At 41.7% G+C, this 60948-nt stretch overlaps 3 protein-coding genes across 3 annotated transcripts; 1 reads left to right on the forward strand and 2 right to left on the reverse strand.

Annotated features, from left to right (window-relative positions):
- Window positions 1-25505: 25505 nt before the first annotated feature.
- On the reverse strand, window positions 25506-27166 carry LOC134626898 (granzyme B-like). Its single transcript, XM_065470982.1, has 5 exons — window positions 27109-27166; window positions 26876-27023; window positions 26423-26555; window positions 25940-26212; window positions 25506-25825 (listed from the first exon to the last, which is right to left on the reverse strand). Exons 1-5 carry the CDS (start codon window positions 27164-27166, stop codon window positions 25646-25648), a joined length of 792 nt encoding a protein of 263 aa, XP_065327054.1. The 3' UTR covers window positions 25506-25645.
- Window positions 27167-45371: 18205 nt separating this feature from the next.
- On the reverse strand, window positions 45372-46531 carry LOC134626899 (mast cell protease 1A-like). Its single transcript, XM_063472792.1, has 5 exons — window positions 46471-46531; window positions 46250-46397; window positions 46033-46168; window positions 45622-45885; window positions 45372-45533 (listed from the first exon to the last, which is right to left on the reverse strand). The coding sequence occupies exons 1-5, from the start codon at window positions 46529-46531 to the stop codon at window positions 45372-45374; spliced, it is 771 nt and encodes a 256-aa protein (XP_063328862.1).
- Window positions 46532-50451: 3920 nt separating this feature from the next.
- Window positions 50452-60138, forward strand: si:dkey-222f2.1 (keratin, type II cytoskeletal 8). Its single transcript, XM_063472793.1, has 10 exons — window positions 50452-50763; window positions 54312-54520; window positions 56251-56311; window positions 56764-56859; window positions 57342-57506; window positions 58167-58292; window positions 58376-58519; window positions 58647-58723; window positions 59816-59862; window positions 60020-60138. The coding sequence occupies exons 1-10, from the start codon at window positions 50452-50454 to the stop codon at window positions 60136-60138; spliced, it is 1356 nt and encodes a 451-aa protein (XP_063328863.1).
- Window positions 60139-60948: the final 810 nt, after the last annotated feature.

Genomic DNA, 60948 nt, shown 5'->3' on the forward strand with positions numbered 1-60948 from the left:
TCACAACAAAAGTTGCCTCAAGGCGCTTTATAGATACAGAGAAAAACCCACCAATCATATGACCCCCTATGAGCAAGCACTTTGGCAACAGTGGGAAGGAAAAACTCCCTTTTACCAGGAAGAATCCTCCGGCAGAACAAGGCTCAGGGAGGGGCGGGGCCATCTGCTGCGACCAGTTGGGGTGAGAGAAGGAAAACAGGATAAAGACATGCTGTGGAAGAGAGACAGAGATTAATAACAGATATGATTCAATGCAGAGAGGTCTATTAACACATAGTTAGTGAGAAAGATGACTGGAAAGGAAAAACTCAGTGCATCATGGGAATCCCCGGCAGCCTACATCTATTGCAGGATAACTAAGGGAGGATTCAGGGTCACCTGGTCCAGCCCTAACTATATGCTTTATCAAAAGGAAAGTTTGAAGCCTAATCTTGAAAGTAGAGATAGTGTCTGTCTCCTGAATCCAAACTGGAAGCTGGTTCCATAGAAGAGGGGCCTGAAAACTGAAGGCTCTGCCTCCCATTCTACTTTTAAATACTCTAGGAACAACAAGTAAGCCTGCAGTGTGAGAGCGAAGTGCTCTAATAGGGTGATATGGTACTACAAGGTCATTAAGATAAGATGGGGCCTGATTATTTAAGACCTTGTATGTGAGGAGCAGGATTTTGAATTCAATTCTGGAATTAACAGGAAGCCAATGATTATTATTATCATTATTCCAATGATTATAGCCAAATTATTCTGCAGATCATCAGAATGAAAAGTTATTGCCCATGTTTGCATAGGCTTTTTAAAAATATGCTTTCATGATATTATTGTGTGTTGGGTGGTGGTCAGGGCTATGCAGACTGACAAACGGGACACTGAATGTCAGCTCTCGGATGGGGAGCGAGCCTGAGATTGTCTGAATTCTTGTCTGTCTGTTCTATAGCAAATGCAGAAAAAATGTTTTAGACAGCAAATAAGTTAGTGCTCTAAAAATTATGATGGTTTGCTTGGAGGACACCAGAACAGATGAGTCCTCTGCCACAGATGGGTGGTCAGTGAAGATGGTCACCTGCACGTTCAAGGTCATTGCATCTCCAACCCACATCCACTGCCACTGTACTAAAGGGAAATTGAGACAATGTTAAAGACTTTCTTCTGCAGTTACATTTGCAATTACATCTTAAATCTGAGACTTTGTTTTACTGTAAGATTACAACAATGATGGCAATATAATTGCTTGTTGTTCAGCAGAACAGTGTCCAATATGTTGGCTGATATACTTTTTTGCATTTGAAAATAAAAGTTGGGCTGATTACAAGAAGTGTTGTTAATTGTTTTTTTTTTAATCGCATACAGTGTAATATTAATATAAGTGTTGTTTTAAATGCACTTTAGCATGTAACAGTTGCTGTTGTAATGCAGTGTAGCGCTGCATGGTGGCGCCTCCGGTCTCATAACTGGTGTGTCACCCTCGTTTTTGTTCTTCTTTGTATCATCTCTGTAATGGATTCTTCCGTGTGTATGCAGACTAGTGTGCTCTCATAATGTGTGGTAGAGGTAGCACTTTTATTTTTGATATTTTAAATAAATGAGTACTAGTGAAAAGTTAGAAGCTGTTGCTCATTCGCTATCCACCTGCACACCTCTGCAGCTGGCTTCATCTCCACCGGATCGGGGTCTGGATGCAGGGCCTCCCTGCTGCTGCCGGACCGGGGGTAGTCTGCTTGTCTCCACCCTAGGAAAAAGGGTAACATCTCCTGGGTCTAGGCACCATCACCTCTCTGGAGGTGGGGTATCGAGCATGTTTGGGGAGTGTAAGTGTGTGTGTACAGTGTCCATTTATGTTTGTCTCCACGTTGGGCGAGTGATGAGTATTTGTATAAGTGTTCATGAGAGTGGCAATACACGCTTGTGTCTTTGTGTGCCTGTTCGTCTGTGTATATATGTCAGGTCGAGTCTCAGACTCCACTTCTCTGGCAACATCTCAGGCCCTCCCAGGTGTGGGGGCCTATCTCCCCCAACCACTCTCCCTTCCGGTGGCTGATGCCCTCAGACGTCGGTGCGTTGGTGGTTCTGGGTGTCCGGGGCTGGGTGCTCAGGTATGTACCGGCTCACTCCCGGTGGGTGCTTGGTGGGGCCTGGAGCCCACGGCTCAGTCGTGCCCCTTCTGGGGGGGTGGGGCCTCAAGATCTGTCCACTCTGGCATGGCTGGCTGCCGGCAGAGCCCGCGGGCACGTCACTACAGCCCCCTGTGGCTTCAGTGCCGCGGCTGCTGGGTGGCCCCACGTCTCAGTTCTTTCCAGCTCTGTCCTCCTTGGACTCTGGCACTCTGGGACCTCTGGATGTCTGGGGCCTCGATCTCCTCCATACCTGCTTCATGCCCTGGGGGGCGGGGCTGTGGCTCCCCACGACTTCTAGCAGATCGTTACATGGAGAAACCTTTTGTATGCACACAGGTGTACACATGGGTGCGCACAGACACAAACTATATCTTTCTTGGCTGCTACCTCAAAGCACATTGTGCGCTGTCGGTCTTACATGCTACAATAACATTGAATATTTAATATTTAATGTTAGTTAGAGTTATCTAGGTTATTGCTGTGGTGTCATGTTTATTGTTTCATGGTCCTGGGTCATTTAACCCAGCATTTTGTGTTTGTTATTATTATTACTATGTATTCTGGTTATGGTTTTCTAGTGTTTTGGTTTTGGGTCCTGTTCTTCCTCGGCGTAGTGTTTAGTCATCCCTGCCCGTGTGTTCCCTCTGTTCTGTCAATGTCGTGTCTGTAAGTTCTGTCTCCTCGTGTAAATTCTGCGCTTCTACCTGTGTTTGTCCCTGCATGTCTTCCCGTGAGTTTAGGTTTCAGTTTCATTTGTTAGATTTTCCCAGTTTAGGTTCTTGCTTAATTGCTATCCTCACCACCTCCGTGTCAGTCTGTATTTTCACCTCGTGTCAATAAAAGCTCACTCATCGCATCAAAGTCTGTGCCTGCATCTTGAGTCCTTCTTAATAACCTCACACGGCTTGCCTCGCCAACTGAGACATATAGAGATCGACAGACCATGTGACTTTCGCGCACTGTAGGTACGAGAGGCAGCAAAATCAAAACATTGCATCAAGTGCTAGCTTTTCCAACACTGGTAACAATTAATTCTGTGGTTTTAATCCCTACTTGCAATTTATTTGCCCCAAAAACACTTATGTACAACACGAAGGAGAACACGGCAGGTCTGTAGAAAGACAGACTTGATGAAAAGGCAAAAAAAAAAAAGGTACGAGGAAAATATCAAAGGAGTGAAAGGGTTAGACCCATACAAGCATACAGAGTGGACTAAAGGCGTTAGCGTGCTGCCCAGCTTTCATCACGCTCATATTTATAATTATATGGTCCTAAGTTTGAGTGCATACACTCATGAAGTGTTTGGTAACTTCAGATCTCTGCAACAAGCCTAGGTCCAGTTTACTGACGGATGGGTACAGGACCTTGAAATCTTCAGAGTAGAACATAAGACCGTCGTCTGTACAAAGGTAAGTTTACCAGTCATAATAATTGTCTTCAGAAATACCCATTAGAAAACCTTGGAATAATGTTCTGTGAAAATATGATGAAATATATCAAATTACAGATGTTATATACCCATCATATCATAGGATATTAAAATAATGAGAAATGGAATGATAAGGAATGCGGGACTTTTCGTGACTGTTTTGATCTCAGTCTCCCTCTGAACCGATCAAATCTGTGGTAGCAGCTTTAAACTCGATATGACCCAGATTGATAGAGGGTGCCCAGTCTGGATCGCATTCCGGCATTTTGTTGGCTGGTTTGCCTACAAAACACAACCAACATTAGCCCGCAAAGCCACAGTAAACAAAGCAGCATAGCGCAACGAATTAAGTTCAAATCATGCGACTGGCTATAGCAGTTAAGAATACAACCGCTTCTTGCCATTCTAGCTAGCCACTGTACCTACAATCCTTTGCGGTTTTACCCCGGAAATGACGTCACATAAATAAATAAACAAAAGGCCTTTCTCAATATGCGTACTTGTGCGTACTTGCGTTCTCGTGTACTCGTGATACGTCATCAGTCGGAGACCAAGTACTGTTCCAATTCGAAGTACGCATCACGCCGAGAACGCGAAAAAGTCCCGGATGTGTTCTCGCTCCGCCCATTTTATCGAGCATGCATCGGTGGTGACTTGTGTGGACTTGGTACAGCTAAATATCCCAGAATGCATTTCGTCCAAAACTCAAACGCGGCAATGGCGGACGAGCGGGGCTAAAAACTTTTAAATATTACTCTTTCTGGGTCACAAAATAAACGTTTAAGTTATTTTCAAGCGAGAATGTAGCTGTGTAAACTTCAAATATCTGCTCGATTTATCAAGATATCATATATTTCCAAACGCGCTCCGACGTTTTCGGAGACATCTGTGACCCGCCAGCTCTATAGCAGACAGCGAGGTCGATGATTTTTAGAGCCGGCGAGAACAGCGGACTCCCGGCACATTGTTTTCAACCCCCCGCGGTCTTTTCGCTACTCAGGTTAAACAATCCCCAAACCCCAGTAGCTGTCTATTGTATTGAGTGTCCACTAAAATAAAAATAAAAGCGTTCTAACATCTCACCTGCTTGTTTTTATTAAGGTATGTACACGTATGTACATGTACACTATTTTTTATTAATAGAGATTTCGCTACTGAGGTTAAAAATGATATATAAGTCACTTAGATCACTTCTAAATGTTAATGTTTGGTTTATTTCAGTGTTTTATATGTTCCTGAGTAAACCGGTTTGGCTGTGATTAAAGTTAAGCTTCATAACATGTTACTCACAGTTAAATTAAGAGGGGACAGCAGTAAAAACTCCGGACCTGTGACATCATCACGTACGCTGGTGTTCCAATTGTACAAATCGCGAGTCTGTGCTCGCGTTCTCGGCGAGTACGTACTCGCCGAGAACGCGAGTACGTACTCGCGTACTTGAGAATTGAGAAAGGGTGAAATAAAAGATTGTTGAGCTCGAAGAGTTTTCTTCTTCTTCGGCCATGTTCTCTCAATAATGCACACACTTGGTTTGTTGCTTACTTTTCCCGGAGGGAAAACCATACATTCATTTTAGCAGTTCGCGCTTCACACAACATACGGAACAGGAAGTGAAGTCACATATAGTCACCGAAATAAAATCATTTCCAAAATAAAATGACAATCAGAAAACGTCTTTTACAACATAAGATAAATTAATATATTTACTCATGAGAACACAAATCTAACAACAATAATAACAAAGGTCAATCAAATGGACCAATACGGCAAGGCCATAAGGATGCACTTGGTAAATTAAATCCGTTGGGCATTTTTCTTGGCCTTCACACAATAATTCTGATGGCTAAAGCATTAAACGGGACAATAAGTAAGCTTTACTCAATTTTTTTGAGGTTTGTATAGTTTTTTTGAGTTCTGGGCACTCATTAGATTTTACAGCGTAGAACAGATACCACAATGGTTCTGATATGGACAGGAATCGGGGAAACTAACAATAAACCCCTTGTCTGCAGTTTAGACACCAATGAAAGAATCGACCCCAGACAACTTTTTAGCATAAGAATGGAACATTTACTGAACTTAAGTGCAGAATAAAAACGCACAAAAACACACACTTTTTTAACCCAAATGATATCACAGTTACTTCAGCAAATGAAATATAATTTTTAAATTAAATTATAGCCTTCGAAATGATATTAAGCAACGCAAAATTAAGTTATCACCCTTTAGGGGTTAACTCACTGATACCTCGTCCAAATGTACTGATTTTACTCAGTATGCTATGTAAATTGTTATGGCATGTGCCACCCTAAAATAATCTCTTGCCACCGGTAATGCCACCCGAGTTTTGCATATGTTGTTTATCAAAATAAGCTACCGTTTGATCCACTTTGATCCAAGCTACAGTTAACAGGGAATATAAATTCTAAATCCGGGGCGCAGGTTAAGCTCAGTTGGAGGAGCAGCCTGGCCTGCGCCCTTTTCCTGCATGTCTCCCACCCTCTCTCGCTCTGCTTTCCTGTCAGTCTCTACTGTCCCTAACAATCACATCACCAAAACCTAAACTGGAAAACACCAGAAATGAAAAGACTTGTGCAGGTGCATGAAAAAACTATGAAATACATGAATTCGCTAACATGACCATGACCTGCATGAAATCCTGAAAAACACTTAACCTGACCTCAGGGATGGATCATCTGCATAAAAATGAACAGGTGCATCTAGATTTTGTCCCACACCATTGATATAGATAGTAAATAATGTAGGCCCCAGGACAGAACCCCATGGCACTCCATTAGTGACATTTAAAAGACTGGAAGAGAGACCACTGAGCTGCACACACTGCTTACAGACTGAAAGATAATCAGAGAACCAGCCAACTGCTTTGTCTGAAAGTCCAATTTCCAATAATCTCTGACACAAATGATTTTGTTTATGAGTGTCTCATGAAAATGACGTGCGAGCGTGCAAATTCCGTGGTAGCAACAGACATGTGTAGATCAACAATGGATAATATGGAGTGTGTGAGAGAGGAAGGCCATGCAGCATTTAAAGCTTGGAAGTATGGACATTACTTTGAGTTTGATTCCGTAAAAAGTGACAAAAACATTACACTCTGTGCAGGAAGAAAACATCTTTCTACAGCAAAAAATTAAACTTCAAATCTGAGCAAGCACCGAGTACACTGGACTTAGTGCGGCTGAATCTTTTATTTTATTTACTTTTTTGCTGTGTTTTCGTTGCATCTATTTGAAAGATTGTAAACACAAAAAATATTTTATTTTATATTCTGGAATATACAGCAAATAGGTTTAAATGTTAACAAAATTTCTTCAAGTCAAAGACTGTTGCATACAATTAAATTTTTGCTTGAGGCATAAAGTTAAAAGATTAAAACTAATAAATTAATTTCATTAATAAAACGAGTTTCATTTAATTCATTTTTATATCATGAAATATCAGGAAAAAAAATAAAACTGGGCTGAAACATCTTTTGCTTTATAATGTATTCAGGTTGTGTATGATGTTTTAAAAAAGTAACTAAGTAATAAACTAATTACTTATACGTTATCAGTAGAGTAAGTGGATTACTTTCTTGGAGACATCAGTCAGTAATTACTAACTAATTACTATTTTTAAGTAGGGATGGGTACCGGTAATGGCACCGGTTCTGACATAAACGGTAGTGACCAGAATGAAAAGCAGCGCACATTTCGATGCTTTATTTCCCTGAGATGTCATACACTTTGATTCTGTGGGCGATCGTGGGAGTTCGCCTTGTAATCGGAAGGTTGCCGGTTCGAGCCCTGACTCGGACAGTCTCGGTCGTTGTGTCCTTGGGCAAGACGCTTCACCCGTTGCCTACTGGTGGTGGTCAGAGGGCCCGGTGGCGCCAGTGTCCGGCAGCCTCACCTCTGTCAGTGCGCCCCAGGGTGGCTGTGGCTACAACGTAGCTTGCCATCACCAGTGTGTGAATGTGTGCGTGAATGGGTGAATGACTGGATATGTAAAGCGCTTTGGGGTCCTTAGGGACTAGAAAAGCGCTATATAAATACAGGCCATTTACCATTTAGCCAATCATTTTACCTTTCCTTGGATGGTAGGCGGGCCCAGGTATGTACATTCTGTTAGAGCAGAGCTACAGATTAAAAATGCCCAAGGCGAAGTGGTCAAAAGTCTGGCTGTACTTCACAGCAAAAGATGCAAACTCAGCAGCCTGCAACAAGTGCTTTAAGGTGATACTGTGCAAAGGAGGTAACACCTCCAATCTGATGAAACACCTGGCGACGCATAGCGTTTTTTTAAAAGCTGAGAAATGCACCGTATTTGATAGCTTGCTGCAAGACCTCACACCGTGCACATCTACTGCGGGTGTGGTGCCTGTTATCGGACCCGGAGTTAGCAACATCCCCCAAAAACCTGAAGAGTAGAGTCCTGGCCCCTAGCCCTGCCAGTGTACCAGAAATGATGACGGATGATGATGGCAGCAGCAGCCGTTCTTCTCTGAGTGAGTAGCTTCATGTTGTTCGTGTGTAATTTACGTTGAGTAGGCTAACCACGTTATTACATTAATGCATGTAAGGTGAACTAGCAAACACCGTTATAGTTACATGCGGCTGTCTTCTTGTTTGATGGCAGATACTCTCTTCACCCTGGCCAAAAAGGCTAAAATGACCAAAGAAAAAGTGGAAAACAGCTAAACATGAGAGGTTTTTGGACAAAGTTTTTTTTTTTTTTTCCATTGATTAAGCACTGCTTCCAGCCAAGAGTGATACCATATATGCCCTATAGCTGCAGAAAAGGCTAACATTGTTATCTTTTTACAAAAAAACAGCTAAACATGAGAGGTTTTTGGACAAAGTTTGTGTTCTCCATTCTTTAAGCACCGGTTCGAGCACCGTTTAAGCACCAGCACCGTTTCAAAAGTACCAGTTTGGCACCGGTATCGGATAAAACCTAAACGATACCCATCCCTATTTTTAAGTAACTTGACCAACACTGCTATGAACAGTGTTCAAGTACAACTTGAATATTCTTGCGATTTTTAGTTTCTCTTTCTTCCCTTAACTTCAATTTCTTCTTTTTCTGCTGCGCTTCTCCATTTTCTTCCTCTGTTTTGATTCGGCAGAAGTATGAATAATACGTCATACACTCTGTATTCATCGTCTAAAACAGAGTTTATCTCTTTCAGAATCAAGTCAGAATGAAGACACCAGCCTTTAATGGCAAGAACCTGGGACAGAAGAAAGTCCACGACAAGTCTGTCATCAAACACCTCACCAAGGTGATAATAATTTTACCTTTACAACAGAAAGCTTTAAATACAACACCAATGACAAAATGTGTCGCACTTAAATGATGTGTTTCCTCCAGATCATATCTCGGTACAGTGTGATTGTCATGCTGGAGATGGTGGATAAGAGCGGCAAAGCCATGGAAACATTACTTCAAGAACTCAACAAAACTGAGTGAGTTCCCTGCAGTGATAGTGTGTGAATTTAATTATTTTATTTACATCATTTTTATGTAGAAAACTGCATGTTTATGTTGCTTCTGTTTTGCTCGGCACTAACAGAAAACACCTGAGCAGCATCAGGTCAGAGCCACACTGCGCAGAGTCAACGCGAGGAAGGCAGCTGGTCCTGACAGTGTAGCCGGTAGAGTGCTTAAGGCATGTGCAGACCTACTAGCAGAGGTTTTCATCACCATCTTCAACCTCTCGCTGCTACAGTCTGTAATACCATCCTGCTTTAAGTCAGCCACCATCGTTCCAGTGCCCAAGAAGAACACAGTGAGCTGCTTGAATGACTATCGTCCAGTTGCTTTAACACCCATAATTGCCAAATGTTTTGAGCAACTCATCATGCCATCCCTGCAGACCTCGATCTACACCAGTTTGCATACAGGGCAAACAGGTCGACAGAGGATGCCATAATAACAGCTGTTCACTCAACCCTCACACATCTAGACAGTAGTAACACCTATGTGAGAATGCTGTTTGTGGACTTCAGCTCTGCCTTCAGTACAGTTCAACCCCACAAACTGGTTAATAAACTAAGCAACTTAGGACTCAGCAGCTCACTGTCCAGCTGGATATTGGACTTCCTGAGCAACAGACCCCAGAATGTCAGAATGGGAGCGCACACCTCCTCCACCCTCGTTCTGAACGTAGGTGTCCCACAGGGGTGTGTCCTCAATCCCGTCTTATACTCACTTTTCACCCATGGCTGTTCTCCAATCCACACCAACAACACTATTATAAAATTTGCTGATGACACCACCATCATAGGACTGATCGACAACAACGATGAATCAGCCTACAGAGAGGAGGCTCAGCATCTGAAGCAATGATGTGAAAACAACAACCTGCGTCTGAACACAGCCAAGACCAAGGAGATGGTAATCGACTTCAGAAGAACAAAGTGATCTGAACAATTGGCACCTCACTAACCCCCCTCAGAGACATCTATACTGGCAGACTTCAGCGGAAAGCCAGCATCATCATCAAAGACCCCTTGCACCTTGGACACTCACTTTTTTCCCCCCATCCCTCTGATAAACTCTACATGTCCATCAAGACTAAGACAAACAGACTCAATAAAAGTTTTTACCCACAGGCTGTCAAACATGCTCTGCCTCCACCCTGATTGGAGAATAACTGCACTGCCAACACCCATGGACATTACACTTTATTTATAAACTGTATTGTATATGTATACTTTAATGCAACCAACATTCCTATCTCTTTAAACAGTATTTATTATGTGCAATATTAACCCTCACCTGCTCCTTGAATGGCATGTATTTGTGTGTGTATATATATATATATGTAAGCGTGTATGTGGAAATATGTGTGTGTGTACGTATGTACGCATGCATATATGTATGTATGTGCATGTATGTATGCATGGGTGTATCCGTATGTATGCAGGTGTATGTATAACTTGTACATATCTGTCTTGAGTAAATGTAAATTTGTCTGTGTTATTGTGTAAATACTTACGCTATTGTTTACTTCACACACATGGAGAGATGCCAAAATGCCTTTCATTGTTTTTGTAACAATGACAATAAAGAGCTATTCTATTCTATTCTCTTGGGCACAGCTTGGGCCTCTAAATAGTTTTCTCCATCTGTGCAGGAGGTAAATTTCAGTCTTAACATCAGCTTAATAGTTTATATTTTTACTCTACTTTTTCGATTCTTTGTTTGAAACTACTGCTTGTTCAGACAGTATGCATTCTGGTTTTGATGCAGCATGCTGCTCTTGTCTCCAATCATCTGTTCTGAGTTTCAGTCCCAAACAGCACAACCTCATCCACATTTTCTCTGCATGAATATAGTCAATAGCACACTTTCCACACTAGGTTATCATATTTCATATAAATTTTACGAAGATCATATTTTAGATAGTGCATAACATGAACTGTGAGCTGGAACATATGGATCTTTTTAACTCATGTATTTGAGCTGACAATTTAACTGACTTTACACAGTAAGGAAATGATATTTTCAGGACTTACAGAGAATCCCTTGATTGACAGGAACACCATCTGTGAAACAAAGGCAAGAGCTAGTGTACACAGTGACAGAGTTTGTCTGAAACATGAAATGCAAAACAGAATCTTTGAACCGCTACCATATCTCTGTGGAGGGTTTTGTGTGTCCCTAATGATTGGAACATGGAATGTTGCCTCTCTGGTGGGGAAGCGCTTCTAACTTCAACTGAGGATACTACCAGGCTGTGGCAGAAATACTCTGAGGTAGTGATGGGTAGATGAGGCCTCGTGAAGCGTTTCAGCACATTCCCCAAACTGTATCGATACTGAGTCGACAATGTTGCTGTTTTGCTCCATACTGTCACCTGCTGGACCTTAAATATCATTGCAGGCAACGTACTTGAGACACAACAGACACTGATAAGATAAGATAAGATAAGATAAGATAAGATAAGATAACTCTTTATTGTCGTTGCACAGTCATACATAGTACAATAGTACAATGAAATTGGAAAACTGTCCTACGTTGGCACTACATATAACACAACACGACATGATACGACACATCACAACGCAACACAAACAACACAACACAGTATAATAACTTAGTAATAAAAAAGAAGAATAAGTGTATTTGTATTGCACACTGTTATTATTGCACATTAATTATTATTGCACCTTGTTATAAATATAAATATTATTATTGTTACTGTTTTTACTGTTGTTACCTCCCCTCCCAAAAAGTCCAGGTAGGTAGCCAGTCAGGTCAGCTATTTGCATTGATTAGGGCTATTGCCCTGTTGTAAAAGCTGTCCTTGAGTCTATTTGTTTGGGACCTCAGCAGCCTGAACCTCCTGCCAGACGGCAGCAGCTTAAACACCCGGTGTCCTGGGTGTGTACAGTCCCGTAGGATGCTGCGTGCCCTCTTGAGACAGCGAGTGCTGTACAGGTCCTTCAGGGAGGTAATGACTGATTCAATGACCTAGTCATACTTGTATACACTGTAAGGTATTGTACTTTCCATGGAATCATTTTATATTTTTTACATTGCAAATATTGTAGACATCTTTAAAACATATTGTGAATGACATTAAGTGAAAATTAAAATGAAGGTATTGTGGATGTAACATTACCCATTTAAATGTATTTGACTCAGAGTTTATTATAAATTTCTATTCAGAAAAATAAGTTTATCCAATGTTTTTGTATTCAGTCCATTGCGTTTTTTGACACCATTTCCTCAGCTTTGGAAAACACACGCTCATAGGGCACAGATGAAGCTGGGGTACACAAAAACTGTAAAGCCAGGTGGAAAAGGTTCAGATAAGATGTCTTCCTATTCCCCCAGTACGTTAAAGGATCCTCTGATCTTGGAATGTTTCTCTCCAACACTCTCCACAATACTAAGGGGTTGTCAATCCTTTATAAAAAAAATTCAGGACTGCCTGGTCAAAAACAGTCTTCCTAGATGCCTGATTTCAAAATAATAAAACATATATTAATGAAAAAAAAATTATGATAATGGGGCTGAATGTCTATATAGGCCTACCTGTGTTCATTCTCGGTGTGTTTGTCTCCTCATTTTCATGTTTGGCTCTGTAATGCCTAAACATTGAGGAGGTGCTTTTGTTTGTGTAAGAAAGCTCCGCAGAACAGATGCGACATTTAACCTGCATGAAATGAAATAAATCATTTACACTGCAGGTCACATTGCTGTTTTTCCTATTCTGATAGATTACACTGAAACAAAGACAGACAAACAGTTACCTTATTTGCAGTTAAAAGATCGAAATGATCCCACACAGCAGAAACTTTTCTTTTTGGGGGGCTCCATTTTGTTATGGAGAGATATGTATTTGTTTTTTATCTTTGCGAGAGTAATTTAGTTTTTTTTGGTGGCGACTCATTCCGTTGGCAGATGCAGATGCGGTACCTTTTAAACACAGTTCCCAGCGTTGGCAATGAGCGATACAACAGCTGTATCGATCACGTGACTTTTTCTTAAAGCGACACACGCACCGATACAGGTTTCACTCTGTGAGCTTGATACATGCGCCGGTGCGTCAGTGTTCCTGGACTCATCACTACTCTGAGGATCTCCTTATTCCAACTGACACATCTTCTGTACACCAAGCAGAGTCTGGGGACGAGGGGGACGACTTGTCCATCACTGAGGGATGAGGTGACTGTAGCAGTTACACAACTCCTTGGTGGCAGGGCCCCTGGGGTAGATGAGGTTGGCCCTGATTTCCTGAAGGCTCTGGATGTTGTAGGGCTTGAGCCACTAAACATGACCTCTTCACTGTGTTTATGGAAAGACTAAACTGACACTGTGAATTTGTATTATTTACTATATTCAGGTGTACTTTGTATTGAGGCCTCTTTGCTTGTGAACTCTTTCAGTTGTACAAGATCTGGTCCTGATCCCTGTGCACACAAAGCCAGAAGACACTGAAGGAGCTGGACGAGCTGCACGATGTGGTTGAAGACATCAGGAAGAAATGGAAAAATGATGTAAGTTTGAGACAAGAGCCCTAAGAGTTTAGTTCCTGTGTCTCTCTCCTTCTTTAAGTTGTGGCTGCATCTTAGTTTGATCAAAGTAATTTGTTGCGTTGTAGATGAGCTTATTTTTTTTGCACACGTTTGCATACATTATTTAATTATTTTATTACAAAAAAAATGTGTGTGTATATATATGTGTGTGATAAACCGCCCGCACGCCCCTGCGGGCGGTTTATCCTTCAAGCTCGGGTCCTCTACCAGAGGCCTGGGAGCTTGAGGGTCCTGCGCAGTATCTTAGCTGTTCCCAGGACTGCGCTCTTCTGGACAGAGATCTCCGATGTTGTTCCCGGGATCTGCTGGAGCCACTCGCCTAGCTTGGGAGTCACCGCACCTAGTGCTCCGATTACCACGGGGACCACCGTTACCTTCACCCTCCACATCCTCTCGAGCTCTTCTCTGAGCCCTTGGTATTTCTCCAGCTTCTCGTGTTCCTTCTTTCTGATGTTGCTGTCATTCGGAACCGCTACATCGATCACTACAGCCGTCTTCTTCTGTTTGTCTACCACCACTATATCCGGTTGGTTAGCCACCACCATTTTGTCCGTCTGTATCTGGAAGTCCCACAGGATCTTAGCTTGGTCATTCTCCATCACCCTTGGGGGCATCTCCCATTTTGACCTCGGAACTTCCAGGCCATACTCGGCACAGATGTTCCTGTACACTATGCCGGCCACTTGGTTATGGCGTTCCATGTATGCCTTGCCTGCTAGCATCTTGCACCCTGCTGTTATGTGCTGGATTGTCTCAGGGGCATCTTTACACAGCCTGCACCTGGGGTCTTGCCTGGTGTGATAGACCCCAGCCTCTATAGATCTTGTGCTCAGTGCTTGTTCCTGTGCTGCCATGATTAGTGCCTCCGTGCTGTCTTTCAGTCCAGCTTTGTCCAGCCACTGGTAGGATTTCTGGGTATCAGCCACCTCCGCTATCTGCCGGTGGTACATACCCTCCATGCATGGTAAGGAGCTTTCTTTTCTTTATGTCAGTGGCTTCTATCTCCTCCTTTGGCCAGCTTATTATCCCAGCTGGTTACCTGATCACGGGCAGGGCGTAGGTGTTGATAGCCCGGATCTTGTTCTTACCGTTCAGCTGACTCCTCAGGACTTGCCTGACCCTCTGCAGGTACTTGGTGGTTGCAGCTTTTCTAGCGGCCTCCTCATGGTTCCCATTTGCCTGTGGGATCCCCAGGTACTTGTAACTGTCCTCTATGTCTGCAGTGTTGCCTTCTGGTAGTTCGATCCCCTCAGTTCTGACTACCTTCCTTCTCTTTGTTATCATCCGACTACACTTCTCCAGTCCGAACAACATTCCGATGTCATTGCTGTATAGCCTGGTAGTGTGGATCAGTGAATCGATGTCTCGTTCACTCTTGGCATACAGCTCGATGTCATCCATGTACAGGAGGTGGCTGACAACTGTTCCATTCCGTAGCCAGTCTTCTCAATGATCTCACTGAGGGGGTTCAGGCCTATGCAGAACAGCAGTGGGGACAGAGCATCTCCTTGGTAGATCCCGCACTTGATGGTGACTTGTGCTATGGGCTTGGAGTTGGCCTCTAGTGTTGTACGCCACATCCCCATTGAGTTCCTGATTAAGGCTCTTAGGGTCCTGTTGATCTTGTACAGTTCTAGGCATTCCAGTATCCAGCTGTGGGGCACTGAGTCATAGGTCTTCTTGTAATCAATCCAGGCTGTGCACAGGTTGGTCAGTCTGGTCTTGCAGTCTCGGCTGACTGTTCTGTCTACCAGTAGCTGGTGTTTTGCGCCTGTGGTATTCTTGACAATCCCTTTCTGTGCCCCGCTCATGTATTGACCCATGTGCCTGTTCATCTTAGCCGATATGATGCCTGACAGGAGCTTCCATGTAGTACTGAGGCAGGTTATTGGTCGGTAGTTGGATGGGACCGGTCCCTTCTTGGGGTCCTTGGGGATCAGGACCGTCCAACCTTCGGTTAGCCATTCCAGGTGTCTCTCGTTAACTAGCAGCTGGTTCATTTGTGCTGCCAGACGCTCGTGGAGTGCAGTCAGCTTCTTCAGCCAGTAGGCGTGAACCATGTCAGGGCCTGGTGCTGTCCAGCTCTTCATACTGGAGACCCTTTCTTGGACATCTGTGATGGTTACTGGATCCTGTTCAGGGAGGTCGCTATGGTGTGCCCTCAGATCCACTAGCCACTGAGCATTGCCGTTATGGGTTGTGTCCTTCTCCCATATGCTCTTCCAGTATTGCTCCGTCTCCAGCCTGGGTGGTGCTGTTCTGTTATTGTTCCCTTGCCACTGAGCGTACACCTTTGCTGGTTCTGTGGAGAACAGCTGGTTTATTCTCCTGCCTTCTATCTCTCTGGTGTACCTTCCCAAGCGGCTGGCCAAGGCTGTGAGTCTTTGCTTGGCAGTTTTCAAGGCCTCAGGTATGGACAGCTTGCTGTACTTCTTAGGCACCTTCTTCATCGCACCTTTCTGCAACTCCGTTAGTTGGCTAACCTCCCTCCGTGCTACTTTGATCTTGCCCTCTAGCCTCCTTCTCCATGGAGGGTACTGCCCCTTGTGGCTGTTCAACTTATAGCCAAGCATCTCACTGATCACTGCTGCCGTATTGTAGATCAGCTTATTAGTCTCGGTAAGCATGGCTGTAGGTATCATCCGTAGTGCTGCATTAACATCATCTAGCAGATCTTCTGAGGGTACTTCACGTAATCTTGGTAACCTGCTACGGGGGATCCAGGTTTCAAGCTTGGCCATGATCCTATCTTTCAGGTCAGTTCCTCTCGCACTCAACAATCCTTCTCCTATCTTGGGGCTATGTACCCAATCTCGGGTGGGGGTGATGATATCTCCCCCCTGACCTGGCGTCCTGGCTCCCCCTTGCCGTAGCATTTATGTTGTACCTGATCAATCTCTAGCTGTGAGAGCAGACCCTTCTTTTGAATGTTGGAACACTGAACTACTAGTTGTTTCGCAGTCATTGTGGATGTTGGGTATCAAAGAATCCACAGGTCATAGGTAAACAGCGTCTGTAACGCCTGGTTGAAGGCAGCAGTTTGAACATGTGAGAGCTCAAAAAGAGGAAGATACTTCTACAAATAATTATATGAATAAAACTTTGTGAGTGTATTATTCTTCATACTATCTGCACTATCACACCACATTTCTCCATATAAGGAAGCAAATCGAGGTAAAGTGGACGGAGTGACGACTTTCTTTTAAGAGAGAAATCTGCACCACTGAAGCAAAAACCAGGAGAAAGAAACACACAAACTAATTCATATAGAAAAATATTCATGAATCACTGATTGATGTCTGTACAGTTTACTTTCTTGGGAAGCACTATTTGTATGATGATGAGCGCTGGTGGCAGTATGCCTATTTTTGTGACCTGAGCAACCACAAAGCCTCTGCAACATGGCCAAAGTGTTCTTTTTTATTTTTCAAAAAGAGTGCCTCTCACAGCTAACGTCTAATGTTAGGGACATGAAGGAATTTCAAACTGAAAGAAAAATAAAGGGATAATTATTGGAACTTCACACTGTAGAGTGTACAGAAAGAAGTTCTTAATTTTTTTTTTATGTGTCTCTTCTTCCTCAAACAGAATTGTTGTGTATGGAGAGACCATGTCGAATGCCATCGTCCCCAACTCGGCCAAGTCTTTCAACTTTCAGCAAGAGTTTAAGCTGACCGATGAGGAGGTGAGACTCACTTATGTGTTTTTCTAAACCGAAAGATAGAAATGATTTGACAGTTGGCATCACTTTAAAGGACAGCATCAGTGTTGTTGTTTAACTATATTTACTCTGTAAGGCACTCAGCATCAGTGACCATTACCCCGTGGAGGTGGAGCTGAAGACCAGAGCAGGAAGACAGAAAAGGATGGCTGTGCCTGACGGGACAGAGCTGACATCTGGGGAAGAACAGTGATAGGTTTATGCTACAAACCTATTCGCTGGAACGTTCAGGACAATTTGCTACACAGCAAAGAACAAGACTCAAGTAGGCAACATCCTTGTGTTACTCATGCATGAGGAGGCCTGCCTGGAGCCAAGTGTCGTTCCACCCACTTGACCACCGTCAGACTCTCAGCCAGGTTCCCCATAGCACTCCTTTTATTGTGGTTACATACATATGCATAAGGTCATTAACATATAACAGCTTACATAGGTATACATGTGAACAAAGAATACCCTGTGTGTGTGTGTGTGTGTGTGTGTGTCCATAAAGTGACTTCCTAACCCTGCTGGCCTGGAAGTCCAGCAGTTCATCTAAACAAAATGCACTTAGAGTAAAACAGACATAGATACGTTTATCCTACCATAAAACAATAAGACAAGGTACGACCTCTTCCCATGCTCCCAGGATGTGGGTGTGAAAGCCAGAGTGCTCTGGAATGCACACAACGTGTGTCTGCAGACTACTAAGGATCAAACCTCTATTAATCTACAACTAATTATAAAACTCTAAGCATATATGAGTAGATATTTCTAAGCATAAATGACAATCAACAATACAAAACCTAACATTCCCTCCTTTTTGGCAGTTATGCTAGAAAAGTACCCAGTTATGAATACCTCACGTCTGACAGTGTCAATGCAACCATTTTTATACTCAGCATATGTCAATGTACACCGTTTGGCAAATGTATTAGAAGTTATCCAAGTTTTCATTGATCTCATTCAATGGTAAACTGCATCCTAAAAGCAAACAAATGAATTGTTACTGCTCAAAAGAGAAATTAACATTTTCAAAAACACTCCAGCTTGGTGGTGCTCCTCTGCAAGACATGTAAATCACACGTCTCTCTGCAGAGTGGTTTAAGTTCTGCATAAATGTCTCTTCCAGTTGTTCCCATCACTGTCCATAGGACCAGAGTCCAAATGTATGTAGAATAGACATTCAAACATACCAGTTGAGTTTGTTGTTTGTCACCATGGGTCTCAGCTATCTTGAAAGCGGCAGACCTCTTCAGCACTCTAGTTTTATGGCCTCTGCCAACCCCCATCACCTCACTTCAGGCCTCTGTCCTGTGGGGGATATTTATGACTCCTCCATTGTCCATCCTCTACAGGAAAACCCTCTGTGGAAAGGGTGCTGGATCCAGTTATCTTACTGCTGTTTATGATCCCAGCAGTCTTCAGGGTGTCATTGTATACACAGTATAGTGACACAGCATTAGGTGATGTTCATAGGAAACTGCTGTCATCACGACCATAGCTTCTGGTTCCTGTGCTTTTCACAGAATCATGATGCCATCCTTGGACTCCGCCTGCGCTGTCGATGGAGCTTGGCACGCTCCCCTTATCCTTCAGGTGCCCGTCTGTCGTCCACAATCTCCTCTGTTGGCCTCTGGAAAGCCCCCTTGGCACAGCTCTCATTCCAACGCAGCTTCGTGGTCCTTGCTGTGGCTCCAAAGTCTGATCTCATGATGGGCCCCAAACAGCTCGACCTTTGACCTCAACCACTGCCTTGGCTGTCAGCTATGCCTGGAATGGGTTCACTTCTCACTGGGCCTCAGAAGATTTCTCAAGAGATTCCTTTCAGCAATACCCTGGACTGCTGCACCTGTATTTCCTTGCTAGGAGGAAAAAACTTCTATCTGGAAAGCATGTCAATCATCATCAAACCACATTCTTTAGTTCAGTGAGCTCCATCTATGGACCATCAAAGCCTCATCTGAACATGGATGCACCAGTTGCATAGGTTTAATACCCGTTGATGAACTGTTAATCACACAAATCACACAAAAATCCTAAAAACATATTTTAGAAAACATAAAAAGATAGTTTCATGTAACTCTGTAATTCTGGACCCCTCCTCTTGACGCATGGACACTCCCATGAGTCAACTCATCAAACCTAGATTCCTGTCTGAAAGAAAAAAGTTAGCTAGATCATGTCCCAGGCAACATCAGGGTGTCTCCCCCTCTGGAGCAGCACCACCCCGGACCTATAATACTGCAATAAAAGATGTTAGTGTGTTTTGCATATTAGGTTTGCTTAAAACCCCGCTCTGCCAGGAGCCTGCATACACACCATCATGGCCTGGAAAACAAGATCTAGAAGTAAAATCAACCTTCACACTTATAAACAATTGTATAATACGAGTATGAAAGCATTCAGCATCAAGAGGACAAGTACCATGTGCAGGTTTTCTCAAATCAGTAAACTGCAATTATTGGCATAATTTGCCTCAGACATGGATCATCCCATGTACTCAGTTAACATTAATGTAATCGGTGACTTCCCTTAAGCAAAGTCACTCCATGTATTTAACACTAGGAGCTCAGTAGTGGCCAGCTAATGAGCCCCATATTAAACTATTCCATAAACACTGCATCTCTTATTTGCTTTCTCACGTTACTTGTCCGTCTCTGCTGAATCCTCTACATGCAAACTTAGAAAAACAAACATTTAGCAACACACATGGACAATCCTGGAGGTCAGGCACAAATTGACAGGGTCCAGAGGTGCCATAAAAATACCATAAAGTTAGCCATCCATAGCTGTGGACAGAAGTGACACTAGTTTCAACACAGGAAATGTTTCACATGTTATTCACATCGTCAAAGTAACCTTCACATTTCCCCAACAACACAGTGTAACTGCATCACCAATTCATAACCTGCAAACACAGTTTTCTTCATACATGAACCCAGAAATCCTGTAGTAGGAAAACATCAACCACATGATCAAATCACATGAAGAACTGTAATGCTGTAGAAATGTTAGCGCTGCGCAGGTGTATACACACTTTCTCACAGTTACCTCTGTGAGCAACACAAGGTAGTGAATAACACCCTTGGTAGATGCAAACACAGAAAGTGGCATTTAAAAGGCTAAATCGTCATGCAACCTCGGATGGTGCTATCATCTTCCTGCTCCTTGTAAGAACAAAACACACTCATAGATTTATCTGCACCTTTGTCAGGTGAGGGTTAACTTTGCACAGTCGTGTTACATCAGTAAAATCGTGTCAGCTTTTGTCAGCTGTTGTCAATCAGTCAGTTTTATTTCTCTTACTCATTTGTCATTCACTCATTCATGCATTCATTCATTCTTTGCTAAAAGTGGAACCCATCAACGCATTCAGTTTCCACACATAGCAAAATGACGTCATTTCAAAAAGAAAAAGAAGAATTTTTTTTTTTTTTTTGATCGGATTACCTCGCTGAATCCTTTTTGGGCAGGGACCTATTTTCTAATTGTCCCAAATAAGTGACTTTCTCCTGAGCCCATTGTAATTGTGGAGAAACTCACTTGCAACAATTTTCTCGACATGTCGTTTAGCGCTTCTGTTCCAATCGTGCAGATCTGCTCAAACAGAGATTATCAATAAAACTTTCAGTGCACTGTGAAAGTATCAAAATAAAAAGGCCTCGTTAAGTCATGACACATGCTCCTCATCTCAGGAGGGTAAATCATACCATTAGCATGATTTATCAAACCATCATACTAATTGGCAGGCTCAACGTCACAACAAAAGAAAAATCATCAGCTAGATAAACACCAAACCAACCATCAGCCACCCAACACACAGCATAAGCCTAATGTCTTATTAGCTATGAATTTAATCTGTACTTTTTTACTCATTTAGGCCAAAGATCTCATTTAGTTTTCCTTTTTTCCCCGTCATCATAAAACATGTGACATGTCATCAGATATTTCACAAAAGAAGTTTGTTATGTATTCAGAGTTGTGTATCTGGGTGCAGGATTCATTCACACATCACAACAGGAAACTCAGTGTTTTAGAGTCTCCACACTAATAAACTCCAACACATCCCATTCACTCGTGCTAGAATTCAATCACCTTGCATTAATCTAAGAACGATCAACTAATTTGCATATCAGCTATTAACCCACTAAGATGACAGGACAACAGAAATGCATGTTCAAAATATTATCACAACAATAGAATTTCCCTCATACAGTAAAATATTTTGTGCTGCATCAATCAGGCAGAAAGCATCTCCCAATTTACTATATTAACAACTAAATTTATTGTCTGATCACTGGTTGGTCAAACCAGAATCTTGTTTCCCACAAAAATTAAACTGTTGTCCTGCAACCTAGAGAGTTAACTGTCAGCATTGGATAAATTCAGCATTTGATAACAAGTCTCTGTTAAATTGACACTATTTTAACACGGATGAGAGATAACAAGCTGATCTTCATTGCATGTGTGTTTGTTATTAGGCAGGTTTAATCAATGTGTCTGGAGCTGCATCTCCAGCAGGGCATGTTCTTAAAGCTGCCTTTCCTACACACTTCTCTGCTATTAATTGATCATTTTTAACTAACGTGCTATGAGTCCACTGATCTTTTCATCACACGAGGTGACTTGGACAAGATGATAAACAGACTCACATGCTCAAGATGCTGTCTAATCTTCATGAACTCTCTTTTGGTTGTGTTAGTAGGGTTAATGCATGTTCTGCTTGTGTGTGTGATTTTGTATACGTTTCTTTTTGTAGTGGTTCAGATTCCTTCACAATTTTCCTACTTAAGCAGTCAGTATTATTTTGCCCAGATTTGCTAACCCAAAATTTTGATTTCCCACATTAAACAACAGCTTTCCTCTGTGTTCTCACCTACTGCTCTCACTCTGTTGTCCTCTCCCACTTCAACAGTCCAACAGCCGGCAGTTCTTCTTCCAGCTTTGTCCTGTATTCTTCACTGTGTCTTCTTGCCATTTTCTCCAAAGGTGGCAAATGTCAACTTCCAACAGTCTCCTCAGTTCTCCTCAAACGTTCTTTTCACAAGCACAGTGAAGTTGCAGCTTGTTGGAAACACAGTGCCATTCATCAATCAGTCAGGATGATGGGTTTGCTCTTCTTCTGCGATGCTGTTTGTCCACACTGCTGCTGCTTGCTGGGTCTCTTTGCTCAGGACTCTGCTGTCTCTTTATCTGCCATGTTATTGCTCTTGGAGCTGCATTCCTTGTCTTCAGGGAGGAGTGAGAGCTCGCTTGTGAGGTTGAGGGACACATGGTGCTGTAAATAAGTTAGCCAAAAACTTGGCCTAAACGTTTCCAATGATGTTAAACTATAACTTTATTCCGACTGCTGCATGTGGAAAATCGATCCAGGTCTGCTTTTCACCTGAAAGTGACAAACTAAGACATTTTCATTATTATCATCACTGCTTAACCGACACACAGAACTCTCTCTCTGTCTTTCGTGAACTCTCCTTTCTTAAAAGCAGAAAATGAGATTGTTCTTGGCTGATAAACACAAAACCTTTTTCCTATGATTATTTTCATCTACAATGTAAATTTCGTCTCTTTTTTACTCTTTTTTTTTTCTTTACACTAGCTGGTGACCTGCAGAATCACCGCTCTCACAATTGGAGGCTTAAAAGTTACTTTTACACAGCACACACTCACACACACTGCGATGTCAGACACATTCACACTCACTCTTTGCATCTGCATAAATAAACCATATGGCTGATGATATGTGCCATGGTGATCCATAAGTATGATCACAAGTTTATCTAGTTATTTTTCAACCCAACAAAACAAATAAACAAAAACATGATGCTGATGCTATGAACACTCTACACACATGAATCAAGATCCAGGAAAACTGCTGCGCATCTGAAAGAAGAAGCTGAACTCACGGATACGCTACATACTCGAGTTATCATAGTTCTCTTCCCCTTTCTTTGATGAGTTCTCAGCCAGCTCCTGATCTGATAATGTGTAGCTTGCTCATCAGCTCAGAAGAGACAGCAACGCAACCTCACACAGTGGTTGCGTGCTTTTGCCCACAGTGGCAAAGACTTACACATATTAATTTCAGCTTCTCCATCATGTAGTTTTCAGCTGCTTTATACAGGGTTCAGCATATTAGTTGTTTTCATAGGTGTGCTCTATATCTCAACAATGGCTCATATTAGAATGACAGTTTTTAAACAGGTCAAGTGCCTCTATGCACGTCATTAGTTTAAATATTTACCTATTTTACTTCATCTCATATGTCATTGTACTGTATTTGAGCAACCTTAAGCTTAATGCAGATTACTTTTAACACTGGTTAAATTAATGGTCAGGAGCACAGGCTGTTGTTGATCAGGGCAATCTAAAGAATCATCTAAATATTTTGTGTCAGCAAGGGCTGGGGGAAGCCATTCACCAGAGCATAGCTTAAATGCTGCTGATGTGGGCTGGCCTTCTCCACACGCTCTTCAAGGCTGCTGTTTTCCTGAAACCGTCAAACATTTGAATCTCTTCTATTTATAAGCCTGCGATTAAACGCACGGGTCCGCGTGAAACCCGCGCGACCGTGCTCGCGTGTACCCGCGCAGCTACAGCGCTCTCTTTGTACAGTACTTACTTGGTGTTGCTCTTGTGTGTAGTATAGCCTCGAATCCCGCCGATCGTCATTCATCGAGGAGAAAAGACAGACAGCTAAACCACAGGAACTTCCTGGCTGACGTCTTCCAGCGTGTCCCTTCTCCCCTCGGTGAATGTCGATCCAGAGATCCGGCTCTCGAAGGACCAATTAATGATAGGTTTGTAGCATAAACCTATTCGCTGGAACGTTCAGGACAATTTGCTACACAGCAAAGAACAAGACTCAAGTAGGCAACATCCTTGTGTTACTCATGCATGAGGAGGCCTGCCTGGAGCCAAGTGTCGTTCCACCCACTTGACCACCGTCAGACTCTCAGCCAGGTTCCCCATAGCACTCCTTTTATTGTGGTTACATACATATGCATAAGGTCATTAACATATAACAGCTTACATAGGTATACATGTGAACAAAGAATACCCTGTGTGTGTGTGTGTGTGTGTGCGTGTGTGTCCATAAAGTGACTTCCTAACCCTGCTGGCCTGGAAGTCCAGCAGTTCATCTAAACAAAATGCACTTAGAGTAAAACAGACATAGATACGTTTATCCTACCATAAAACAATAAGACAAGGTACGACCTCTTCCCATGCTCCCAGGATGTGGGTGTGAAAGCCAGAGTGCTCTGGAATGCACACAACGTGTGTCTGCAGACTACTAAGGATCAAACCTCTATTAATCTACAACTAATTATAAAACTCTAAGCATATATGAGTAGATATTTCTAAGCATAAATGACAATCAACAATACAAAACCTAACAAACAGTCTCAGAAGAAAGGTGTCTGAGATGGTTTAATAAAAATGAATTTTATCTGATCTCAGTTCAGTTACATTCTATTAATTATGCAGAGTTGCTGTTTATTTAGGAATCAAAGTGATGTGACATATCTACTTTTAACTGATATACACTAACAGTAACAAATTTATAGCAAACATGTTCTGCAGTGTTGTATTCTGGGTGCTTCTGAGAGCAGATTTTAAATAGCCACCTTCTAATATTAAGCAACAGGGAAACAGAAGAAGACCAAACCAGCAGGGTCACCAAAGATGGCGGCCAAGCCAGCGGGAGCACAGAAGAAGAAAAAAGATGAGCCAGACAGACAACAGAAGAAGAAGAATGTGGGAACAAAAAGGAAGCGAAGGCGGGCATCCAACACGCCAACCAAGAGAAGACGTCAGGATGTTCAATGTTCATGATCTTACTATTAAATTTAAAAAGTAGAGTTACTGTAGTTAGAGCTGGTATTAAAATGTCAAAGCTTCAGTTTGTTTGACTTATTAGAGATTTAACTGAAAACCACATCAGGTGGTTCACTGTGATACCAAAACACCTTCTGTTAGTCTTTTGTATTCATTGTACTAGATAAATCAGGATGAACGTACTGTAGCAATGAAAAACAGTTTGCAGATATTATTATCGCTTGGAATTCATTTTCCATGGTAAACCTGAATTTAGATAGGTAGATATTTGAAGTCATAATAAAATATTATTCGTGCACAGAAACAATATTTGAAACATTTTCTTTATTCTTCTTTGAGAGCAAAAGCTGACAGAGGCACAGTTTCCTGTAAACACTTACAGTGTGTTTGAAGCAAAGCTTTGTGTAAGAAAACAATATTTGAAACATTTTCTTTATTCTGCATTGAGAGCAAACGCTGACAGAGGCACAGCTTCCACACTTACAGTGTGCTGACGCAAAGCTTTGTGTAAGGTTTAACTTTTTTTCCCCTTGAGAATCATCCTGATCCAGTTAAGGTGTTTTGAGATATCCGTATAGACATTGGGGACATTCGGATAGTTACAGTTTCCCAGCTTGGTTCCAGGAAGCCGATTGTTGTAAGAAACAATACCGACAGCCATTCCCTTACAGACCAGAGGGCCACCAGAATCACCCTGTAAGGAGGAAGTATGTATTTTGTTCATGTGATACTTAATCCAGGGTGCTCATATATTTCTCAACAACAGAGCAGTTAGCAAGAATTTTCAAGGAAAGGACAGAAAAGATACCTGACAGAATCCTTTTTTTGTGTTGTATCCACCTGCACAGATAACATTGGTCGGAAGAATGTATCCGGGAACATGTTGAGCCCAAGCATTCTGGCAGTTTTGTGGACTGATGACTGACACATCCACCACTCTCAGGTCATCAACAACATTACCACGAGTGTTTATCTTACCCCATCCAGCCACTCTGCAATTCTCATTTTCATTTAATGTCATTTCACGGAAGGGAAGTTGAATGAATTGAATTCTTTTGCTTGTTTGGACAGGTGCAGACAGCTAGAGGCACAGAATTAAAGAGTACAGTTTATAAATAAGTGAAAACCATTAAGCAGTGTTACAGAACATCTATCATTTATCTCTTTTTTTAAGTAAGTGCTTTTTACCTCAACTAGAAATGTGTTTTTCAATCAGCATATTGTAAATGCAAATACTCCAAAATATAAAACTTCCTGTGTGATGTGAGAAAACAAAAATGATAAACCTTACTTTTAAAAGCATGATGTCGTATCCAAGGTTAATATCCCGATAATATGGGTGTTTGTATTTCTCGGCAATCTGTAACTCGAGCTTATCAGCCCTCCTCAGATGGTGGTTACCAAGGACTACGTATGTAGGACATCTGAATAAAATATAGTTCTGAGATCATCATGTAGATTTTCTGAAGTTACATAGACAGCATGATGAATAAAATATGAATACATTTCTTTATAGTTAAATTCAATTTTACTTCAAGATCTTAGCATAAGTTTTACAAAAATTCTTATGGTTTCAGTTTGTGAAGGAAGAATTGTAACTTAAATTATGACCATTACATTATACAGTAGTAAATATATATACATATATTTATATATATATTTATATATATATTTATATAGGACATTGGGACATTTTGAAAAAAATGGTCTAATTAGAAATTTCCTTGGAGGAATGATTACTTACACGTCACAGTGTGCAGCAGTCATTACAAAGTTCTCAGACACAAGAAATCCTCCACAAATATGGTAGCCTCTGTAATCCTGCACTGATGCCATATACAGCATTTCGTTGTCTGGGACTATTTCCCCATTTATAATTTTACTTCCAAGGACTAATGGCATTGGGAGGAAATAAAATTTAAAAAAAATTAATATTCCACACTCAGGCTGGAGAAGAGTATTCATGGTGCAACTTACCATTTTGCCCGAGGAATGTCAGCACATGAATCACCGCAAATTGTTGCAGAGCAAACATCTCGGTGGTGAAATGCTCGATCTGTTAACTTGAGACTGGCAGTTCAGTCCTTTTAAGCAGTTTGTACCGACTAATATCTGACTTTTAACCACTTCCTGTGAGTAACGTGTTTTTCCACAGCAACTCCTATCGATCACCATCTGTTATATGTGCACCCATTTCTCATTAACAGTATTGAATTTCAAACAAACTACTGCTAAATCTTCTGCTTACTTAAAAATGCTCCCTGTCTTTTCCTTTGGATGGACAAGATGCTTTAGCTTGGAACTAGAAAAACCAAAATCAAATTGCAGAGTTTAAATAGATACTTGAAGATTTTCACATTTGTTTTTTGTTTTATCAAGAGTCATGTTGTCATGCTGTGATCTTGGAGAAAGAGTAAATCAGATGATTTCCAGATGGTAGTGCAAGATGAATAAAAACCCCACTGGCTGAAATGTACCACCATTTCTTATGGATGGATGTAGACGCTCATTATTTTACCTCCTTGCTGACTTCCTCGTCTATATTGAGGATGATTTAAACCAAAGATTTCAAATTTGGATTCATGACTCCATCAGACCTGTTGCCACTGATATCAGTGACATTTGGTCCTTTCATGGACTGACTAATCTTCTCTCAGCTTATTGAAATGACTAAAATAGTAAATTTGGATCTTAGGTTATTACAAATATGCAGAAAAATGCTTTGGTTCAAGATTGGGTTAAATTACAAATGCTGAAATGAACATCTCTTTCTTATTTGTGTCCGTATTTTCTTTCTAAAACCAGGTTTCTGTTTGTTGTAATCAGAGCACCAGCAATTTGGTTGTGGGTAGCTTTGTCCTGTTTTCATGTTTCATCTTAAACAAACATTTCAACCCACTTTCAGTATGGTATTATTACTGCTTTCCCATCAGAGATGAGCAAAACCATTCGGTTGAGCTCTAACAGTTAATTTTTTCAAAACCAGGTTTCCTGTTCGATGTATTTAGAGGTCCACCCATTTGGTGGTTGTGGGCAGTGTTTTCCGGTTTGTATGTTTCATGTTAGAAAAAAAAATCAAGCTTAATATTTAAAACTGTACATCTCCTGCACTGATATACATATATATATATATATATATATATATATATATATATATATATATATATATAACGGGATATTTCCATAGTAAGTACTTTTATTATTACTATCGATCTGTTATATGTGCACACCCTTCTCACTAACACATTGAATTTCAAACAAAATACACCAAAATTGTCTGCTTACTGAAGAAGGCTTTCTTTCTTTTACTATGGGTGGACAAGATGCTTTAGTTTGGAACTAGAAAAACCAAAATCAGTCTGCAGGGCTTAAATAGACGGTTCAAGATTTTCATGTTTGTTTTTTTCTTTTTTTAAATCAACAGTCATCTATAGCAAGCAGATGATCTTGGAGAAAGAGTAAACAAGTAAAGTGATTGTAAGACCCCACCAGCTATACTGTGACTAAAGCATCTTACCTCAGTTTCAACCAACTAGGTGGAGTATTGGGTTCGTATTAGAACAGATACCACAACGCTTCTGATATGGACAGGACTGCAGGAAACTAATAGTAAACCCCTTGCCTGCAGTTTAGACTTAAACACTAATGAAAGAATCGACCCCAGACAACATTTCAGAATAAGAATGGAACATTTACTGAACTTAAATGCAGAATAAAAATGAACAAAAACACACTTCTTTTTTTTTTAACTCAAATGATATCAAGGTCACTTCAGCAAATTAAATATACTTAAATTAAATAATATCTCTTGAAATGAAACAGTCTCTACTGTCCCTGTCAATTAAAGCTGAAAAAGGCCGACTTTTTTTTTTTAATTCTAAAACTCAGTATCTTGCACAGTGTTACTCCCCCGTCCACCATTAAACAAAGGTTCAGCCCATAGCGCAGACTGGCTTTAATTTTTGTTGTCAGTAGCAACTGGTGCCTGTGACTGCCAGAGCACATTTCGAATCAACACCATGGGCATTTTAGATTTCATTTGATGGATGTAATGATGTCCTGAGACCCCAGTCTTTGACTAAACTGGTTGCGTAACATGTACTCTGATAAAAAGAAGGGCAGAATAGATTTAGATATATATAAATTAAATTAAATTTAAATATAAATTTATATATAAATAGAAATAGATTTATATATAAAATTATACCAATGAACCATCCTGCGTAAGACCAATAAGGACCTGTCAACCAGAAAACATAGAGTACAGTGGTCTGTTAAAGGTTTACAGCCAGTTATGAATATTAATATAAAATGTCTCTCACTCTTGGCATTATGCAAATGTACTGTTTATAAGATTGAGGAAACCTGCAGTCAGCTGAGACTGAAGAAGTCACTTGGATGAGTGACGAAACGTTTCTCCCACTGAAAACGCTACGTCCAGATGAACAGAATCAACTTTTGGAGATTGCCTTCTGGTAGTTCGATCCCCTCAGTTCTGACTACCTTCCCTCTCTTTGCTATCACCTGACTACACTTCTCCAGTCCGAACGACATTGTGATGTGATTGCTGTATAACCTGGTGGTGTGGATCAGTGAAACAATGTCACGTTCACTCTTGGCATACAGCTTTATGTCATCCATGTAGAGGAAGTGGCTGACAATTATGCCATTACATACTTGGTATCTGTCATGGTCTGGGTGAGTCTGAGTAACTTTCTACAGCATCGGCTCTCCTCCTCTGGGTGGAGCCCTCCTTGCCCCTCCACGTTCCTCAGCTGCGGGCAATTATTCTGGCAGTATTTAGGAGCAGTGCACACAATGAGTCTTCGCCAGATTGTCTGCTAACCTCTGTTAGTTCACAGCCTCATGTTTCTGTGTATCTCTCAGTGTGCATTACTTACCTCTCTCTTCCTGTCTCCTAGTCGGCACCTGGACTCATCATCCAAACCCTGCCATAGCCACGCTTCTGGATTCTGGTCAGCTGCTGCTTAATCCTTTTCATGCAAACTGCCATTCACACCTGCCTGCCTCCCTGCGCACCCGTAAAGGACTCAGTACTCGCCCGGACCTCGCCTCACCTCCACCTCCAGCTTATCTCCGCCTGCAAACACGTAAGCCATCTCAGCTTATAAAACTGGGAAACTCTCACAACTCCTTGGACCGTTCTGATTATCCTCTCCTTCGTTTCGGTGCCCCTGGTCTGCCATAGCTTCCACCTGCCCCACTCCAGCCCTCAGCAGTTTTTGTGACCTGACAGTTTCATGCTTAGCCTAAGCCCAGCACTTCACAGACACCACGCTTGTGCACAAAATTAAATCTTGTTTTTGTCTTGATTATCTAAGTTAGGAATTCTTGTAAATAACAGTTTTGTTTTTGCAAATCACTTCAAGCCTCCGGTCTTTTGGTTCTGCACATGAGTCCATTCCACTTCACGGGCCTCTGAGCCATGACAGTATCCATAGCCGGTCTTTTCAATGATCTCACTGAGGTGGTTCAGGCCTATGCAGAACAGCAGTGGGGACAGAGCATCTCCTTGGTAGATCCCACACTTGATGGTAACTTGTGCTATGGGCTTGAAATTGGCCTCTAGTGTTATATGCCACATCCCCAGTGAGTTCCTGATTTAGGGTCCTGTTGATCTTGTACAGTTATAGAATCCAGGTGTGGGGCATTGAGTCATAGGCCTTCTTCTAATCATTCCAGGCAGTGCACAGGTTGGTCAACCTAGCCTTGCAGTCTCGGGCAACTGCTTGGCCTACCAGTAGCTGGTGTTTTGCTCCTCTGGTATTCTTGCCAATTCCTTTCTGTGTCCTGCTCATGTATTGGGCCATGTGCCTAATTATCTTAGCCGCTTTGATGCCTGACAGGAGCTTCCATGTGGTGCTGAGGCAGTTTTTGGCCAGTAGTTGCATGGGACCGGTCCCTTCTGGTATGGACAGATTGCTGTACTTCTGAGGCACCTTCTTCATTGCACCTTTCTGCAGCTCCAATAGTTGGCTAATCTGCCTCCGTGCATGGAGGGTACTGCTCCTTGTGGCTGTTCAACTTGTAGCCAAGCATCTCACTGATCACACTTTTTTGCTTACTACATCATTCAAAATGTGTTCAATCATAGTGATACCTTCCATGAGAATCTACAAAGTAAATAGTAAATTAAGTAAATAAAGTAAATAAAAGTAAATACAGAGTAACCAATAAATAAGAGGGTGTGTCCAATCTTTTGACTGGTAGTTTAAATATATTTGTGTGTGTGTGTGTGTGTGTGTGTGTGTGTGTGTGTGTGTGTGTGTGTGTGTGTGCGTGTGTGTGTGTGTGTGTGTGTGTGTGTGTGTGTGTGACTTCAACTGAAAAAGTTCTTATTTCCCCTTCTAGATACCACAATACAGAGGCATCTCAAAAGCTGATATATCCTCCTCTGAGCTTTCACCTTCCTGCTCTAATGTTTGGCCTTCTCATGACAGCAGACTGACTTCCCTAATCCAACTAAATAAAAGTTCAGTTTCTCAAATTAAAGACAAAATGAGTTTCTCTTATGAGTTTCAGCACCAGAATCCCAATGCTAACAAAAGATGTATCACTTGAATTCCTTGTGGCCATAAAATATGGAAATTGCAATTTCTATCATTTTGGGAAGAAAGTCTATGTACTCTTTTAACCCAGTTTCCACAAATGTGGCATAAAAAAAGCCCAGGATGGATCCTTGACAGTACAGCAGGAGTCTTATAAATTGCATAAATCGTGCTTGACTCGTGTACGACTCCCTCATGTCAGGTGTAGAAATACAGTGTACAGGTTTAGGGCAGTGACCTGGGTGGGAATGAATGGGATTATTTTGCAGGGACCATGTTATCTGGATAAATATTTTATTTATTTATATATATTTATATATAATCACACCCAAATGTACAAATCATCTCTAATCCTTCTCTTCTCCTTTTGTTTGATATGTATAAAGGAAAACTCTTAATAAAAAGACATTGTTTCAATGGTGCTTGACGTAGAGGCCTCAGATTCATGTGCCCAAAAAAGGACAAAAATTAATTGCTAATAAACAGTTGACAATATGGAGTACAATTTAATCCTAACATGGCCTTGCCATGTGAGTTCATGTGAGTCTCACATCTATTATCACCCCTAGAAATTTGTTATACAAGTGATGTCCATATGTAAGAAGCAACAGTCAATTAACTTCACACACTGTTCCCTGTTTCTTAAATAATGTTTAAATCTATAAATTATGGTCTAATATATCAAATGCCTTTAATTAGTCTATGAATAACCCAACCACATATTGTTTTTTCTATTCTGTTGAGTCTAATAACAGCAGTCATGATAGTCTGCTTCATCTGAACCTGTTACTGAGCATCTATGAGTTGTTGTTCCTGTATTGTGGGTTTATTTTGTTCTTCTTCTTTTTTTAAGGGGGGGGGGGGGGGGGGGGTGCTCAAACCTCCTGCAAAACCAGACTCAGGGAGGGCAACAACTGGCTGGTGTGAGGGGAGGAAGACATGACAAAGACCAGCCATAGAAGAGAGCCAGAGATTAATAACAAGTGATCATTCAATGCAAAATGGTGTTTAAACATATAGTGAGTGAGAAAGGTGACTGAAGAAGAAACACTCAGTGCATCATGGGAATCCCCCTATTGCTTCATAACTAAAGGAGGATTCAGGGTCACCTGATCCAGCCATACTATATGCTTTAGGAAAAAGGAAAGTTTGAAGCCTAATCTTAAAAGTAGAGTCTGTCTGTGTCTGTCTGAATACAAATTGGAAGCTGGTTATTATTGTAGGGTCTACCTTACAATATAAAGCGCCTTGAGATGACTGTTGATGTGATTTGTTGCTGTTTAAATAAAATTGAATTGAATTGAACTAGTTCCATAGAACAGGGGACTGAAAGTTAAAGACTGCCTCCCATTTTACTTTTAAACATTTTAAGAACAACAAGTAAGCCCACAGGTTGAGAGCAAAGTGCTCTAACAGGGTGATATGGTACTATGAGTTCATTGAGAGAAGACGGTGCCTGATTATTTAAGACCTTGTATGTGAGCAGCAGGATTTTGAATTTGATTCTGGATTTAACAGGGAGCCAATAAAGAGTTGCCAATACAGGAGAAATATGCTCTCTCTTTCTAGTCCCTGTCAGTACTCTTGCTGCAGCATTTTGGATTAACTGAAGCCTTTTCAGGGAGTTTTTAGGACTTCCTGATAATAATGAATTACAGTAGTCCAGCCTGGAAGTAATAGAATAGAATAGAATAGAATAGAATAGAATAGAATAATCCTTTAATTGTCCCACAAGGGGAAATTTGGTTGTAACAGCAGCCAAAAAGACAATGCATGAACTAGTTTTTCAGCGTCACTCTGAGACAGGATATTTCTAATTTTAGAGACGTTCCACAAATGGAAGAAAGCATATTTGTTTAATATGTGCATCGAAGGACATATCCTCGTCAGAAATGTCATCCAGAGTAAGAATCTGGTTAGATACCATATTTCTAAGATTTTTAGAGCCGACTACAATAACCTTAGTTTTATCTGAATTTAAAAGCAGATAATTAGAGGTCATCCAGGCTTTTATATCTTTAAGACATTCCTGCAGTTTAACTAATTGGTATGTGTTACCTGGCTTCATGCATAGATGAAGTTGGGTGTCATCTGCATAGCAGTAAAATTGCATGCTAAGCTTGAAGGCCTGTGGTACATAGCCGATTATTAGAGATAGGTTAATCATATTTAAGACTAAAGCATTAATTAATGGCAGGACTCCTTTGAGCAGTCTTGTAGGAATGGGGTCTAAAAGAAAGTAAAGAGAAAGTAATTACTGAAGTTTACTCAGAAAGATCAAAAAAGACTAAAAAAAATGATAATGATCCTGCAATTCGCTGTAAATATTGTTACATCTGTGTGATGACTATGAGTAATTTTTTCTCTAATGGTTAAAATGGTTAAAAAAAACATTTCAAAACTGATGTCCCATGATTACTTAACTTTCACTCCACAAATCTTCCACAATAATGATCACAGTTGTTCTGCACTGATGCTATATAATATGATACTATATAACCATATTTTGTTTTCTGTGTCTATTTCCCTACCTATCATTTTACTTTTGAGTGCTAAAGGCATTAAGAGGAAATTTAAAATGGCTAGTGGAACAAATTCATATGATGCAACATACCACTGTGAGTTTAATCTTGTTTAAACAGTTTGCTTTCTCAATAGCTATGAATTTTATGCTGAGTATTATATTAAATAAGTTATGTGTAATGTTAACTTACTGTGGTTTGAATTTCAGACTTTCGCTATTTTTCAGAAGCGATGTCAGATTGTTTTCCTGTTAAATTTAGTCAGTGTTCGTAGACCACAAGCGGCAACATCCGTCAGCCTTATCACCAGATCACCACATCCTAGACATATTGATATTTGCTTGACTCTTAATCTCTTCCTGGTTTGTGTACCTTTCTGTGCTAGGGTCTGTGACCACATTCTCTAGTGCATTTCTTTAGTCTATATGCAGATAGTAATATTTACTTTTCTTTGCTGATAGATAGTATTTCAATTAATTAAATAAATGTAAGGTGAAATCTTTTATGTTAACCAAATATTTTAGAAAATTGTAGGGTGCAATGCTGTAACTTTGTCTTTACCTTGCAATCTGTGATTTTTACTCATATTAGCTTCTTAACAAAGCAGATGAAGAAGTTATCACATACACATTTACACATACAGCCTCAAGTTGACGAGTGTTTTAAACTGATAAATCATCAGCTTTGTGATCAGCACTTTCAAGTTTGTAATAAAACTGGTCATAAAGATAACAGATACATTCCTGTTACTAGTGCTTCATAAATTCTGTATAGGAGAAAATTAAAAAAAAAAAAAAAAAAAAAAAAAAAAAAGAAAGAAAAGAGATGCATGACTTGACTGCTGTTATCTACATGGTTTGTATTACACTGCTAATTGCTGTCTGTCTAGTACAGGGGTGTCCAAACTTTTTTCACTGAGGGCCACATACATAAAAATATAGGAGGGGCTGGGCCACTTACTAGAAATTAGGTATATAACCTTAACTTTACTGTATTAAAGTTAGAAAAATCATTTAAAAGTGGTCAAATATGTTATATTGTTGAATATAATTAAAGACAAAATGCCTTCATCACAGCTTTCCATAAATGGATCTTTATTGATTTATTCAGAAAAAGCTTTGGTAGCTCATACTCAGAACAGCAGCAGATTTCTTCTTAGACAGAAGATTTACAGCACAGAGAAAAAAAACAATAAAGGGGAAAATGGGACGGGTAAATTTCAAGCTTGTTATTTAAGTTATTAGGCTTAGCAACACACCTATTAACGTTCGTTTGAAACTGTTATCAACATTAACAGACTGAACTGGACTTAATAACAGGAGTGCATATAATTTTAGTAAATTATTCTGGTGAGTATCAGCTGCGCTGGGTATGTAAATCGGGCCATCCAGCCGCGGTGCTGATCGCCACTCGTGCCAAAAATCCGGACAAATGTCACATGATCAAGGAGCAAATCTGCATCAGATGAGATCAGCTGACTTTGCGTGTGCGCGCGCTGTGCACAGCGGTGTGTACTCTGTGTGTTAACAAGAAAAACGGATATAAGAAAGTGGTGCGCAAAAGCAGGGTAGTGACAGAATTGATGCGCATTATTGATATTTGAAGCATGTGTACCTGCACATGCATGCTTATTAACACACGGGTACTGTGGAATATATTTTTTACTCACCTAAAGTGCTCGTGCTCTCGTCCACTCCCCGCAAAAAAAATTAGCAGCTGTGCGGCGTCTGTGGCATCGGCGCTCTCATCGCATGCGATGGAGTAAAAATCAAAAGCACAGCTTTATCAGACAGGTGCAGTTTAATGTTGGCTGACGAGTCTTCAGTGCGTCGCATAACTGTATTTCTGGACATGCTGACGTTGTTGAAGTCCTGCACTGTTTCCGGGCACATTATTTCGGTGACTTTAACGAGGCCGTGTTTTATGAGGTCTCCATCTGAAAAAGGCTGTCCATGTCTTGCGATGAGTTGGGAGACCTCATAGCTGCTATTGGAGCCTTTTCCTGGACAATTTGAGCACGAAAAAAATACTGTTGCTGATCCCGCAGGACAGCTAGCATTTGCTTTAATTTTTGCCCAGTGTAGGATGCATAGGCCTGATGTTTGGTTTCATAATGACTTCGTACATTATACTCTTTCATAACTGCCACAGTTTCAGTGCAGATCAAACAGACACACGTCCCCTTGAGTTCTTTGAAGAAATATTCACTCTCCCACCATGTCTGAAATTTTCTGCACTCACTTTCTACCTCTTGCTTCTTTGGTTCTGACCTGTTTAGTAACTTGGGGTAAATTTCTTATGTGATTGTCCTTTTTGGTAGAGCAACTGCCTTGATCAACAGTAGCTCCCCCTGGTGTTAAAACTAAGAAGTGCAATACACTCAAGCAAAAGTTGAAGTGTGGGCCATATTCTATTCTATTTATAAAATTACTTGAGGGCCAATTAAAAATGGACCGTGGGCCGCATTTGGCCCGCGTACCGGACTTTGGACACCCCTGGTCTAGTAGAACTGTTAAATGAAAGGTGTTTCTTTTAAGTCAGTGTGAATAAACTTTGGCTTTTACCCCTCACAACCACTGTGGATACACTGAGGCACAGATAAATTAGAACAGACGTAGGTGATAAACTAGGTGGGTGAGACATTCAAAGTAAAGTAAAATTTTTATTTAGGTAGCACCTATCAAGATAAATATCACAAATGCTTCACAACCAAAATGTTAAAACATTCAAACTAGTGCTGTCAGTGTTAATCTCGTTAAATTACGTTAACACCATAACCGCATTAACGCAGCAAATCTCCGTTAGCGAATTACTGCGGATCGCCCCGTGCGTGGGGCTGCACGGCGTCAACGTGTTAGCCCGGTAGCTCTTCAACAAACAAATAGTTCAAACAAATAGTTACTGTTTTGGAGGAAGGTTCAGAGGAGGTTGGAGATTGTTACCATCATGGGTTCATCCGGTCAGGATGAGAATGAATAATCAGCAATCACTTGTAGGTTTCTCGTTTTATTGAATAATGAGTAAAGGAAAGACCCACGTGGACTGCTATCTCTCAGCTGCCGCCCCATGTGGGAGTGAAGAAAGAGTGAGGTGTAGGTGAGTGCAGTCCTTATATAACGGGTGACAGGTGAGTGCAATTAAGGGCAAGCACCACACCCAATCAAAGGTGAGGAAAAGAAACAAGGTGCATCTGGTGAAGTGAGTGTGCTATAAAAGGTGAGCCTTCACAACAGTTACTAAAAGCAAGTTTTAAAAGAGGCGTTTTTAGCTGCTTTTTGGAAGAGACCACCAATTTCACAGATCTCAGCCTCAGAGACAGACTTCCAGAGTCTGGAGGCCACTGTTAAAAAAAACTGTCTATTTAGTTTTCAGCCGGCAGGCCCTGATCACATGACCTCGGGGACCTGCTGTGGTCAGATGGATGTAAAGGTTCTCTGATGTAAGCTGCTTCTTGTCCATGCAGAGCTCCAAAATTTTAACACTTGACTAGACAGGTTAGACACAAATTAGATAACTGTGGCCAGTTTTCTGGTCCCACCTTTGATTCATCAGCATGCTATTTTGAACTCATTTGAAATCTTTTAGCAAATTTTAAAGCTAATTTATACAGGTGAATGCCTCTCTATTATTTAAAAAAAACAAAAAAAAACCCACCAAGCATTAGTGCTACTCTGCCACCAACACAAGGCTCTCATTGCTGTAACCCGGAGTTACATTTTTCACATCTGATGGATTTTGTGATATCGCTCATTTTTGACAAATGCGCCCTAGGTGAACACTCCCTCTGGTATGGAAGAAATATAGTATCATCAGAATCCAACTATTTTTCCATATATTCTTGTCAATTTTCTTGATGTTTATTTATAATCCCCTCTGTTAATCCTTGATATTTATAACGGAGTGATCTGTATATATTAGTGCTATTTCTTAAATGTGTAAAATCTGTAACATAATGTATTGTTTGGAGTTTAGTCTGTTACTGTTACTATTTTTACAATTTCTTCTTGGACCAACTGTAACCCACATAATTCCCTTAGGGATTGATAAAGTATTCTGAATATTATTGTTTCAGCATACATGACCTACCATTATCCAATGACACATCTGCTTACCTGTATCTTTTGCTCATTTCTCCTCCTCTTCTTTTCTCTTTTTTCTAAACTGAGCACCTGATGGCTTTGAACTTTTCTTGTCCATCTTCCATTGGTTTTAATTTGGCACTCCAGTATGAACACCCATCCCCCAACCCGAGGATCACCACAACATAACTTAATAGACCTACACCTTAGTTCACAGATTCGCTTTGTCTAGGGTTTATTTCTGGGATTTCGCACAACCCAGGTTCAAATCATGAATACATAATGGGCTTGGATTTACAACGTTATGAATGAAATGTGCTCTATCTCCCCTTTCGACAGATTGTGTGTGTCATATACTGGGCTGCCTGTGTTGAGCAGTTGGGCGTTGCGGCTTTATGCCACCACTACATGCTTGGCGGCAGGGCTGTCTATGTGCAGTTCTACTCCTAGCTGCCGCACCCGTTGTTGTGCTGTAATAACCTGTGCTGGATATATGTTCAATAAAGCAGCATCATAAGAAAGCTACCGAGTGGTCATTCTACATGGTGTCAGAAGTGACCCGGACCATCGCTGGAATAACGCCATAAGGGAGAAAACAACAGAATGGCTAAGTTTAATCCCCTGACAGGCTTCCCCTTCGATAAGCTGACGGAATGGCCCGACTGGAAACAGCGTTTCGAGCGCTACAGGATCGCAACGAAACTCCACAAAGACGAAGGACAAGTACAGGTGAGCTGCCTAATCTACGCGATGGGCAATGAAGCGGAGAACATTTACAAGTCACTCACCTTCGCCGCTGATGAAAGTCGTGACGACTTCGCCGTCGTAATGAGGAAGTTCGACAAGTATTTTTTCCCGCAGAGGAACATTATACATGAGAGAGCATGTTTTCACCAGCATGTCCAGCGGCCAGGCGAAACGGCGGAGAGTTTTATCCGAGCCCTGTATGACCTCTCAGAGCACTGTGAGTTTGGTGCATGTAAAGAGGAAAATATCCGCGACCGTATTGTAGTCGGGATACGAGACAAGGACCTCTCCCGCAGGCTACAGCTGATGAAGGACCTCACGTTGGCGCAAACGACCCAGATCGTCAGACAGTCAGAGGAGGTCGCAGCGCAGGTCGGGGCGTGACAAGAAATGCGGTAAATGTGGGAAGACACAGCATGCCAGGGATGAAAGGTGCCCAGCAGCAAAATCTGTTTGCCATGGCTGCTGAAAAATGGGACACTGGGCTAGGGTGTGTCGTAACACCAGATCAGTGAATGAGGTTACAGAGACAGAGAAAAGCGAGCAGGCCTCATACTTTCTGGGCTCAGTGTGTAATGCAAAAGGAAATAGCGAAGCATGGACTGTGCAGTTACTGCTAGACTCTGCCCCAATAGAATTTAAGATTGGCACAGGAGCAGATGTCACTATCATAAACGAAGACACGTTCCACACACTTGCTCATAAGAGAACACTAGAGCCTTCTAATCTCCCTCTAGATAGCCCCGGAGGAGAGTTGTTATGTCTCGGCTACTTCAATGCCACAATAAGCTATAAAGGCAAAGACTACCTATCCAAGGTGTATGTGGTTCGTGGACGCAGAGTTAACAACCTTCTCAGCCGCTCCTTGTCAGTGCAGATGAACCTGGTGGGAAGAATTGATGAAGCAACGCTCACTGCCACCAGGAACCAACCACTTTATGGTGAACACGGAACACTAAAAACTGAGCCAGTCAAAATTCAGTTAAGAGACGATGCTGTGCCATACGCGGTGCATACGGCACGCCGTGTGCCTTTCCCCATGCTGCAGAAAGTGAAGGAGGAACTACAAAGAATGGAGAACCATGGTGTCATTGAGAGGGTGACCCAACCTACCAAATGGTGTGCCCCAATGGTGCCTGTCTTGAAGAAGAACACAGCAAGGGCCAGGATCTGCGTCGATCTGACAAAACTGAATAAGTCTGTCAAAAGAGAGCACTATATCTTGCCTACCCCTGAGGAAACCATGTCCAGGTTGAGTGGGGCAACGGTCTTCTCCTCGTTGGATGCAGCTAGTGGATTTTGGCAGATCCCGTTGCACCACGAGAGTTGCAAACTAACGACATTCATCACGCCATTTGGCAGGTATTGCTTTAAGAGGCTGCCCTTTGGAATAACAAGTGCACCAGAGATCTTTCAGCGAAAGATGTTGGAGACCTTAGAGGGGCTCGAAGGTGTGGAGGTCTTTATGGATGACATCCTGGTCTACGGGGCCACCATGGAACAGCACGACACCCGACTTGAGAAGGTGCTGCAGCGCATTGAGTTAGCCGGATTGAAGCTCAACCGAGAGAAGTGCTCCTTCAGACAGAGCCAGCTTCGCTTCCTAGGGCACCTGATTGACTATTCTGGGGTCAGGCCAGACCCTGAGAAAGTGAACGCCATTCTTCAGCTGCCGTCACCAGAAAACGTGCAAGAGCTTAAACGGATCCTAGGAATGGTTAATTACCTGGGCAGATATATTCCTGCTCTTGCCACGGTATGCCAGCCATTGTATGAGTTGCTTAAAAGCAAAAACAGTTGGACCTGGGGCCACCCACAGCAGGCAGCCTTCGAGAACATTAAGAGAGCACTTACATCAGCACCTGTTCTTGCCTTCTATGATGTCAACAGACTCACAGCCGTATCTGCCGACGCCAGTAGCTACGGGCTTGGGGCTGTGCTGCTTCAGCTTCATGGCGCAGAGTGGAAACCTGTTGCCTACTGCTCTAGACGCCTCACGGAGGCTGAAACACGCTACGCACAAATCGAAAAGGAGTGTTTGGCGAGCGTTTGGGCCTGCGAGAAGTTTGATAAGTATCTATGTGGCTTAGATCGCTTCAGGCTTGAGACCGACCATAGACCTTTGGTGCCCCTGGTCAACAGCCGGGACCTTGACAATGTTCCATTGAGGTGTCAATGCCTCCTGATGCGGCTCATGAGGTACAAGCCGGAGGCCATCTATGTCCCTGGCAAAACGCTTGTCATCGCTGATACGCTGTCACGAAGTCCACAGACTCGGGCTGAGGATGACACTAGCACTCACAGTGAAGTGGACTGCTACATAGCCACCGTGTTACAGGGCATTCCAGCATCCCCAAGCCGAATGGAAAGCATTAAAGCAGACACTGCAACGGATGTTGAACTACAGACTGTCATCACGTACATACGCAGGGGTTGGCCTGCATATGGAGCTAGTGTGCCACTGAACATTAAAGCGTACATGAAAGTGAAAAACGAGCTATCAGAGGCTGACGGCCTGGTCATACGAGGCTGCAGGATTGTCATTCCAAAGTCACAGAGAACAGCCATTCTACACAAACTACATGAAGGGCACCAAGGCCTCACCAAGTGCAGGGATAGGGCTAATTCATCTGTGTGGTGGCCGGGGCTCTCCACTGAGCTAAAGAATGCAGTGCTGCAGTGCCACACCTGTCTGGCACAAAGGCCAACACAGACAAGGGAGCCGCTCATCTCCACACCTTTGCCAGATCGTCCATGGCAAAGGAATAGCCCTGGATCTCTGTGAACACAACCGGAATAATTACCTTGTTGTGTCGGACTACTACTCACGTTTTCTGGAAATACTGCACCTACCGTCCACAACCAGTGGCCAGGTTGTTCAGAAACTGAAGTCGACCTTTGCTAGGTTTGGGATCCCTGACGAGGTGGTGAGTGACAATGGCCCTCAGTTCTCCAGCTCTGAGTTCCAGGCCTTTGCGAGGGAGATGAATTTCGCCCACATAACGTCTAGTCCCCACCACCCACAGGGAAATGGTCACGCGGAGAGGGCAGTACAGACTGCAAAGAAAATCCTCCGGCATGATGACCCACTAATAGCACTAATGTGCTATAGGTCTACTCCCTGTGCCACTACAGGCTTCAGCCCAGCGGAACTTATTATGGGGAGGAAGATCAGGACTACCCTGCCTACCTTGGAGAAGAATCTTCAAACTAAATGGCCCAACAAAAGAGAGGTTAAACGAAGGGATACTGGTCAGAGGCCAAGCAGGCGTTCTACTACGACCACCGCCATGGTACTAAGCCCCTACCTCCACTCCATCCAGGGGATGCTGTCCTGACTAAGCTGGACCAGGAGAAGGCCTGGGCAACACCGGCCGTCGTCTCTCTGAGGTCCTATGTCGTTGCCACACCCCATGGTGCAGTGCTGCGACGGAACCGCCGCCATCTCCTCCTCGAACCATCTCCACGGGCTATGCCACAACCCCTTCCACCACCCACTGTGGACACTGAGGAGCTGCCATCTCAGTGCGCTGGTGTCTCCACTCCAGAGACCCCACCTTTGGCCCCTAGTCTGGCCCCAACGCTTGCACCCACTCACGCCGACGTACCGGACCGGGCACGCACGAGGTGCAGCCGGGTATGCAGGCCAGTCAAGAGGCTGGATCTGTAGACACTGGGGTAATGGGAGGGAAGGAAGGACTGGGGAGTGGGAATGTTGTATTGTTGCTGTTTTGCACTTATGTTTTGAGCTGCAACCAATGCTGCTGTTACCTGGTTGAGATAATTACCTTAAAGGTTTAACATGTTTAATAAGTCCTGTTCTGTGGACACTGCCCTTCAAGGCCGACAGTAAGCCAATTGTGCCCGGGTCCTTAAGAGAACCGCCCAGAGGCTATTATAGTGTCACATGTTATCATTGTGTCGTTGGCGTTCTACTTGGGGTTTGTTATTGGAAATAACATGAAAAGGGGGGGAGATGTCATATACTGGGCTGCCTGTGTTGAGCAGTTGGGCGTTGCGGCTTTACGCCACCACTACATGCTTGGCGGCAGGGCTGTCTATGTGCAGTTCTACTCCTAGCTGCCGCACCCGTTGTTGTGCTGTAATAACCCGTGCTGGATATATGTTCAATAAAGCAGCATCATAAGAAAGCTACCGAGTGGTCATTCTACAGTGTGAGACTTTAAATCACCAAACTGTAAATTATAAATTTTAAATTGTTATTGATCCCTTTACCCCTAGTCCTAAAGTGTATATTTATTTTCTTACTCTTCTTATATTTATTGTTTGTTGCACTGCTGTACCTGGAGCCTCGTCGTCTCGTCTCTCTATATACTCGACTGTATATAGCGGAGATGACAATAAAGTTTACTTTGACTTCAGCACAGCAGTAAGCAGGCGCACCGAGGGCTCTCGGCTCACTTTATAGAATTTCGAAAAAACATCGGTGCAAATTATAAGTCTGTATCATGATGTCTGGTGTTTTCGTCTGTGAAGGTTCTCAGTCATCCAGGTCATCGTAGTCAAAGGAGTTTGCAAAGAAAAGCGTCTGGACTTCTTTAAGTTGCTTGAAGACGTTTCACCTCTCATCCGAGAAGCTTCTTCAGTTCTAAGGTCAAATGGCCGAGAGTCCCAGATTTAAACCAAGTGGGAGTATCCCCCCAAAGAGGGACAAAGGACCCCCTGGTGATCCTCTAATCACATGAGCCAAGGTGTGAAAGCGGGTGTGGGACCTAATCAGCCAGGGTTTCGGCTGTGCTCATCTATGTCCACTGTGAGCGACCATCTTTGAACAGAGGCAGTGGTTTACGACACCAACTGTCTGCCATCTATAATCCAGTTTTGAGTTCCCTCCCCAGACGCCTTAATGCCCACTCACATCTTGGGCCATCTGACCTCCGGAATTCACATGACAAGGTGGGGCCAGGTTTTACAATGAGCACAGCCGAAACCCTGGCTGATTAGGTCCCACACCCGCTTTCACACCTTGGCTCATGTGATTAGAGGATCACTTGTCCTTTTTATTTTGTGAGTTGGTTATTAGATGCCGCTCCAGCCAGCCGGAAAATGCCCCGCCCTCTCCTACCTGTGCCGCAAGCAGCAGGCGCACCTCACAAACGGAGGGCGCCCTTACTCCTAGCAAATGGGCGATAGAAAAACGATCGGTGGCTATGCCATTCCCAAAATGTGCTGGCATGATGTCGGGGCAGCAGGAGTACGAGCAACTTTTTTTTCCGATGCCCATGATGCCGCTCCCACCACGATGCCGCCCTGGGCAACCGCCCATGTCGCCCATATCAAAAACCGCTACTGCAAATACTATATCAGACTTGAAATTGAAAATATAAAACTAAACTATTTTTGATCAAAGCTTTTTAAAAAGAACTGGGGGGGGTTTTTTCTGGACTTTTTTTGGATGTCTCTCTCTGGCTATAGTTAAACCACAGGAACCACAGTTTCAAGTGTTCTCACAGTCACAGTCACAGTGAAACGAATGCTTTACTATTTGTTTTTTGTTTTTTTAATTTCAAACAGGAAACGGCCAAGGATTTAACAGACATTTGTCATATTCTGTCCACCACACATGGAAAAGAGACTTTTGGTCTAGCAGGGCCAGTCCATCCATCCATTTTCTTTACTGCGTATGCAAGCAGGGTCTCAGCAGTCTGGAGCATTTCTCACCTAATATTGTGTGAGAGGCAGGGTACACCCTCAACAAGCTGCCAGTGCATCAAAATATGGTGTGTTTCTGTGATGTAGGGTCTGTAACTAGGATCTTGAGGCAACTGTTGTTGTAGTTTGGTGCTGTATGAATAAAATTTAATTGAACTGAATTGAATGATGCACTGGTAACAAAAGAAAAGACTCTCACAGAGGTAAAACAGGGAGACCACAAGCCACATGAGAGTTGCCAGTTTACAGTCACAAATTACTCGACATGGATGTCTTAAAATTAAAAGTAGGTTAAATAAAACTGAGCACAGAAAAGCCCCAGAAGATTCTTACAGTGACATGACTGTGTTAACCACTGCAGCACCGGCTCACAGGAAATTTCTGTGCAAACCAAACATCAGATATGAATGTGCTACAAAAACAAGTTCGTTTTTTTTATCGCTAAAAAACATCAGTGAAACCAAACTAACTGAAAAAATGAGACATGATTTAAAAGTAGCTTCATTATTTTTTATTTCTAATTTAAGAGCAAGCAGGAATATCTTTGCAATACAGTAGAGATATCTTAAGCTGATTTACATTTATCCTGCAGATTACATACAGTATTATAATGCCAGATTTTGCAGATTGCACATTGTTACAGTGTATACTTAGCATTGCTTTTTATTCAGAATGTTTTTGATCCAGGAAAGGTGCTTTGATATATCTGTATAGACGTTGGGCCAATTTGGGTATTTACAGTTTCCTTTCAAGTTGAAAGACACAACACCGACTGCTGTTCCATTGCACACCAGAGGGCCACCAGAATCACCCTGTAAGGGGGAGGAAACTTGTTTTATTTATCTTTTATTTAATACTAGAAGTTAAGTGATACTTTCTTTAAAAGAACTGAGGACATACCTGGCAGAATCCATTCTTTGTGTCAGATCCTCCTGCACAGATAACACCTTTTGGAAGAGTAACTTTGGCTTTCAATTTTCTCTTACAGACATTAAGGTCAATAAGAGGCACATCCACCCATTTCAGCACATCAACAGCTTTGCCATTGGTTTCTGTGAAACCCCATCCAGCCACCTGACACTTTACATTGTCTTTTGCTTTAATCTCCTTCCTTGCCAGTTGTATCGGTTTCACTTTCTTGTCCAGTTGAAGTTTCCTCGAGAGCTAGAAGAAGCAAAAAAGGAAAAAAATAAAAGGACTGATAGAAACCAACTCTGGTGAAGTACCAAGTGGAGTTGTTGAAAGCAGTGATGCAGTTGATCTGTTTTTGATTGTGACTGTAATGATTCACATTCAAAGATATTTACTTACTTTGAGGAGCATGATGTCATTACCAGACTCAGCTTTGTCATATCGTGGGTGCTTGCATGTCTTTACACTGTATCTCATTTTGTTGTTATTAACCTTCTTTAGATTGTGGGTTCCAATTACAACCTCCATAGGAGAACTGAGCAAGTGAATATTAAGTAGGTGTTAGCTAGGGTTTTTTTGAGAAAAACAAATAAAAGTACACAGGTTGTTCACTTACTTTTTGTAACAATGTGCAGCCGTGAGCACAAAGTCTTCACTGACAAGAAATCCTCCACATACGTGTTTTCCATCGATCTGCACAGAGGTCATATACTGCATTGAGTTCTGTGGGACATTTTTGCCATTTATGATTTCACTTCCATGCCCTGCAAGAGTGAGAGGAAAAAAGTTAATGTAGGATTTTTTCAATAAATAAGTAATTACATTTTGCAATCTTACCATTTTGTCCAAGACATGTTAGAAGATAGACAAACATAAGATCGTGCACAGCATGCATCATCTTTTCAGCCTATCGTCTTTGAGGTGTTGAGTCAGACCCTTATATTCAGACTGTGGTTTTCATCTGCTTGCCCTTGACTTCTTACTTATATCGTTTCTGCATGAGTGCAACCTTTAAAAGGGTCGCTATGATGAGCCTGTGCGGTCAGTCAAACTGTGAGGCATCACAGACCATACTAATGTTTCAGTAAATACAACGCCTGTGGTTGTGCTGCCTGGAAAGAGCATGTTATGAGGCGCTTGTGACATTTTTTTGCCTCCTGCATCTATTGAGCGTTTTTCGTTTAAATGCCTCTCAAGGCTTTCAAAATGAAAAACCTAAACCCTTAGCCTGTTTGTGGGATGCTGTCACGGCAACGATAAACCCAATGCTAGATGAGTAGATGATGAGTAAGAAAAACCACACATACAAGCTTTAGGTTTGACTCTTTGTCCTCTTGCAGTTTCTTGCAGCTTCTGTTATGAAAAAACGCTTAAAGTCATTGAATCAGTCAACAATATAAACAAACAACAATGCTTATTTATTTCAGTAAGTAATCTGCATGTTGAAAAGTGGAATGAGGCAGTAATCTTATTGGCTGTTGGTTCGAAGACTTTCTTGTTTATGAAATGTGAAAATGAAGTTGGGTATTTGTAAATAATTTTCAGATAATAAGAACACATAAGGAAGTTGGAATACTGCGGAATAGAGTAATATATGATGCATGAAAGTAGCATTTACCAAAATACTTGCAAAAGAATTGCAGTCAAACGTTCCTAACCAGTTTGTTATGTACTAGTATCAATTTGGACATTTTTTATGTTTATAGGGATTTTTTTAAATCAGTGTAACTATCTACATGTGTTATATTTTTGCATGCTTTTTGAACAAAACATGGGAAACAAAAGCTAAATTAATAAGGGTGTAACTGGAAACATTACAAAAGGTGAGAGCAGCATTTAAAATGAAACTCTGAACAAACACGTGGTTGTGCCACAGAATGACTCAGCATGATCATAATCAGATCACAATCTGATTGGTGTTTTCTGATAAGTGAGGCTGTGGAAATAAGAACTTCTGCTGTCAAAGGGGATGGGCATTTAAAGGTTTTGCTATTGACAGTTCTCTCTTGTTTTCTCTGTTCATGCATACCACCAGATATGTAGCCACATCAAATGAATTTAAGGTGGCTGTGAAGGATGTTTAAAAAAAACAGAACAAAGAAATGTTCTTTGGTGCAGAGCGCCGTGATGCAACACTTAAACCAAATCTAAACCACAGTTTCCAGCAGCAGAGTTAAGGGTTTGTCATGAGCATGCCTGTATCCTCTCAACACAGCCTGGAGCTTGTCAAGCTTAGAATCTAGCATGTTTTTTAGGGTTTTTGCACAGATGCATTGTGGATACACCTGATGAAAAACTAACAGGAAACCATGGTGCTAAACACAGACAGCATGAAAGGCAGCTGTAACTACCACAATTTTCTGAAATCTTGTTTTGACATTTCAAGATTATACTGTCAGAAAAAAAATAGGTCTGCTTAACTTGTCAGTCACAAGTCATTAGCCAATGAGCTTAACACTGACAATCCTCCTTTCTTAAACATCGCATGACAAAATTTATAAAATAAACTTAAAGTTTTATTCAGTGTGACCACAGAGAAGTGACTGAGCCCATCAGCTCAACAGGAAAGTGTCGGGTACATCTGTGTGGCAGGCACAGGAGGACCCAAGGCATTATCTAAAGGACTGAGCTTTATGGCTCAAAAATCAATCCAAGACGCTCACCTGCAGAGGCCAACAGTGAGATCAAGTAATCCGGAAGCTAACCAGTCGGCCAGTGACTGAAATAGAGGAACTCTGGAGGCTGGCGTTGGGAGAAGAAACAGGGCTCTTCTGGAGACTGGCGAAGAAGTGGGAGAAGACGAGGGTTTGACAGAGGGCTGACATCAGCAGTAACGGTGACCTTCTGGAGGCAAGTTGGAGGTGAACAAAACCTCACAGGTGGCAGGATGCGACACCAGCCGTGGTGACAGTGACTGAATCACTCTGGACAGACAAACTGACAAGGTTGGCCAGCAACTAAGCTGGAGTCCTGCCTTTAGCCAGGCAGAAGGCCGGCAACGTTGGGGATTGGGGCAACCTCCTGGAAGTCAGCAGCAACAGCAAAATCGATGGGACTTTATTTTTTCCAGCCTGTAAGCTACTTAGATCGTTAATAAGCTGTGTTTAGCTTACACACTGTTTTATTTATTCTATCTGTGAGGCCAGATGGCTGAACAAGATGCCGCTGGTTCTGCCTCACTGCTTTGAAATCAGTTAAAATCTGTGCATTTGTGGAAACAGAGCTAGCATAAGCAAGTATCCAAGTAACCTTATGTAACTTCTGTGATCATGTTAACAAATAAGGTTTTTCTTACTAAGCACTTTGGCCAAAATGTGTGACACAGAGGAGTTAGAGTGGCATATGAAAAGGTCAGCCGGTCTTCCTGTGCTTCCTTTTCTCTTTCTTCTCATCTCTCAGCTGCTCACAACAAATGGTTTACCCTCCCTGATCCAGGATCTGCTGCAGGTTTCTTCTTGTTAAAAGTGTTTTCCTTTCCACTGTCACCAGGTGCTTGCTGACAGAGGATTGTTTCATTGTTTAGGTGTCTTTTCTTATAAAGTTTCAGGGCTTTTATGTTCCAATATCCTGTTTTTGTGATTTGGTACTACATAAAAAAGTGAATGGAAATGAATTCCAGGCTCCACTATTTTCAGGTTAATATCTATGAGAAAACCTGGTCGACTGGACAAACAAACCTTACCCAGTTGTTTTGCCAACTCACCACGTTAATTTTTCCATTAATATTTTAATTTCACTTTCAGATATTGACTACAAACCTTTTTTTCTGTGAATTTTAGGTGTTTTCTTCATGTAGTATTTCTGCTTTCACAAAAGGTGCAGTTCTAAAAACATTCTTCCAGCACTGCTGTCTGTCTGCTAATAGTTTATACTTTGATGATGAGTACTGATGTAATAATGTTATAGAGGTCCTCAGCCAGGAAGGATTGCAGCAAGGTGAAGATGCCCATGCACGGTGCAGCAAGATGCATGAGGCTTGTCTTTCTGTAAAAGTCACCACGTGTCGCTTATACTGAGCAGGTTTAGAAGACCACAGAACACAGCAATGTACTTCAGTGTTGCTCTATGTTCCAACCGATGACCTCTTTCTATGTCTGAAATGTGCCTTGACAAACCACTGACACCACAGTTTGAACAGCCGAGTTAACGTTCCCACCAGTTATGAAACTAGAACAAACAGCTGTCTAAATTATTTTCAATAAATCTCATAATTGACCCAAATTATATATTTCATTTGAAGTAGTAAGTCAAAGAAGAAAACTACATTAGAGATCAACACTTTAACACGTACAACTGGCTTGCTGCATTAGCAATGTTCGGGCCACTGAAACTATAGAAACACCAACATGTTCTCAGGTCAGTTAACCTTCCCGAGGCAATAAAGTGAGAAAAAAAAGGAGGAAAATTGACACAAAAACAAGAAGACTGACCTTTTGTCTTCAGTGTATCACATCAGCAAAAGGGGAAGTTCACAATTTGTCCCAAGTCTCCTCTTTAGATTGTTAAAATGCTGCAAACTAAGAGTTTTTTGGCCTAAAAAATCGTAAACACTGGATATATTACACCACAGCTCTGTTGTGTCCCTGCTTCTCTCCTCCTCTTCTGACTCCACCCTGGGGAGGTTTAAATGGTCATGAGACACCTGAGACACCTTACTGTGTTCAGACATCCTGCACTCACCTGTTTCACTTCTCTTTCTGCTTCTGTCGTCCATTTTCTGCTCAGTCCAATTCAAATTTCATCATCTCTCTCTGTCATCTCCTGCCAATTCAATCATTTATCAGCTGTTTTTCATCTAATCCTCCATCCCGCTTCATCATGAGTCTGAGTCGTACCAAGCGAATCAGCTCCAGTAACTCAGTTCGGAGCAGCAGCGGCTCGAGGAGGCTGAGTGGTTTCGGTCCGGTTCAGGGAGGTTTCAGTGGCATCTCCCTCAGCAGCAGTTCTTTGTATGCGGGCACCAACGGGCATCACCATGGCCTGGGGGCTCCGCTGGCATCCCTGTCCGTCAACAAGAGCCTGCTGGCTCCTCTCAACCTGGAGATCGATCCAAACCTGTCCATGAGTCGAGCCCACGAGAAGGAGCAGATCAAGAGCCTCAACAACCGCTTTGCAACCTTCATTGATAAGGTAAAGGGACCACTGCTGAGGCTGGTTCAGAAATTATTATTAAGTATTTTGATAATTTATGAAGAAAATATACATTATAGTTTCCAAACCTTTATCATTCCTCTTATCTAAACATCACACAGCTGTAAAGTATAAAAATACATCTTTAGGTTTAGATTACTTCAGAGTGGTACTAATACAGGTACTAAAAAGCTCGAGCAGCTTCAGCTGTAACTTCTTCAGTTTGAATGAAAAACTGACTCAATGTAAAAGGAAATTAAGCTGCTGTTTTATTACAATTTCAAACTAATTATCTACACCAAGTTCAGTTTACACTTGTTTTTCATGCAGCAGAGGAACATAACACTGTACAGCTCAAAGAACTGTTATAAAGATATAAAGTGTTCAGCCAGGTTCTGCATTAGTTGTGTATATTTTACAATTTTACATTTCATGCAAGTTTTTAAATGACATTTATTTTTCATATTGTGTATTTGTGACTCATCCCTTTTCTCACCACCAATATTGTGCATTTATTTCCATTAATCTGTAGTATTAGAATTATTATTTTATGCCTTTTTTAATTTATTGTGTTCAGTCTAAAGTTCAGATCAGTCTCTTCTTCTTGCTGTTTGCTTTGTCCGAATTTATTGGAGAACATTTATAGGAGATGGTTAAACATTATTGGGCTGGCAGCAGTAATCACTTACACATTTTATTAAAAATACATTTGTGGAAAAGCTGTTTTAAGGTTGCATCATTGTGGCTTTTGCAGCTATTTTTAAACCTCTTGTTTATGAACAATGCAGATGAACTTCGACATGCCCAGGATATCAAGATTGTGCATTTATGATTCTGTGGATTTATTAGACATGTTATGAAAAAGCTGCAGCCTTGTTGGCTAATTGAAAGTAGAAATAACATTATCATGGGCAGCATATATAGGACCCTAAGTTTTTATTCTAAGTGTTATGAAAAAGCAAATAGGGGAGTAAATGTGAATGAGAAGATGCCTTGTTGAAGTTCCTGAAGGACACAGGCTGCACACATTTCCCACCGAAGGAGCAATCGGCCCTGTGATAACACTGGACATCGATACCCTACTTAGGGAACATCTCTGCTTTCTCACGGAGTAGGTAACACTTTCACAATAGAGGCTTTGTTGGCTTCTCACATCAGCGGAGATTCACTTCAGGCGTACAGAAACAGAGAGCTGAGCTGGACGGAAGCCCGTTTGTCCAAATGTGCAAAATAAACCTCCTGTTTTTTTGAGCTATGTGAATGTTGGCATAGTTTCCCAAAGATAATGTGGATCAGAAAGGTTGTTAAAGATCTTTGATATTGTCTGATGTCCTGTACCTCTATTACTTTTGTGCACATTCAAAGAAATGTACGGAGAACTTTATGCCAAAAAATATGCAAATATTTTTGTGAAGATTCAATTAGTAAATAAAACATATTAATAAGAAGAATTTTTGTTCAGTTCTATGAAGACATCAATAACAATGACATCAATAACAAATCTAAGGTAATGATTTAATATCTCTTGAAGCAGCTAAAAGTGTGTAAATTGTAGCTAAAAAACTAAAAAATCACCAAAACATCTTCATTTTAAATGCTTTTGGGGTTTATTTGATATTTTGTGTGTGCAGTTCTGCAGAGCTGTAAAATAAAACCAGACAGTCTATCCACCGAATAAGACAAAATATTGTGAATGTTCATAGAAAACATTTGGAAACACTGTCCATTCGTCTCCGTAAATGAGATGGATTATGTGACTTCCCCCACACAAAGAGTCCTTGTCCTTAGAGACCTTCAGATGCAGAAACTCATGAGAGTCAACCTGGCTTTTAAAAAGTGTCTAGCCCAGTTTTCCCCCTCTTTGTTCATTTATCCAAGATTGGATTTCTGCTTAACCTGGGATTAAAATATGGAGGCCTAAAAATAACCCCCTTACTGATTATGACAATTACTAAAATGCAAAGTTGAGTGAATTGATAAATAAACTGACCTTACAGTTACGACTATAATCCAATCCTACTTGGGAGGAACTCTTTAAATTAAATATTACTGAGCTGCTTCTCTCATGCAGAGAAGTAATTAGTGAAATGCATCAGGAAGACAACGTTTCACTTGTTGTAAGACGATGACTCCAGCACGTCAGTGAACATCAAAGTTGGAGTTAAACATCTGGGATTAAATGGTCATTTACTGCATGAATGTATGGCACTGGGATGCTGGATATTCAAGCTATCTGTCCCATTTCCGTCCCATTGAGTTCAATTTGTAACCTGATAGATCAGACTAGACACGGTATGGTTGTGTCTCAGAGGGAGGTTATTCTGTCATGAACAGAACACAGGCTTTGTGTTGGAAGGTATAATAGGCGCTGGATGTGCCTGGCTGCAGGTAGGAAACACGAGCTGGGCAAGTTACAGGCCTGGAATACAATCAGGTGTTGACACTGAGCTCGAGCTGGTTATCTGCTGGAGTGATGACATTCCTCTGTGCATTATTCTGGAGCTGCTGCTGATGATTGCAGTCTTTATTGGTTAAACAGCTGGTTATTTTCTTAATAACAATAAGCAGTTAGTTGAAAATCTAAAGAGATTCAATGTAGAAGCAGAAATTATTTAAGAAAAAAGCAATAACTCTATTTATTAACTGAAAGCATTTTTCTGATGATTGTGAAAAACAAGGTTGAGAATTAATTGTCAGCAACAACAACAGTGTCGTAATACAGCAATTAGGCAATACATTACAAAAGAGCAATGACCCATACAATCCACCTATGTGCTGTAATAGCCATTTTCCAAATGTTAAGAAACACTGGGGGTAATAGTGCCTTTAAAAGAGTTTAAATTCCTTCCGCAGAATGATCAGTGCAGAGTTCTGCTGTCTATGAAGAAAGGTGGCTTACGTATGAACATAGACGTTGTAGCAGTTGTAGCTTGGCCACTACACCAAAGTTAACTAGACTAAAAGTTGTCTATGGAGCTTGAAGGAGTGAAACCTAGCCCCACCCTATCATGTGAGTGGAGGTGGGGCTAGGTTTCACAGTGGTTTTCACAGGTTTCACAATGAGCTCACCCGAAACCCTGGCTGATTGTGACCCACACCCGTTTTCACACCTTGGCTCATGTGATTATGTAGAGGATCATCAGGGGGTCCTTTTATTCCTCTTTGGGGGGATACTCCCAATGGGTTTAAATCTGGGACTCTCCACCATGTGACCCTAAAACTGATTTAACCAAAAGGAATCAATGGCACAGACATAGTGTAGGTCCAGTTCAGAGACTGTAATGAGAGGGTGGATAGCTGGTGCCCGTGTTGGAATAATGAAAGCTCCACTAATAAGATGCCCACTGGAAGACCTGACTGTATCGTCTCAGATGACATAGCTCTAGACTTTCCAAGAGTTGTTATGTTGATAAACATCTTATAATAGAGTCACTTTTGTTTTCTAGCTGTTCCTTCAATCCTGATGATCAGAAACAAAAAGTGATTATGACAAACCTTCACCGTGTCTTTGAAAATGCTAAGTGATCTGTGTCCTCTTCCCTCACCAGGTACGGTATCTGGAGCAGCAGAATAAGATGCTTGAGACAAAATTGGAGCTGCTGCAGGGTCAGGGGGTCAGCCGATCTAATGTGGAACCCCTGTTTGAGGCCTACATGGCAGGTCTGAGGCGCCAGATGGACCTGGTCAACAATGACAAAACTAAGCTGGATGGGGAGCTGAGAAACATGCAGGGTCTGGTAGAGGACTACAAGCACAAGTAAAAAATGACACTTTAGAGTTTTCAGCTACCCAGGTGTATGACCTGCATGGCTGAGAACCTACAGACATACACAGGTGTACAGTGGGGCAAAAAAGTATTTAGTCAGCCACCGATTGTGCAAGTGCCCCCACCTAAAATGATGACAGAGGCCAGTAATTTGCACCAGAGGTACACGTCAACTGTGAGAGACAGAATGTGAAAAAAAAATCCATGAATACACATGGTAGGATTTGTAAAGAATTTATCCGAAAATCAGGGTGGCAAATAAGTATTTGGTCACCTTAAACATGGAAAATCTCTGGCTCCCACAGACCTGTAACGTCTTCTGTAAGACGCTTTGCTGTCCCCCACTCGTTACCTGTATGAATGGCACCTGTTCGAATTCATCATCTGTATAAAAGACACCTGTCCACAGCCTCAAACAGTCAGACTCCAAACTCCGCCATGGCCAAGACCAAAGAGCTCTCGAAGGACACCAGGAAAAGTATTGTAGACCTGCACCAGGCTGGGAAGAGTGAATCTACAATAGGCAAGCAGCTTGGTGTGAAAAAATCAACTGTAGGAGCAATCATCAGAAAATGGAAGACATACAAGACCACTGATAATCTCCCACGATCTGGGGCTCCACGCAAGATCTCATCCCGTGGGGTCAAAATGATCATGAGAACGGTGAGCAAAGATCCCAGAACCACACGGGGGGACCTGGTGAATGACCTGCAGAGAGCTGGGACCAAAGTAACAAAGGTCACCATCAGTAACACACTAAAACGGCAGGGAATCAGATCCCGCAGTGCCAGACGTGTTCCGCTGCTGAAGCCAGTGCATGTCCAGGCCCGTCTGAAGTTTGCCAGAGAGCACATGGATGATACAGCAGAGGATTGGGAGAATGTCATGTGGTCAGATGAAACCAAAGTAGAACTTTTTGGTATAAACTCAACTCGTCGTGTTTGGAGGACGAAGAATACTGAGTTGCATCCCAAGAACACCATACCTACTGTGAAGCATGGGGGTGGAAACATCATGCTATGGGGCTGTTTTTCTGCCAAGGGGACAGGACGACTGATCCGTGTTAAGGACAGAATGAATGGGGCCATGTATCGTGAGATTTTGAGCCAAAACCTCCTTCCATCAGTGAGAACTTTGAAGATGAAACGCGGCTGGGTCTTCCAACATGACAATGATCCAAAACACACCGCCCGGGCAACAAAGGAGTGGCTCCGTAAGAAGCATTTGAAAGTCCTGGAGTGGCCTAGCCAGTCTCCAGACCTCAACCCCATAGAAAATCTGTGGCGGGAGTTGAAAGTCCGTGTTGCTCGCCGACAGCCCCAAAACATCACTGCTCTCGAGAAGATCTGCATGGAGGAATGGGCCAAAATACCAGCTACTGTGTGTGCAAACCTGGTAAAGACCTATAGTAAACGTTTGACCTCTGTTATTGCCAACAAAGGTTATGTTACAAAGTATTGAGTTGTATTTTTGTTATTGACCAAATACTTATTTGCCACCCTGATTTACGAATAAATTCTTTACAAATCCTACCATGTGTATTCATGGATTTTTTTTTCACATTCTGTCTCTCACAGTTGACGTGTACCTCTGGTGCAAATTACTGGCCTCTGTCATCATTTTAGGTGGGGGCACTTGCACAATCGGTGGCTGACTAAATACTTTTTTGCCCCACTGTATGTTTTATTGTAATAAAATACCCTGTTCTCTCCCTGTCACAGATATGAAGATGAAATTAACAAGAGAAACAACCTGGAGAACGACTTTGTTATCTTAAAAAAGGTTGGCATATAGACACATCCGTTCATGTTCATTCATACAGGTGTGGCGAGTAATACAAGCCCCTCTATTGTCCTTCCTCATTGTCCAGATTTTCTCTCCTGTATTCTCACATGTAGAATCCATAAATAATTTAGCAACTTTCCTGTGAAGCTGTGCGAGCAGCATCTTGTGTCATTACTTAGACATTACAGTAATCTAGGCAAAGATTTCTGACTTCATACTATAAGTTTCCGAACTTTTCTGGCTCCAACTTTGGGTCTCAAATTGCTCTTTAAAAGAAGTCAAAATACATTATTTTGTGGTCTGCACACATATCTTCAAAGTTTTCTTAATCTGAATAAACAAAACCCTGCTCATTGTTCTTCCTGATGACTCAAACAAAGTGCAGGGGATAATTGAACACAAAAATCTGTGTCTTCTAATCAGTTGTGTGTTTCCCTGTGTGTTTTTAGGATGTAGATTCAGCCTATTTGGTCAAGGCTGATCTGGAGGATAAGGTCGGAGCTTTGACTGATGAAATAAACTTCCTGCGTAACGTGTATGAGGAGGTAAACAAAGGTCCTCATTCTTCGCGTATTTCTGGATTTTCACACTCTTCCTTTCAGGTTTCCAGTTGTTTCTCGGATAAAGCTACAGTTTCCACTTGGTTCATTGTTCTGTTTTATATCATGACACACTGGAGAGTCAACTTTAAACACTGTCTGCCTTTGAAATGCTTTTTATGCCAAACATTTATTACTGTTGATCGTGTTGTCAACTGACTTCTCAAGAGATCTTCATTGTTAAATTAATAAAAATAAAACACATTAAATCACCAGAGAGATTTTCAGACCACTGAAGTATCACTGAAACAGGCCCAGACATGCAGTGTGTCTTACCTGTTGCATATTAGCAACATGTAAAATATTTTTATTATCGTTTTTTCCACGGGGTGGCACAAGTACAGGAAGATACATGAGACAATAGTTGATCTTGGGGGTTTTTATACTGTCACTGACTGCTTCTTTTTTATTTCTCTTAACTTGACCAGGAGCTGCGTGAGCTGCAAGCAAGCATCAAAGATACCTCAGTTGTGGTGCAGATGGACAACAGCCGCAGTCTGAACATGGAGCAGATTGTAGCTGAGGTCAAATCTCAGTATGAGGAGATTGCAGCCCGCAGTCGAGAGGAAGCAGAGGCCTGGTACAAGAATAAGGTAAAGGAGAGAAAACAGGATGATCCCTGGACCAAAGGAGCGACGCTAACAACACAAACTCTTTACAGTCACTTATTTAAGCAGCTGTAAGAGTTCCCCTGCATAAACATGTGTCCTGTTACGCTCCAGTTCTAGATTTTGAACTGTACAAGAGTAGCTTTTCCAGGACTCAAAGTAACTGTTTTAGCTCTTCTCCCTTTAAGACAACTTTCTCCTGACTGGCTGCCCCACACAAAGCTTCTGTGTCTGAGATGAAAACATCAGGAGCATTTGCTCACTGACATCCTGCAGAACCGATGGTTGAAAATAGTCTGAAACTAAGTGTTTAGAGCAGTCTGTAGTCCATCCATCCATGTATCCAATTCAAGGTGGAAAGGCGGGGTACACCCAGAGAGGTCATCAGTCTATTGCGGGCTAACACAAAAAAGAGACAATTCACACCTGTGGCCAGTTAACCAAACTTGCATGTCTTTGGACTGTGAGGTGATTCCACAGTACCTGGACAGAACCCACACACGCACAGAAAAACAGGCAAACATCACACAGAAAGGTCCCAGGCATAATCTTCAGTGCTAACACTGCACATCCACGATTCCCTCCTTTACATAAAATAATTTTCTTTTGCGGTCCTCGTACCATTAACAGCTATTCTGTTTGCAGTTTGACCAAATGTCAGTCCAGGCCAGCCAGTTTGGGGACGAGCTCCGCATCGTGAAGGGAGAGATCGCCGAGATCAACCGACTGATCAGCCGCCTGCAGAGCGAGATAGAAGCGGTCAAAGCACAGGTACACATGGAAGCAACATTAAACTCAGAAAAATGCACTTCAGGTCCATCATGGATGATCGCTTGTTCTCTTCCTCTCTTCAGCGTGCCAGTCTGGAGAACCAGCTGGCTGAGGCGGAGGAACGTGGAGAGCTTGCCGTGAAAGAAGCCAAAGCTCGGATCAGAGACCTGGAGGAAGCTCTGCAGAGATCCAAACAGGATATGGCTCGACAGCTCCGGGAGTATCAGGTGAGTCAAGAGAAGACATGAATGGAAAATATAAACTATAAGTAGAAACAAAGGATAGACAAGAAAACATAGAACATACGTGAAGTGAAATTATGTGAAGTGAAATTGATTCTGTCTTCACCTGCAGGACCTGATGAACTTGAAACTGGCTCTGGACATTGAGATCGCCACCTACAGGAAGCTGCTGGAAGGAGAGGAGGACAGGTGGTTATGGTTATTCCATTCAGACTCTACCACTGCAGAGAGTTCACCAGAATATACATCCTTCCAAACCAATAAGAATAAATTGCGAGGGGCTTATCTACAATGTTACTTGCATAATCTTATGTTTGCTGACTCTGACTAAATGTAAACTACTTCATAAACCATTTCTTTATTTGTGTATACTCCTGGATGGAGTATGCATGGATGTGTGTATCCTTGAGCCTGACTTTCACCATTATGACCATCATTAGGGTAATTTTAGTTCGATGCTTGATTTACTGGAATGAGATTGGCAGTGACACACTGACACTGAGACTAAGAGTGATTAAATTAAAAATTGATATTATGGATAAAAATATTCATATGATAATTTTGTAAATTAAACAGCTTCACAAAAATGTGATGTTGCTGTAGATGAGTGAATGAAGCAGGGAGCTAAATTCTTTTTCGATTTTTTATATACTCTGTTTTTGTTCCTGCACCCAAATTTCCCCTCAGAAAACCTCTGAATACAAAGAAAATGTTGCAATAAATAACTTTTTTTTTAATTTTTCGGTGTGCCACAATAATAATAATGTAGTTTAAATCTTAAATTAATAATTAGAAACAGTGGAAACAGACAAGGATCTGATTCCAATGGAAAGGTTTTTTGTATTGCTAACACCTAGTTCCTGTTTGTCTTTATTGTGTGAATGCCGTAAGGTTCAGCTCTTTCTGCTAATGCCAGATAAACCTTTTGGTGCTCATGACTTGTATACTTTTTGCTGATAGACCATTTTGCAGCTCTTTGTTTCCCAGATGAAGCCGGAGATTTATCATGATTTATTCGTCCACCCATTTTCTTCTGTGTATCTAATTCAAGGTCAACGGGGCTATCATACCCCAAGGAGCGATAATAGAGACATCAGTGAGAACTACACCAGGCTGAAATGAAACAGAATTTGGGTTAATGTTAGCTTAGAGTGCCCTCTACAGGTGGGAATGTGACACCACATGGTTACAGCCCAGGATGGAACAGAAGAGTTAGAGTCCACAAAAGTGAAATATAAATAACCTCTTTTTCTTTTCTTTTTTTCTTTTTTGCCTCTGCAGACTTGGACAACAGTCTATCCTCAACATCCAGCCCATCTCCAACTACAGTAAGTGTCAAACACTAAGGCAGTTTAGTGTATGAATATGAATGTTTTTACATGACTTAGCCCTTGATGCTCTGGACTGAGAGGTTACATTAATAAAGACAGAGAATTTGTATTTTATGAAATTCTGTCTTACACATCTTCCTGTATTTTTCTTCAGGTTTCTCTTCAAGTACTAAAAGCACTAATGGCTACCAAAGTGCCTCCAGCTCTCCTGCCCCGAAGCTGCTGATAAAGACAATTGAGACCAGAGATAACAGCAGATACAGCATTCACTGAGAGCACACTCACTGGTCCGCTGTGATTTCTAAAAGCTGTCTCTAAATGTGTGAGGGGCTCCACGGGGCATTTCATTACTTTACTTAGAATAATGGAAACACAAATGATGTAAATGACAAAACCGAGTGGGAGTAGTCCTGGGGTTTGTTGTTAGTTTCTAATACTGTTAAGGATTTAAATGTGTTTAGTTTAGTGTGCTGAGTAGTCTAGCTTTAATCATATGAGGTTTTGATAACCACTGTGGTAGAGTGCTGTGTTATTTACTGTCTAATATGTACTGAGATTATAAGGTCATACGACTCTTGGAGTTTAGAGTTTAGGATAGCTGGTTATAAAGAGATTTTTTTGATGCTACTATAAAGAACATTAGCTTTCTTTATCTACAGAAGTAGTTTAGCTTGAGGGGGGTAAGTTACTTTTTCGTTGCTTTTAAAAATAAAGTGATCATAAACAAAAATGTTCCTGAGTTTTTATTCTTTCCTGTTTCTGAAACTTCTGTAAAAGCAAAAATAATCCAAAGTATAACAAACACCATGCTAATCATACATCACATTTGATTTATTTATATTGATGTCTCTGTCACGTTGCTACACACAGACTCAGCATTTCAGAGGACCCACAAATATGTGCTATTTTTATACAGTCAGCCCCATGTTCCCCTTTTTCAATGTGATTAAGCATCACTGTTACAAAAGACAGTTAAAATTAATATACCCAGAGTTAACAATATACAGTATCTGAAAATACTAGAGGCCCTGCTGAGGTTAGAGGTTTGTAAAACAAACAACTACATACCTTTCAATCCATCCA

Source organism: Pelmatolapia mariae, linkage group LG5 (genome assembly GCF_036321145.2).
Source record: "Pelmatolapia mariae isolate MD_Pm_ZW linkage group LG5, Pm_UMD_F_2, whole genome shotgun sequence".
Classification (NCBI taxonomy): Eukaryota; Metazoa; Chordata; class Actinopteri; order Cichliformes; family Cichlidae; genus Pelmatolapia; species Pelmatolapia mariae.

What these genes read in the sequence shown, in the direction of transcription:
- LOC134626898 (XM_065470982.1), bottom strand. Translation starts at nt 27,166, where the DNA reads ATGTTTGCTCTGCAACAATTTGCGGTGATTCATGTGCTGACATTCCTC. An exon ending in GACATTCCTCGGGCAAAATG is followed by an intron (nt 27,024 to 27,108) that starts GTAAGTTGCACC and finishes CAATGCCATTAG; the next exon opens with TCCTTGGAAGTAAAATTATA. An exon ending in ACGACATCATGCTTTTAAAA is followed by an intron (nt 26,213 to 26,422) that starts GTAAGGTTTATC and finishes CTGTGCCTCTAG; the next exon opens with CTGTCTGCACCTGTCCAAAC.
- LOC134626899 (XM_063472792.1), bottom strand. Translation starts at nt 46,531, where the DNA reads ATGATGCATGCTGTGCACGATCTTATGTTTGTCTATCTTCTAACATGT. An exon ending in AACATGTCTTGGACAAAATG is followed by an intron (nt 46,398 to 46,470) that starts GTAAGATTGCAA and finishes TCACTCTTGCAG; the next exon opens with GGCATGGAAGTGAAATCATA. An exon ending in GCTGCACATTGTTACAAAAA is followed by an intron (nt 46,169 to 46,249) that starts GTAAGTGAACAA and finishes TCACTTGCTCAG; the next exon opens with TTCTCCTATGGAGGTTGTAA.
- si:dkey-222f2.1 (XM_063472793.1), top strand. Translation starts at nt 50,452, where the DNA reads ATGAGTCTGAGTCGTACCAAGCGAATCAGCTCCAGTAACTCAGTTCGG. An exon ending in TTGCAACCTTCATTGATAAG is followed by an intron (nt 50,764 to 54,311) that starts GTAAAGGGACCA and finishes TTCCCTCACCAG; the next exon opens with GTACGGTATCTGGAGCAGCA. An exon ending in TAGAAGCGGTCAAAGCACAG is followed by an intron (nt 58,293 to 58,375) that starts GTACACATGGAA and finishes TCCTCTCTTCAG; the next exon opens with CGTGCCAGTCTGGAGAACCA.